This window comes from Topomyia yanbarensis, chromosome 3 (genome assembly GCF_030247195.1).
Source record: "Topomyia yanbarensis strain Yona2022 chromosome 3, ASM3024719v1, whole genome shotgun sequence".
NCBI lineage: Eukaryota > Metazoa > Arthropoda > Insecta > Diptera > Culicidae > Topomyia > Topomyia yanbarensis.
Window position 1 is genome coordinate 97,888,604 of NC_080672.1, and position 55,066 is coordinate 97,943,669.

The 55,066-nt window shown below is 39.1% G+C and overlaps 3 protein-coding genes across 4 annotated transcripts; 1 reads left to right on the plus strand and 2 right to left on the minus strand.

Annotated features, from left to right (window-relative positions):
* Positions 1-562: 562 nt before the first annotated feature.
* On the minus strand, positions 563-1,495 carry LOC131689457 (MRG/MORF4L-binding protein). Its single transcript, XM_058974553.1, has 2 exons — positions 990-1,495; positions 563-929 (listed from the first exon to the last, which is right to left on the minus strand). The coding sequence occupies exons 1-2, from the start codon at positions 1,378-1,380 to the stop codon at positions 721-723; spliced, it is 600 nt and encodes a 199-aa protein (XP_058830536.1). The 5' UTR covers positions 1,381-1,495; the 3' UTR covers positions 563-720.
* Positions 1,496-6,943: 5,448 nt separating this feature from the next.
* On the plus strand, positions 6,944-9,661 carry LOC131686925 (nuclear pore complex protein Nup75). Its single transcript, XM_058970956.1, has 4 exons — positions 6,944-7,140; positions 7,249-8,067; positions 8,135-9,021; positions 9,284-9,661. Exons 1-4 carry the CDS (start codon positions 7,111-7,113, stop codon positions 9,606-9,608), a joined length of 2,061 nt encoding a protein of 686 aa, XP_058826939.1. The 5' UTR covers positions 6,944-7,110; the 3' UTR covers positions 9,609-9,661.
* A 57-nt stretch (positions 9,662-9,718) lies between these two features.
* LOC131686926 (pre-mRNA-splicing regulator female-lethal(2)D) lies at positions 9,719-54,816 on the minus strand. Of its 2 annotated transcripts, none has more exons than XM_058970957.1 (5): positions 54,670-54,816; positions 44,515-44,915; positions 21,530-21,654; positions 21,125-21,458; positions 9,719-11,089 (listed from the first exon to the last, which is right to left on the minus strand). In XM_058970957.1, the coding sequence occupies exons 2-5, from the start codon at positions 44,717-44,719 to the stop codon at positions 10,272-10,274; spliced, it is 1,482 nt and encodes a 493-aa protein (XP_058826940.1). In that variant the 5' UTR covers positions 44,720-44,915; positions 54,670-54,816; the 3' UTR covers positions 9,719-10,271. The 2 variants fall into 2 exon arrangements, with proteins under 2 accessions (XP_058826940.1, XP_058826941.1); XM_058970958.1 differs by lacking the exon at positions 54,670-54,816 and adding an exon at positions 54,246-54,648.
* Between the last annotated feature and the right edge of the window lie 250 nt (positions 54,817-55,066).

Below are 55,066 nucleotides of genomic sequence, written 5' to 3' on the forward strand. Positions count from 1 at the left end.
GAGACGCGCAAGGAGCTCTACTGGCACGAACACTAGCAATCTGAAGCGAAAAAGACATAATATACCATTTTATACATATTTCCTTTTGATCAATCAAGGCTGTCTGCCGATTCTAATGCATAAACGTGAATGATGTGACCATCAAGAATACGTGAGACAACCTTTATTGACCCTCTTCGACACCAGTTTGGTTTTATCAACCCGTAACGCAGGTGGCGGCGTGAAAACTGCCAGAGGTGGAGAGCGGTTTGAAGCAGCATCTAATGTTGCTCCAAATGCATCTGTTCTGACTATCTTCGATAATTCCATCGAGTCTAGTTTGCATACCTTACACAATTAGACTCACTGTTCTCCTTTCACCCACATGGTGCCAATACTGTTTCGTAACAAATAACCTTTTCAATAGTTGAGCCGTGTTCAGATAAGTCGATAGCTTTTCCAACCATGTTTGTATGATTCGGATTATGATTATTAAATGGATCAAATGAATCTCTTCATTTGTAGTTTGTTAAAGGTTTTATGTAAATTAGGCGGAGGTACAGCTGAAGACAAGGACTTTATATACTCGCTTCAACTTTACCAGAATACCTCCTTAAACTACTAAAAATACAAGTGACTAGGTGCCAAACATAATATTATTTTTTCCCAACATTTATCCTTACACGTGCGGTTTATATCAACACTATAATAAATTCAATGTTAATTTTTAATACTATTCAACTAAATGCGCCTTCGTTTGGTTATTTGTACGCCCTGTGGTGTACTAGGACTGCCAGCATTTGGCTCAAGCGACATCGATCCTCGGGTACGTTTTTGTGGCCGCTTGGGCGTATTATCTGCAACTTCAGCCTTCATCTTTGCTGACTTACTGTCCTTTTCTTTGTCGTTTTGCTTATCCTTTTCCTTGTCCAACTGTTCCTTGTCTTTGACTGTGAGTACAATTTTCGGTCATAAGTTGCATCCATTATAATTAATTTAACTATAGCTACCTGATTTCGTAACTGATTCTGGCTTGACTTCGGATTTTTTGTTCTCTTCCGCGCTCTGCTCTTCAACTGATTTTTGTTTGATCGCCAGAGAGAAATCTGTTTCCGGTAGGCAGAAATCGGACTCCTCATTGGGGAACGGAAGTTGCTCCTGTTCGTTCAGCGCTTTGAGATTGTACATTGTTTTAAGATGAGACCACACCGCATCGCTATTGATTTCCCGATTCAGTGCCTTCGAGAGCCGCTCCACGACACATACAATAAAAAAGTGACGATTTATTCCAATCGGTTTTAGACCGTCCATGGCGAAAAAGAGCTGAATTTCCTCCTCCGGTGACCACTCGGTGCATTCACTGTCCGTTTTTTCCTTTACCGTTGCCATTACATCGATCATCCGCAAAGGATGCACTACAAAATAGTTTTTTCGATAGGCCTTTCAAAAATTTTATTTAATATTGATTCAACGGCCGGAAAGTTTTGCTACTGTTTATAAACCAACCAAAATATTACAAGACAGCAGGCGCATAGTTTCTTTTATTATAGGTTGCCTCATTTTAGCGTGCGGGTGCTGTCCTGTTGTGGAAGAATTCCCGGGAATTAGGTTTATTAATTTAAGAGTACTTATTCAAAAGGTTCTAAGTGACATTCAGTTTGAAGTGTAAGAAACGAGGTTAAAGTTTCAGGGATTTAAAACAAATCCCTATTTGAGAGCAATAATGAAGACTTTTTTCATTAGGTCCAATCTGCAAATGAGGGCATCATCTGATTCGCTTTCGATTATTACTGCAAACACATATAACTTTGTCAACATTTTATCAGTATATCCTGCAAATCTAATGTTTGTGCTTACTATGGAAAAAGTTTAAAGTTGTTCCGAACAGAATTTTACAATAGCGATTACCCTACAAACTTTAATAAAATAAATATTATATTTTTTACTTTTTTATTTCGATTATATGTAGTCACATTTTCTTTTTTACATTTCAATGACATTCAATTAGCTAGAGATTACTGAGTAGGGAAAATTTGGAGCCATAGTACTCAAGTGAGAGCAAGGGTGTGAGCTATTCAGATCGGAAAACTAGTGGTGGCAGGGTCATTAGAACAGACTTAATACAATAAATTCTGCATGAATGACCTTTATAAGTGGAAGGCTTGGTATAGTAATAAGCATAGTCATCATGACCAAGGCCTGTTTGTAATGAATAGAAAATTGTGATTTTTACATTTTTGACAAGTTTTTGAAAAGGAGATATCGTTGCTGTTTTTGAGAAGACGCAGGTCAATATAACTAGATGGATGGATAGTAATGGGTTAAAGCGAGCTTCAGCCAATTTAGCATTTGTAAATTCATCAAGCTTTTCTTAGTTTATTTATGATACACATTTTTTTTTGTTAAAATAATAATCGTCGCTGATGATTTCAACAACCTCATCTTAGTGTCTTTTTTCTGGTTTCAAGCTTACCTAAAAACCCAATACATTTATGATTTCAAGACGTCGAGGTTCATTTGTCAAATTAAATTGAAGTATCTACTCGCCCAGCGCAATATTATTAAGCAAAACCAACTCTACACAAAGAAAATTTTTTTGGTAAAAGAGTGTTCCCTAATAAACATCTTATGATCCAAGAGCCTAACGACCTGTTCAGGGTATAATCCAAACAATATGTGGAATCGTTGGAATATATGGGTTAAAGTTCGCGTATATTTTTTTTATTAGGGTTCCGCTCTTAGCAAAAAACAACCAACTCCTACTATTAGCACAAAGAAAAGACATCTATGATCGAACAAAAATATTTAAAAAACGTGTGTGAACATTTGAATTAATATACGTTAAACACTATCGCAGCCACATTAACTTATCCCAACTATCCGTTAAATCCATTCCGGAACCGGTTCGAAATCCTGAATGGATTCAGTATGGAATGTTGCTCAAAGAAAACAACTGATTCCGACTCAATCGGTTGATGCATTTGAGCTGGAATCCATACTGGAAGACCGAACCGGTTCCGGACTAGTTTGACTGGGTAGAGGAATAACCGCTGTCAATTCAGTCGAACTCAGCCACAAAAACATGACGACAGTAGCGCACCTGGTTTGGATATCCCAACTACCTTCGAAACCGTTTGAGATTTTTACGCAAGTTGAATGCTGAAGATGGACGTCTGTTCTCTGTGCTACTAGGTTGAAAGCAAAACTTTTTAAATAATCAAGAATAACAATCAAAATAAAAGTTTTCCTTTTAAGCTGATGAAGAATAGTAATCAAAACAAATTTTTTTTGTCAACTAAGAGTATGTTGTTTTTTGCTAAGAGTTTAAAATTTTTTATTTTTCCAATATTTTTTTTCTGTGTGTAAGTACTGCATTCCACTGCGAAAACTTCTGTTTCGTAAGACTTAGAAAGTGATTCTTATTGTATTGAAGTTAGTATATTTAGTGTTCAGGGGGTTTCTCATTGGAAAAGATGGTGTTACCGGGTTTAGTGTCTAGATCCAACTAACCCCTTTTATTCACGATCGTGCCTAATGAGCCAATAGTGTACTCATCGTTTTTCAGTCATATCAATATATACTCAGAGGTGGGTATAATTATTAGCTTTACATGCATGTGTGGACACATTAGGCTGCTCATATTTGGCAACTAAATACCTTCCTGGCAGGGACTCAACCATACGATGGCTTTTGAGATCATCGCTTTAACGTAATATCAGCTTATTAATATATTGTGCAGAGAACAAATAGCCGGAAAAGTAATTATAACAATGACGCTTGTTATATTTAAGGTAAATGAACATTTTTTAAAATTTTATTTTTCATATTGATTCAGACTATTCTATACTAAGTTTTAAGGTGACAAATATTTTTGCGGTGAGGATGTTCCAATTGTCATAAATATCAACAGCACAGTTAAGTGGTATTCTATTTTTCTAGTACATTTACAATACAGAAATTTAGCATTACCGATTGTATAGTTACTGCTACTTTGGCAAGTAGTTCCAACAACAACGAAATTCGGGACAAAGATGCTATCGTTTTGCTCTCAGTGCATGGTTTGATTGCATTTAGTAGTGTCAGTGATATCAGAATCAATCGATTTACGTCAAACCGTTCGTTCAGTTCCCATTGAATCGTGTGAACGCTATGGCGTCTACCCGTTGTGCTTCTGGGTTGTTTACTTATTGGCTCTTAAGCGTGAAACTTATCTGCTCGATGTGCCAATTCTTTATTGGTAGCAGTCAAATGATGATGAAATTATTTTCTTGCATTGATGATATTGGATGGTTGTTTTATTTAAATTGTTTTAGGATAAACATGACATAGTTTTACAAAAAAAAATGCAAGTTATAAGAAAACATTTGTTTTTTTCGTTTGACTTCAAAACATTTAGTCGAAATCGATATTTTATTGCGATTTATTGAGATCCAGAATTATTTTGGTATTTTTGAAGTCAGGTTTGTTGTTTTGCATAAGAAAAATGTATACCTAAAATTTGGATTTATCAGTGGACCTCGACCTCGACGTCAACATATCAAATTTAATCAAGAGATTTTCGCCCACTATCATAACTTCTATTGAGAATTCAATCTCGGAATTTCATTTTAGTATAAACTGAAACCGGAAGTACAAATTCTTACTGATGCAACTAAAAAGTTACCATCTATACATTTTCCAGAGGTAGGAAACTTATTTTCGTCATCAATATTACTTTTCATTACAAGAAATAATATTCCGTTAGAATATTGATTGGGTTTATAAAAACATCATCATTTGACCTCTCGCGCCATCTTGCGATCTACATCCAGCTTTGGGTCGAGAATTTTTGGTTTCGAACATTGGCAAACCGTGTGTTCTGCCACATCTATTAATACGACACAAGACGGATACAGGTGTGCTCATTTTTTTCTATGTGTGAGTGCAGTTGTCATTTTTCTTTGAAGAAACCGAAAAAACAAGAGGATATGAAGAAGAAAAGCACAAACAAATGACGTAGTGGGCCTTTCTGTTGCCATAAGTTTTGTTTCGGTTCGGTCATAGTTAATTTAATCGGTTTTTAGGGATAAAAGTGTCCCTAAGTGTTCTAATCGGTAGATCCGATGTGAAGCTCGGCCTTTTCTCACTTTTCATCGTGCGCCAATGAATTAGGATGCTCGTTCGGATGTCTACACGCAACCGTAAAATAACCTACAGAATAAGTTCTTTTAACATAAATTTAGGTACTTTTGAGTTGCGCGTCGCTTTCGCATTTATTAGTGTTGTCGAAAACAAAACGAGGGATTTGACTCAGTCGAGGTCTTCCGTTCAGTAAGGTATTTTTGAGTTGTTTGGGGTATACTCAAAATTAGGTAAATTCCACTTAAATTTAAGTAAACTCAAGGTTGAGTTATGATTTTTGCCGTAGTTAAATGGAAACTACCTTCAACACGGTTTACCTAATTTTACCGTCCTGCACGATACCACAAGATTGAGACAAAAGTACTCAATTTTAGGTGGTTTTTCGGTTGCGTGCTAAGGGCAGATCACTCTAGAAATGTATAATAAATTTGCATCAAATTAGAAAAAATGCATTTAATTTCCATTTTTGCATCAACTTTGCACTCCCTCGTAGAAAAAATTGTTTAGCAAACGTCCTACGCTGATTCACTTTGTTCGATGTTTTGTTGAATGTAGGGCTAATTTTTTGTAGGGTTTTGACGTCTTACACGCAAAGCAAAATATATTGCACGCAACGCAAAATACATTACGAATTTCTATTTTGATGGAAAGAAATGCATTTAATTTAGCTGATTTTTAAAAATGCATCACAAGTAATCTGCCCCTAGGTTGCGTGTATGTTTACTTCAAGGGCCTCAGCCGCCATGCTTAATTTTACAAGTCAATAGTGCTGATTCAAATGGTCCTTAGTGACAAATGTAAGCAAACTGAGTTATTTACAGCACAGCATGTGATTACAACATAGCTAACGAATAGCGAAAACCAGGGTTCATTATACCCAGTATTCATCAAAATAAGCATTATATAAAAAGTCGCAAAGTTTTCATGATCATGTTTCGAAATTTTGCACTTGAGACCTTTTAAATTGAAAAGACCTATGCGTGAAATATTTCAAAACCTCCGCATGTTCATAGGCGCTATGCAAAAACGACGCAAGATTCATTTCATTCTGTTTTTCCCACTGCACATAGTAAAAACGTCCTAAGCATCAAAATAAAAGAAATTATTTTCTTCTGTTCATGCGACTTATTTTCGAAGTTGAATTTAGAAGGTATCATAAATTAAATGATAATTGGAAAGCTTAGTTATTCTAAAGTAACATGCCATTCGTTGGTTTTAACCACTTCCAGCCAATGGTTTGTTAATATAAACTAAAGATTCTCGCAATTTTTTTTCTGCAAGACTTCTTTTAAATCCAGTGCAACTATTTACCATAGTAATGAAGAACATTCGTATTCTGGTGCTCATTCTGACGAAAACTTTGAAGAAATTCAATATTCGTCGTAAGAGCTAACTTTGCTGAAAAAAGCCTTATGTACTGCGTCATATGATTCTTGGGCCTAAAAAAAGACCTATGTGAAAGGTCCTATAATTTTCAAAAAGACCCATCATTCTAAAGCGCTTAAAAACTACATTAGCACTAAACATTTCATGTTTTAGTATTATTCACATAAATAGCATAGTCGTTGGACTATATTGGCATAATTGTTCCATCAAAACACATATTTGTTCTCTAATAGGGATTTATTTTAGGTCCATGAAACTTCAGCCTCGTTTTTATCAGTTCGAGCTCAATGTCACTTAGGACCTTTCGAATAAGCACTCTTGAAGTATAAAACTAATACTCAAAAGCGTAAAATGATCCTACTTTTCTCTCCATCTTGAATACGACATTGAGTTAATATTCCCGGGAACAGGTAGGGCAAACACCGTTTTAGATTTGACAACCAACTGTAAACATAACCTCTTTACTTGTGGTGTTACAAGTCGTTTAATCAGTGCAAGTACCCGCAAAGTGAGATGCTTTGTTGAGTTTATTCGGTTTATTCCATCAGTTTATGTAGCCTATCCGCGATAATTTGGAAAGTTTTTCTGTTTTTATAATAAATATTAGAAATATATCGTCACGGCATGACCTCACGGGAAGGCTGTTCGACATTCGTAAGTAAATGTAGTTAGGGATTTTGATTTTATTCAACACGATAGCCTGCCAGTATTACACTATTATGTCAAGGAAATTGTGCCACAATTGAATTACTCCAACTTCAGGCTATCCCTTGCGATCTCGGCAAGCGACATGGACTAACGGCAGCTTGGATTACTGAGGACAAAATTTCGGTTACTGCCTACAGCAATCAATTGCTGCAATCTATTAGGAATCGTCCAGCGAACACATCATCCGTCAATGTGTATCATTTAACGTCAAGCTTCATTTTGGACGAACCGATTCTTCGCAGCTTGGTTACAGAATGCAGCAATATTTTTCTAAACCTACAGCTGGTAAAAAACAGTTCTTCAGGTTCATCGATAGATTATTTAAAGATTTCGCGCACATACCGTAGTGCGATCAGAGCTTGCCTGGAAAAGTTACAGGATGTACTAACCTCCACGAATTTGCCGGACGTAGAGCAGTACCAGAACTATGTGACCATTTTCTATTCGGTGGAATGTATATGGCACTTGGTTGAAATCCTGATTGTCGATACTACTTCAGTTAATGCCGTGGTCCCTAATTTGCTGGATTGGGTACGGTTCCATTTTCCAACATCGGAACGACTAGCGGCTGAACTGCTCAAACAGGGGCGAGAGGTTGATTCCAGCGATGACTACTGGCCGGTGGTGAAAGGTTTGATCATACAAGGACAACTCAATGTAGCCCGGGCATTGCTCAAAATGCACACAAACTCAGAAAGTGTTTGCTTTGAAGTGGCCGAACAGGTTCTGCAAACGATGCCGGTTTTTAGCGTTTACGGTGGATTATCGATTCAGAAGTTCAAATCGCAGTGGCAGTACTGGACAGCAAATGCAAGATCGAAAATTGAGGCGGGCATTTTGGCAGCAGAACCGGAACTGGAGGAAATTGTCAGGGTAAGAACATGGTGTTTGTCGTTTCAAATGAAACTGTTTTTTTTTTGTAAAATTCTTTTAATTGCAGCTCGTGATTGGTGACCGTCGAGCATGGGCCGAACAGTGCAAATACGCTTCGTGTTGGTATGAATTTTTCCCAGGGTATTTGTTCTACACTGAATCTACGTGCAAGTATTACGAGCTGGGTACTTTTGCAAACAACTGGTTATCACAGTGGATTAGCACCGGTGGAACAAACCCAACGTACAAGTACCTGGACAAGATTATTCTATCGGTGATGGAAAATAATTTACCACAAGTGCTTCATAACATACAAAACATTTGCGACAACAAGTGGTTCGTTACTCATTTGGTGGATTTGCTGTACCACTGTGGCCACCTAACGCTTTCCACTGGTAGTAATGAGGATCAGAACTCGGAAAAACTGTTTCGAGAGTCACTGCTGTACGATTTCGGAGGCCTGCTAATGTCTCGCGATTGTTCGCTGTGGGAATCCGGTTTGGATTATTTGGAGTTTTCCAGTACGGAAGGTTTGGGTGCAAGAGAAGCTCTTTTGGCACGTATGCCAATCAAGAACGAGAGACAGGCAATGAAACTGATCAGTGCGGCAAAGAAAAATGGTTTCGCTTCAGTGGAAAGTGAAATCTGTAAGGTGCTAGTGAAAAGAAATCTAGCCAATAAATTGTACGGAAATGCTTTGGAATGGGCGATTCGTTCGAAGGATAGTTTCTACGTAACGGCAGTGGCGAACATTTTTCTGGAGCACTACTGTAACTATGGTGAGATCATGTGCGAAGATGTGATCGCAAATATTGGCGCGAAAATGTTTATTTCGCCTAGATTGATTTTTTTGGTGAAATATTACGATTTTCGTCAGTTCTACCGAGAGCGCTCGTTCGCGCAGGCGGCTGAGTTGCTGATCAATCTTTTGGACTCGAAGATCACCCCCAGTTAGTGAGTATTCTTTATTTTTTTGTCATCACGTGACAGATACTGAAATATTAGGCAAGAAGATAATTACGTCCATGCGTGCGTTGGAAAGAATCGTGCAACTGTCATCAAATATTGAATGATTTTATAGCAGTTTGTTGGACGTCGAGTAGATTTCATACTGGGAGAGCAATTATTGTCAGTTCTATTGAGATAAACAAGAAAAAAATCAACCGATCACACTGCTAAAACCAAGTTTTAATTTTTATTATATTTTCTCTTTCAGCTTCTGGCCGTCGCTCCTGGCGGACACTATTCCGCTTCTCGAGTTCAAGGAACCCGTTATTCCAACTAAGGAAACCTATACTATTCTGCATCACCTCGAATGGGACTTGGTGCCGATGATTGAGAAGCGTAAGGAACAGCTAAAGGGCAGTAACCGAATGGAAACCGATAGCGGCGATAACGATATGAACAACCAAGCGTTAATTAGCAAATTTTCCTCTAATTTACTGAATAACTGCACAGATGATTTGGTCAAGCTGCTGCGGCTGGCTTGTGCGCGGAATTTGGCACGAGCATTCATCATTGAGAATACAGCCACTGATTAGGATGCGTTGGCATTTGAATTTTTTCACTTGAATAAAATTTCATTGAATCATAACACTCCGTACCGTAGTTTGATATTTTCGAAGAAAATTCTTTTGAAATGTAAAACTAATTTTACGAATAGTTTACTCTATTTTTCGAAATAATTTATATTACTACACATTGTTTTATGAAGTTGTTTTTTTGTTGTTTGATTTACAATTTTAAAATTAAAGTTTCTTAGCTGTCTAAAAATGTTGACAAACGAAAAAAACTTCCACTGTATTGTTTGCGATACTTGTTTTGCTTTATGTCACTATCTTCATTTTAGTTCTGGTTTTACTTCTACTACATCCCTCTCGCTAACCGATGACGAAAGTAGTGAGGGCGAAATGATGGTTCGCCGAACGTGCTCGGTTTCAGTTTTCGCGGTTCCTCGAATGTACAATAATTATTATTGTAATTAATCTTAGAGCTCTAATTTCAATGTGTTTTTGAGTGATTTTATTTTACTTTAGAAGGATTTTTATCCCGGCTCTTAATTCTAACCTTCTATTTCTTTTTCTCGGGGCAACGCGTTTTCGATTTAAAAAAAATAAACAATACCCCACAATACACGGTAAGAATGGGAGTCTCACGTCGTTGCGGTCGCCGGTAAGGCGTCTGGTGGTGTCTTGGTGGGTTGTTCAGTTCGCCCCGTTCGAAGGAAATCCCTCGGTCGTATCGTCATCCTCGGTCGGTTCTGCCGAAAGTACCGACGCCCTTCGCAATTTTTTCACGCTCAACGTTTTGGGTGGGGCCTTACCTTTACCGGACCGGGTCATGCGCTTATTGCTACTGACAAGGATTTGCTCCTCTTCCTGCTGTTGCAGTTCGAGACTGTCGGGAGCCAACATCTTACCATTGTTGGAACCATCATCGTAGTGACCACTGTCCTCTTCATCCTCACTTCCCGCAGCCCCCTCGTCGTCTTGCTCTTCAGTGTAATTTCGTTTCTTGCCACCAACCGTTTTAGCTGTCCTGTTATTTACTTTCTTATTATTACTACCAGTACTAGTGTTACTATTACCGCTAAGTCTACTGCTACTGTTGTTGCTGCCACCAACGACGACGCTGCCGATCGTTTGTTCTTGCTCATTAACTAACTCATCACCACCGTTCTGTAACAACCCGGAATTGCTATTATTGCCACCACAGTGCGTCCGATTCTGATACACCAACAACGATTCTGATTGATCACTTGAACTTTGCTTCAACTTGGTACTTCCATTCACTAGATAAACCGCAGCGGACGGGTCCGGATCTGTATCGATCTGGGACGAACCGTCCTCGCCACTGCCACTGCCACTACCGCCTCCGTTGACGTACGTTCGCAGCTGAATAACCTCTTTCTCCAGTACCTCCTTCTCCTCCTTGGTGCTCTTCAGCTCCTGCTGGAGGAACACGATCGTACTCTGCATGCCTTCAACGTCCTCGTCCATCTCCTGCAGGAAATCGTCCAGCTCTGTAATGAAGTAGATAAGGAGAATTTAATATTGGTTGAGGATGGGAACACAAAATATTGGTCGATCTCACAAATTCTATCTGGTCTTATTCTATTTCAAGATTATCAAATTGTTAATGACATTGTGTTGATGAAAATGGAAACTGAATTGACAGAAAGATTTTTTAGGGTTGAACCATTTGTTTTTTCGTTCTCGAAAACGTTTCGGGTGTTCTTCGGAAACGAGAACTCATATTTTGTGAGAAAACGACTTTCAAAATCAACAAAAAAGCGTTCTCACACAGAACAGCGTGGAAAATAAATTTTGAAGAACATTCAAGTTGAAGAGTTATTTGTGTCCTGAACTTATTGCAGTGCAAAAAACAAAGCTTCGAAAATATAGGTCGGTTCCTATCACCGGCAGATTTGGGAAGACTGCGAGTAAATAAAATCAATATTACAGAAGTCAAATTTATTCTCCAGTGAGGGTTATGAACATAATAGCATAATCAATTATCACCTTCTGATGATTTCAAAAGGGTTGTATTATGTTGTGGTAGAAATGGGTTTCCCCTCACATTCGGCGGTGATGCAAATGCGCACCACTTAATTTGAGGCTGCTGAGATATTGGGCCATATTCTAACGTCACTTAGTGACTAGAAAATTTCCTTCTAGTCACTAAGTGACGTGACTGTGAGAATAGGGCCCATTAATTTGAGAGGCACCGAATTGATGGAATACTTAAGTAGTACGAATCTGCACATATTTCATGTAGGAAATCGCCCAACATTTACACGAGCTGGCAGAGAAGAGGTGTTACGCATGAGTTTGCAAACTGGCTCGTACAAAACAAACTTCAACTGTCGTTACCTGATCATAAGTACATCGTCTTTCATCACTTAAACATCTCGCTAGATATCGCCACATATCGTAATCCCAAATCTACGAACAGAGACCTCTACGAAGAGGGTTTAGCGACTAGGTTTCATAGGTATATTCCGACGATTGAAACTCTCAGTGACTTGGATGAGGTCGTGGACGAAACAAACTCACTTATAGTAGCAGCATACCAAGAGGCTTGTCCGCTTCGAATTATGCGTGCTTCTAGAGGAACACCTTGGATGAAAACCGAACTTGTTCGACTCAAAAAGTTATGTGGAGGAGCTTGAAATCGCAGGAGCGGGTCGGAGGCATTTAAATTGGCTCGCAAAGTATATAGAAATGCCCTTCGATCCTCCGAGCGAAGTGATTGGAAAAGCCTCGGGCGATTGAAAGTTTTGCTCCGTACAAGTCTCCGGGGGAAAAAAAGCAATTATCCCTAAACCAGTGTGGTAAAGAGCTATAAGTTTAAGCCGTATTTGAATGACAATATCTTTTCGGCAGTTTTGTCGTTCTGTTATCTCAATATCCCCTCGAGGGTGTTGATACATCCGCTCGTTGAGAAGTGTCTTTTATTCCATTGGGAGCGGAGAAGACTTCCGTATTGTCTGTTGTGAAGCCGAAATAAGAACAATCCAAAATAAATAAATTGAGTAAATTGTGAAATAAATTTATATACACCTAGATAGTTATAAGAGTGTAAATTAAATAGGAATGTGCGATTTGGTTGGTAACAGGAAATGGCAAACGCTGGTTTCTACCTATACACTCAAATGCCGCGAAGGCAAGCAAATGAATTATATCAGTTAGTTATAATATAAATGCGTAAGGGACACCACGTCTTTTTCTTCTCATCGATAATGAGGAGGCCCATTAGTACCTGCTAACCTCTCGAATTCACGCGAACAAAATCGACATCGTAAGGTAACGTCGCGAGTGTTGGATTTGTTGCAAGTGTAACCCGTCAAGCATTTAGTTCACAACAAATGTGGTGCCGAAACCCGGGAGGAATTCCCACATAAAAGTGTTGACATAACTCTCGCACCCAGTTGGTTAAAACTGGACAACTCACTCTCGCCGTCGACCGACACCCTGCAACACGGAATTGCTACGGATTCCCGAAAAGCCGTCGTCAAGCAGCAAATCCAGCAGTTGAGGTTAAGTTTTGCCACGTGTCCAAGCCACATCGAATTAGCAGTTGGCTAATTATATACCATTTTTGTAATGGCTCCAAAGAAAGTCGCCACCAGGAAGTCTTCCTCGAAATCGACTCCGGACAAACATTCTCTCCATTACGAAACTCTGTTGCGGCGGAGAAGCAATATTCTTGGTTCGGCGGAACTCATTCAGAAATTCTAAACGGAATTTACACTGGACCAGACAAATCAAGTGGCTTTAGGATCACACACCTCGATGACCTCTGGGAAAAGTTCGAGTGTGTTCAGGAGGAAATCGAAGTACTCGAGAATGAAGTGGAGAGTTTTTTGGATACCCGGTTGCAGTTCCAAATAATGTACTACGAGCTGAAGGCAGCGCTGCTAACCATTCTGCCACAACCCTCAACAGAGCAAAATCCCATCGTAACAACTGTAGGACATCAGCCTCTTGCTAACCACACACTATCGGTGAAGCTTTCTGAACTTCGCATTCCGGAATTTAGCGGAAATCCGGAGGAGTGGATTGAATTTAGAGACCTTTTCAAATCCACACTAATACAAATCTTTCGGGAGTACAAAAGATGCACTATCTGCGCAGCTCCCTCCAGAGCGAAGCTGCCCGGCTAATAGCTTGCCTTACGATAACATCAGACAACTATGCGCTCGCGTAGAAGACTATCACCGTTCGTTATGGAAATGTCAACTTTCTCGTGAAGCAACATATGTCGGCGATTCTAAAAATCTCTTCTTTGCGCAAGGATTCCGCTGCTAGTCTCGCTGAGGTCGCAGACGAATTCAACCATCATGTTGGTATTTTGGACAAGCTGGAAGAACCGGAGAGTCACTGGAACTCCTTTCTAGTGGAACGAGTGAGCAGTCTACTGGACGAAAAATCTCTGTTGGAATGGACACCAGGTGTAAGGACGAAGAAGCATCTCAGTATAGTGACTTGCTAGATTTTATCCATAAAAGATCGCGTACGCTGCAAAAGTGCAAGATCGTTAGTGGTACGCCCTCTACAGGCTCTAACTCTAAAATGAATAAGGGTAAGCCGCTTCCGTCTCATGTGGCCTCCGACAATGTTGCAAGATGCCCAGAATGTAAACAGCCACATATGGTAACCCAATGCGAAACCTTCCTAAGGCAAGCACCCAACAAACGCCTCGAATTTGCAAAAACCCATCGCTTATGAATAAATTGTTTGCGCGGTGGGCATATGGCCAGGGATTGTAACAGCAGTTTGTGCAGAACGTGTGCTAAAAAACACCACACTTTGCTGCACCTACCACCAGTAGCAACGGTACCACACGGAGAGGAAAGGCATTCGTCAGCTGTCACCCAAGCAGCAACGGCTATCTGTACAAATGAGGAGCACAGCACTTCGCCGTTGGTAGTGGAGGAACAATCCAATCGTGTCGCGTTAGAACCAGCTTTCTCGTACCACCCACATGGAAACGTTACGACTCTTACTGAAGTGAATGAGCGCCAGGATAACGTCGTCTTTCTATCAACAGCTGTTGTTGCTATTCAGGATATCAGTGGTAAAACTCATCATACCAGGATAGTGGATCTCAATCCAATTTTATTTCGGAGGCACTGTGTCAACGATTGGGCTTGAAGCGCTCTCGAATCAACCTTCCTATCAGCGGTATAGGCCAGGCCGCTGTCACTGTACACCATAGAGTGGATGCCATTATTTCTTCTCGTTTTGGAACATTCCTTGAACTGCCTGGTGCTGCCAAAGTTGACAGTTTGTTTGCCTAGTCAACATGTAGATGTGTCTCATTGGAAAATTCCCCCCAACATACCATTAGCGTACCCAAGATTTAATATCAGCCGTGGAGTTGACCTGTTTATTGGAGCGGAACTGTTTTACACCCTTATCGAACCGCATCAGTTCATTCTTGCTAATGAATTTCCTCTGTTGCAGAAAACTCTTCTAGGCTACGTTGTTTCAGGCAAGCTCGCTACAACGGACAAGGATATGGTGGCATGCCACGTTGCCATGGAACAAGATTTGAATATTCAATTGGAGCTTTTGTGGGAGATCGGAAATTTCCACATCGGAAAATCGCCAACTCAGGAAGAGCAAGAAGTCGAATCCCATTTTTCGAGATACAGTGTCCACAAACAAGGATGGACGTTACATCGTTCGGCTGCCATTTCGAGAAACTATGATATCCCTATTAGAGGATTCTTATACACCAGCATTGTGGCGATTCCTGGTGATGGTGCGACGATTTGCGGGAAATGTGCGTTTACGTGAAGGCTATACACAGTTCATGGAAGATTACGAGCAGTTAGGACATATGGAGGAATGCTCACGTATTGTAGGCCCGCAGTTTTTTCTCCCCCCACCATGCCATTTTTCGTCCTGAGAGTAGCACGACAAAAATTCGCGTCGTCTTTGATGGTAGCAGTAAGGGAGCAGGTAAGCTTTCGTTGAATGATGTTCTCCACAATGGTCCTACAGTGCAACCTCCTTTGCTGGCTACTGTGACGAATTTTCGGAGGCCTCGATTTGTTTTCACGGCAGACGCAGAAAAAATGTGCATCAAGAAGACGGCAAGTTCCAACAAATTACAAATTGAAAACCGTCACATATGGTTTATCTAGTTCACCCTATCATGCTGCCAGGGTCTTAAATCACCTTGCGAAAGACGAGAGTCAAATTTTGCCTCGGGCTGCACAAATTGTTACGAAGCGTATTTACGTAGACAATGTTCTAGCTGGTGGCGACGACATTGATGAGGTCGGAGCAGATTGTACCGAGCTGTGTAGTTTTCTTTCGCTTGGCGGATTCTCACTAAGGAAGTGGTGTTCAAATGACTTAGCAGCATTGAAGCATGTTCCCCAAGAGCTGTGGGATGTTACTTCAGAGTTGGAGATTGGACGTGCAGAAGGATTGAAAACCCTTAGCCTCTTGTGGCACCCTCTGTCAGACCAACTGGCCTTCAAAATTCCAGTGTTGGCGACGACGGACATCGTGACCAAACGTTTGTGGTATCGGATATGTCATCGCTTTCTGATCCGCTCGGATTAGTCGGACCAGTTGTAGTTAGCGCGAAAATATTCGTGCAACGTCTCTGGGTGAAAAAGATTGGCTGGAATGAAGAGGTTTCCGAGGAAGATCGGATTTGGTGGTTTGGATTTCGCCAAGAATTAATACATCTGCAGCAACTAAAGATTCCTCGACGCATCGTAGGGAACATCAACCGAGAGTATACACTACACTGTTTCTGCGACGCCTCCACGAAAGGGTACGGTTGCTGTATCCATGTTACGGGCCCAGACATGGAGGGACAGGTGATAACACGACTACTCATTTCGAAATCGCGAGTCGCACCTGTACGACCATTGACAATTCCTCGTCTAGAGCTTTGCGCTGCTTTATTAGGCAGTCAGTTGATGGAAAAGGTTCGAACTACTACAGATTTCACCGGAGCTGCAACTTTTGGACGGATTCGACGATTGTACTCCATTGGATTCGCTCCCCCTGGAAGGTTTTTATCTCTGAGGTGCAACAACTCACCAAAGGATGCGAATGGAGACATGTACCAACACTGCAAAACCCAGCCGATCGAGTGTCTCGTGCGATACGTCCCAGCCAGATTTTGAATGACATTGTTGTTGCATGCTGCTACCTTTCTTTCGAATATGGTCGAACCCTGGCCAAATATATTGCCAAGTCTATCTGCACCAACACAGAGAACGTTAAATGCTGAACGACGGGAAATGGTCGTATTAACAACAGTCACGCTCGAAGATGGTTTGTTTGAGCATTACTCGGAGCTTGGAAGGTTGCTGAGAGTTGTAGCTTAGTGTATACGTTTTTTCAACAATTGTCAGATCTCAAAGCAACAACGCATCATCGAACGTCTACATTCTAAGGATATTGAAGGTGCTTTGAAAAGATTAGTTCGACTATGCCAGGCAACTACTACATTTCCCCAAGAAATTCGTCAGTTTGAATTGAAAAACATTCGACCTAACCACACTGTTGTTTTGGGGAATAATTCGCCTCTCAAAAACATGAATTTGATACTGGACGAATATGGATTGCTGCGACTTGATAGTCGTTTAAAAAACAAGGGGAATTGATTGCGCGATCATTACATCTTCAGACGGCACACTCCGGCCCGTCTTTATTATTGGCAACTAGTCGACAAAGATTTTGGCCGCTTCGAGGCCGAGAACTTGCTCACAGGACAGTGAGAAAATGCATCACATGTTTTCGCTGCAATCCATCACCTTCACAACAACAGATGGCACCACTTTCATCGATTCGAGTAACTCCTGCTCTAGTCTTCTCAAAGTTCGGTTTGGACTACTGTGGGCCGTTCAATGTGCGTCCGTTAGTAGGGAGAGGTGCCGACGTTAAAATGTATGTTGCGGTTTTTGTATGCATGGCGGTGAAATCAGTGCACTTCGGGGTCGTTCCCGATTTAACATCCGCCGCATGCATAAATGCGATTAAACGGTTCGTATCTCATCGTGGGCGTTTGACTGAGTTGCATTGTGATAATGGTACTGCGTTCGTTGGTGCTGATCGCGAGATGCAGGACTTACGCAGACGCTACATTCAACAGTTTCAGACAGATAACTGGGAAAACTACTGCCTTGAGTCGGGAATCACGTTTCATTTTATCCCGGCTCGGTCTCCGCACTTCGGGGGACTCTGGGAGGCCGGAGTCAAGTTATTTAAGTTCCATTTCCGCCGTATCTTTGGTGGTCGATCGTTCACGGCAGATGTATTGATCACAGCAGCAGTTCACATCGAAAGCATACTCAATTCTCGGCCTCTCACAGCCCTGACAGACCATTCAGACGACCTGGACACTTCCTTATCGGGGAACCAATGTTTTCGATTCCCGAACTCGATTGCACCGATCTCAAGGTCACGCGATTATCACGTTTCCAGGAAATGCGTCGTTCAGTTCAAAATTTCTGGAAATGTTGGTCCAGGGATTATCTCGGTCAGCTGCATCAACGCGCGAAATGGAAGAACCCCAATGACAGCGTAAGGTAACGTCGCGAATGTTGGATTTGTTGTAAGTGCAACCCGTCAAGGATTTAGTTCACAACATTGTCTATATTCTCTGTGTCGTTATTTTCTTTATCCCCAACCTTGCCACTTTCTCAATCCATCTTATCAAGAAATGACGAAAAGACAAATAATGGCAGATCTCCGATCAATGTGGGGAACGTGCCATTTGAGCCAGCCGCTACTGATTTCTATTGCATCAAACTAGAGTACAAAGAACAAATCGTCTAAAATATAGTTCTTTCGGTTCCTATCACAGATTTAGGAAGACAGTGAGTAAATAATTACTACATCACACAAGAATGGAAGCAAGTCACGTGCATCCTACAGTGAATTCATTATTTGGAAGATTGTAAATTCGTAACATGTTTCAGCCACCACCGGATAGCCGAGTGGTATCCGGTGGTGGTTGAAATCTCTCGCAGCATTTTAGCCAAGAATTGACCCACTGCGTTTCTATTCACCATGTCTGTGCCGTCAAATGGTGAGATAACATCGTACTCATAAGTTTCCTACTTCATGCCTTCACGTGAGTCTATCGATGACATTTGGTCGTTATACCGGCGTCGGCTGGACTATCAGCCTTCTGCTGTAGCCCGAGCTGTAAAATTTATGTCCCAATCCAAGCTCTGATGCGACCCGTGCCGAGGGATGAATGGCGGGGGGCATCAACACTTTGAACCCCAACCCTACGTAAAACTAGGACTGGGATCCGGAGTGTTGACAAATACCATGCCGCGAACGGAACCTGTGGGGCACCAGGGCGCATCCCACAGTATTTTTGCCCGTACTCTGTCAAGCGGGGCTCTGACAGGGTTGACTTTCTTTCCCTAGCTATTCGAGGGAACAAAACGGAAAGCATTAAGAATACAGAAAGCAAACTTGGAGAGCTGCTGAATAGCGGCTCATTGGAGGTTGATGTGTTCTGCATTTTGTCCTTTCTCAACTCTCCAGATAGAGACCAGTATCGGACAGTGACCAGGGAGGACACAGACCTGTCCGGCGGTGCAACCGGTGGATCGGAGGGCTCCGAGAATAAAACAAAAGGTACAGGAAAAACTCGTTACTTAAGCGGAGCGGCGAAGAAACACTATGGGTGGCTGTTGAGAAACGGCCACAAACCCGCTGAAGCGCTAGAGTTGGTAAAAATTCCAATAGGGAAGGCACCTTCCAAGCAACAGCGTTCGACGAACACGGAGTCGCCGGACAATAATGGATGCAGGAAGGAATCACGACCGAAAAATATCAAAGTTTAGGATTCTAGACAGACACTCAAAACTGGTGCGAATACCCTCAGCCATGAACAGCTGAATGCTACTAGATGCGCGCTGATCGATCAGCGTCATGGAGCAGAGCTCAAACAATCCGACACTTAAGTTTATTAAGTGCACCTACAAAGAAATCGCTTTTGTAGACAAAGATACAGTTAAGTGGCTGCATGATGACACAGCTGCGATCAGGTCCTGGGAAGATCCACCATTGGAAGCCGTTGAAGCGTTAGATTCCAAAACAAGCTCTTTTCTTCGGATATTTCCCCGACAGCATCGAAAGGTCCAATGGGAGTGTTCTCCGCCTGGTGCAGAATCAGAACGACAGTTTCAGCACAGAATGCTGGAGGGTTGCGTAGAGAACTATGGTCCTCAAAACGGTAGAGCTCCTGTTGGCGGTAGATGAGGCTTCAGTGAAACTGATAACTTCCCAACACAACCAGCTGAACCACGTACTTGGAAAGGCGCCAGCTAAAGGGGGCCCCGGTCTTCGCCGAACGTAAAAGTTGTAGGCAAGCATGGACTGTAAAAGCTCCTGTGGATGACCCAACACGAAGTACCTCACGACGGACTTCAGATCATAGCAAGCCTACAACAACGGTAACGAGTGCATCGGTAGCAGCCCGTCTTTCGACCAATACACAAAAGTGCCCTACTGTATGCGGATCACGAACTGATAGGCAAGGAAAGGATCGAAAACCCCCGGTAGGCGAAGGTGCGCAAACGGTAAGAGCCTAAGCAAATACTGCGCCAAAAAAGGCCACTAGAACGTCGAACAGCACACAGCCGGTGACTACCCGTCGATACAATAAAGAGGACAAAACATTGGCCTCAAAAATCGACGACAAAGAAACACCGCAAAAATGAGCAACATTAGCTGCATTCAAGTTTACCTCCACAATTCAAAAGGTGCCACAAGCGTCCATGCCCCGAAGGTTCACCAAAGAGCGCCTACACATCGCTCTTCTACAGGAGCCGTGGGAAAATAAGCACAAAATCTTTGGCTTAAATTCCTCAGCTCACAAGATAGTATATTGTAACGACAAGCCAACTCCAAGAGCTGAAGTTTTGATGAACTGAGCAATAAAATTCTCGCCAATTACAGGATTCATTCAACGAGACGTCGTTGTAATAACAGTGGAGGCACCGACGGCTATGGGAAAACAGGAGATTGTGATCGCATCTGCCTACTTCCCTGGCAATGCGGATACAGCGCCACATTCTCAAATCGATACCCTCTTAAAGTACTGCAGAAGCATAGACAAGCCCTTTATCATTGGATGTGATGCCAATGCACATCACACAATGTGGGGTACCGTGGATATAAATACCAGAGGTATTAACTCATTTTTGAGTTAAGTATACTTAAATTTAAGTTAAAGGAAGTAAAGTACCTTATTCCACGGAAGAGCTTGACTGAGTCGAATCTCTTGTTATGGGATTGACAATGCTTATAAGTGCAAAAGAGACGCAAAACTCAAAAGCACCTACATTTTAGTTAAAAGAACTTATTCTTTGGGTTGTTTTATTTTTCTGTGAAGACTACAGGAATGACAACGACACGGTGTCAAATGTGAAAACAGTGGAGGAGGCTTTTATGACTGCTAGAATACAACAAGCAATATATACTCTGCCATGTCAAAGTACCTGGCGGCAGAAAACCCGACTTCAAGATGGAAATGGATTGGAAACGATCGACACACTTACCGAGCTGTGACTTTTTCACCTCCTCGTTGTAGCTCTTCTGCAGTGCCAGTTCACCCTCCAACTTGGCCAGCCTTCCGTTGGAGGTCATCTTGCCGAGCTCCTCGTTCTCCTGGTACAACAGGCGGCACTTCGCCATCAGCCGTTTTCCCGTGTTCGAGTCAGGCGTGAACTTCCAAGCCGACAGTTCGTTCTGTGTTTCCTCCAGCTTGGCCTTCGTTTGTTGCAGTTCACATTTGAGCTTCTGAAAGAGAATGTTAACGGCCGGATCGAGCAGGGCAGACCGTAGGGCAGCCTGACCAGGTGCTTGGGCGGTTTTAAGCTCGGCGATTTGACTCTGTGGACAGAAGAGAGCCGGGTATTGTAGAGCACAATGTAATACGCCTTAGTCTAGATCTGAAAACTTACTGCAAAATCTTGCATTTCCTGCTCCTTGACGGCGAGCCGTCGTGCCAGGATCCGTTCCCGGCGTTGAGATTCGGCATACTGTAGTTTGAGTTTAGCTTCCGAGTCCTTTATAGTTTGAAGTTCTTCTGTGAATTTTGAGAGATCAGTACACGATGTTAGTGATTTCGTTGGTATCGCTATAACTATCTAACAACAAGTCGAAAAAATATACAAGGGTTAACAAAAGTATGGAAAGGGTGCTCAAAGGTTGCTGACGGAGAACGTGGTGCACATTTGTATTGAGGATAAACAATAATAAAGTGTCGTCATTTCATTTCATTCAACTTAATATTGCATAAACAACAAATAAACAGCTGCATTAAAATAAGATTCTATGTATTAATATTGAACTATTTTTTCAGAAACTGAATTGGATACTTAACACTTAACGCTCAAATCTTGAGTAGAATGCGTAACAATCAACAACCGATTATGCATGAGAATGTAATAGCATCATTGGCCAAAGTACTGTAGATAATGCCGAATATCATGGTTAGTTGTGCTAGTATAGTAAGCACATTACTATAAATTTGATAAATAAAAATATTTAAAAGTGAAGATATGCGTATTTCATATAAAGAAAGGTTATAGCATCACTCCAAAAATCGATTTTTCAACTGAGGCCGGGAGGGCTGAGTATCATATACTATTCGATTCAGTTTGTCGGGACTGCAAAATGTTTGTGTGTGTGAGAGTGTATATTAAAAAGCCACTCAATTTTCTCTGAGAAGATCGCACAGATTTTCACAAACTTAGTTTCAACTAAAAGGTATACATTCTCATACGTTGCTTTTGATTTTTTCTGATCGGAGGCCCATTGAATTCTCTTATAAACTAGTACCATCAAGGCATCTAAATGATACAATACATATTAAAATAAATGCAACATTACTTGAATTTGCGGGTCTAGATCACAAATGATCAATAAATAAAAAAGTGGCTTGATTACATTGGCTTCTATGACGCTTCCTGATGGTCCCGGAGACACTGCCAAATTCCGATGTTAATGTTACACCGATTTCTCAGCAAAATCTTGACCGATTTTGACAAATTTGATTTCAAATAAAAAATACTAAACTCCCATTGAGTGCTATCGAATTTCATTCAGATCTGACTTTTGTTTCCGGAGTCATAGGTGGGTTTGGGCGGTCACGTAGGAATTTCCTATATAAGTTGGTACAATCGTAGCACTTCAGAGGTTAAACATCTATTTCAAAGGACATCAAGTTACTTCGATTTAGAGGTCTAGATAACTGATGGATACAATAGAGACGAGGCACATTGTGATATGTAAACAAGTAAAATTACTTCATACGAGGCCGGCCACCCATGTTCAATTTTTAATTGGGAAAAAATAGGGAGTGTCCCCGGCAGTAAGCCATTTGCCATTTTTGACGCGTGCGGTTTTTGCTGTGCCAAACTTTGTATTTTGATTTGTTCTCTTGAAATCATTGAAACAAGATGAATAAAAAATGCATTATCTGTGCCTTAGAGGTGTATGTCATTGCCGAAGTGTCATTATTCCCGGTTGTGACCCACTTTTTGTACCCGGTTATGGACACTAGCTTGGCCGCGATTTGTTAGAAAAAAAATTAAGATAGCCAAATCAACGAGCGCTGGGCTGAAGAAGTTTATTTGACCTTAACAAAAATACCTGTAGAATTTGAAACCGATCCAAGAAAAATTAATGGACCCGAAAATGAATTGAACCGAACCAAAGGCAATTTCATTGAAATTTTGCATTTTTTAAATTGTTTTAAAACCATTATAATTAATTTTAATTTGCATATACATATAATGTTTTTATTGATGCGAGAAACAAATTACGAAATTTCGTGCGGAGTCGATCATTCATAACCAGGGGGCTACATCCCTATGTTGATGCACATACGTTGATAGTAGTGAACATATGATGGGCCATGTCGCTTCTAGGCCCATGTCTCCCATGCTCTTGCATTGGGTTGTTTTATAATTTTAACAAAGGGAGATGTTGGCTTGAAAAAAATGGCCGACTAGCAGGGGGCTGCTCCTAACATAATTGCGTGAATTTGGTTACAATGGTGTACAGAAATCGAAGTGTGACATTCGAAATGTAAATGTCACGCAATCTTGTGTATAATTCTGTATCATTTGAGTATTGGTTGGCGACAAACCATCAACCGAATTTGCTTCGACAATGCTGTTATTCTTGCAGCAAATTCGAAGCTGAAAGCATCTAGTTCCCCGAGCCCTGATGGCGTTCCCTCAATTTTTGTTAAAAAGTGCATCAGAGGCTTCTTGAACCACTTCGGCGGGAAACAAATCGAACATTGATAATTCTCGAGGAATCTCGTGATTAAGTGCCGCATCGAAACTATTCGAACTGGTTGTTTTAGATCCTATTTTCTTTCACTGTAAACACTACATTGCAGATGACTAACACGGTTTTATGCCTAAACGATCGACAACGACCAACCTGCTCTCGTTCATAACATATGTACTCGATAGATTCGCAAACGGATTGCAAACCGATGCTATTTACATGGGTCTATCTGTGGCCTTCGACAAAATCAACTATGATATCGCAATAGTGAAGCTGGACAAACTCGGTATTCATAGACAGCTCCTGCGGTGGTTTTGTTCCTACCTCGATGGAATGCAACCCCAAATCAGCATTAAGGACGGTCTGTCTGCACCATTCTTCACTACCAGAGTTAAAAATAATCGAAGCACTTTTTTGAAGGTTGAAAATGATCCTGATGCGACTCGCGGTGAATAGAATTCATTCAATTATCCAATGAGTTAACAAGGAGAAAAATCGGGTAAACACCAAAATTTCTAGGACGAAAGGAGTCTTAGAGATTTGCGTCAAGCCGGCGCTAATCTATTCCGACAAAAAGTTAGTGTCGGTTTCTGATGAGACAAAGTCGAAACGTACCCATATAATGAATAAGAATTTGTGCCCTTCAAGTGGAAAAACTCCGCCCACTTCGCTTGAAGTTTTTGAAATTCGTGTTATGGGAAAATATATAGAGGAAACATATATTAAATGCTATAAGTTTTGAAGTAGTACTCAGAAAATTACAATTCATACCTCTTTTAAAAGGCAATAACGTAAGTATTTCAATAAGCATATTATTGCTCTTAGGGAAAGTGGGGTACTGGATCTTTTTGTCCCTAAAATTCCCCATTTTTAATAATTTTTTAGCTCCGTGCTGCAAATCATACATATTTTGAAGTTTTTCTAATGTCTAGTCTAGTCTACACATACACAATACATGTAGGGATCCTGGAAAATTGCAGACGTTCGTCCACAATTTTTCTTGTCATTATTAATGTTTGTGGCACATATTGAATATGGCACAAGCATTAAAGCGGCCAGGCCAACTATGCAGCGTTTAATATAATTTAATCAACAGATTATTCTGAACCTTGAATAAGGAAGAAACGTGGACTACCGTACACAACCGTTTCAATTTGATGGGGGTTTGATAAATCGTTGGGAGTGACTTTGCTAAGAGGGTTAATGTCACTCATTTGGTCCTAGGTTCCTGGGATGGGACAGAAGTATTTACACCTTGCCCTGACAAATAGGCCTAGGTTATAGCACCTTTACTCGGTCTCTAGAAAAAATATAAATTTGAAGAATAGAATTTAACTTTTGGTATATAGTACTTGCTGTTATTTCATTGTTCCTTCCGCGACGAACCACAGTGATAAAAAAAACAAAGGAATTAACGGTTCCCTTACTTACTAGTCATTACTAAAAGCTTTAATTTAATTTTGAAAGAAAAATCAAATTCTCATTGAAAAAATGAAGGAATTGGTAATGTTGAACAATTACTAAAAAATCAGCTTTTTTCCTCCATTATACAAGCATAAGCATGGAAATTGCAATTCACATAGTGATTTCACCGACACAATTAATAATTATAAAATAATCACGCTAGGCGATTTTTCTAAAACAAATTGGAATCTTCTCACCCGCATAGTTGGACCTTTTCGTGTTTGAGCACGAAAAAAACTGCTTCAGCGTACGAATCTTCCATATCCAAATCGTTAATCCAGACACGGTAATAGGTTTGATTTCGCTTCAATCACCTGCCGGACACAGATCACGGTCTGATTCAACTCCTTGAGCACGACGTCCAACACTTATCACATTTCACTTCACCGTAAGTGTACTTTTAAAGAAATATATTCTTATTACGATATCAGAGACAAAAATTGACGGGTGTCATATTTTGCAGTTTTTCTAATGTGTAAAAAATCTCAGAAATCGAACAGAACCTTTGCGACCTTTGTCTGAATACGAAAAATTAGGATTATGGGGCCTTTTGCTACTCAAAATAAATTTTATCATTTTCTCGTACATATATCTCTATTATTCTTTAATCAATTTTAATAAAATGTACCTTATTGGACGTACTTATGAACAACTGAAAAACAGATTCGTTACCGGTAAAATTCAGAAACATAAAAATGTGCGTTTGAAACATTTTGTTTCAAACGCACATTTTTATCATTAAATTGTATATATCAGCTTAATTTAACACGGTGCTACAAAATATAAAAAAATGAATGTACTTTTAAAGTTGTAGATTAGGGTGTCCCAAAATGACATCATGTTAAAAAAGTCATCGGGCTCACTTCTTAAATGAAAGGTTAGGGTATTAGGACCACTTTCTTCTTCGGAGTGAGTTTCCTAAAACGCTTCCTACTGGTGGCGAAAATTGATTTTTGAAAAATGGGCCGATTTTGGATAAAATTTCAAATTTATGCCTGTTTAAGTGGTCCTGAATTGTCTTATATTTTTTTTCAACATTTTTTATTTTCCTGGAGATCCAAACGGAGAAGTATGGTTAGTTAGTTTGCACAAATTTTGAATTATAAGAGCGGCAGAGCTATTAAAACTTAGCAAAAAGTGAAATTTTTGGTGTTTTTCAATATTTTTTCTCAAAACTGGGTATCTACAAAATTTTAAAAGTACCGAAAATACTTTGTATAGTTGAGCTGAATATAGGGGCGTAATTTTGCTGAAGAAAGTGTATAGCTACGGCCAATGGGGTATAACTTATTTAAGTTTTTGTTAAATAACCTTTTGACATTTTATGATATTCATAAAAAATAACACTGTTCTACAAAATAAAACAGCTTAAGTTGGCTTATTCCGCATATTATTTTTCGGAAAACAGAAGGAAAATGATGAAAAATGGCGTTTTTCGCTTGTCTCAAGTGCATCAGAATCGGTTTTTATGAGAATGTGACGATTTAAAAAATTATTTTGTATACAAATAGCCACCTAGCGGGTTTGAAAATTACTAAAATTAAACAAATATGGCGTACATTGGAAGGCTGAATTGATTGGCGTAGTTACATTTTGTATATAAAGTCTTATTTTTATGTTAGGAACTTTGAAGTGGAGAAAAATGAAGAAGAATGATGTGAGTGTTTAGATCACATAATTCCGAAATAGTCAAATTTGGGGCAAATATCCTCGAAAAAGTTTTACAACAAAATACAGCGCATCGTCTGACACAATTGTTTTGTTGAAGATGCCTCCTAGAAGTAATTATGGAGAATTAACTCTTCAAAAAATAATTAGAAACTTGGCGTCATTAGCAAAGTTATCATTATTTTTATAATTTAAGTTACAAAAAAATCATCAGATGCTCATTAAACCTCGTCCTGACATACTAAAGACGTACAGAAAACGTCATTTTTCATCATTTTCCTTCTATTTTTCGAAAAACAATGTGTGGTCGAAGCACATTTGAACTGATTTACTTTTCGGAACAGCATTATTTTTGATAAATTGCCAAAAATGTCAAGGGTTATCTTACAAAAACTTAAATAACTCATGCCTCATTATCCGTAGTTATATACTTTCTTCAGCAAAATTACGCCCCTGAATTCGGCTCAACTATATAAAGTGTTTCCTGTACTTTTAAAGTTTTGTAGATACCTAGTTTTGAAGAAAAAATATTGAAAGGCACCAAAAATTTCACTTTTTACTAAGTTTTAATGGCTCCGCCGCTCTTATAATTCAAAATTTGTACAAACTAACTAACCAAACTTCTCCGTTTGGATCTCCAGAAAAATAAAAAATGCTGAAAAAAATCTATGATAGTTCAGGACCACTTCAACAGGCATAAATTTGAAATTTTATCCAAAATCGGCCCTTTTCTCAAAAAATCAAAATTCGCCACCAGTAGAAAGCGTTTTAGCAAACTCACTCCGAAGAAGAAAATGGCCCCAATACCCTAACCTTTCATTTAAGAAGTGAGTCCGATGACTTTTTTAACATGATGTCATTTTGGGACACCCTATTGTAGATCTCGTCAAATACAACACAAAACCACGTTTGATCAATTTAACATACCCTCGAAATCTTGATTCATGGCAAAAAGACCATTTTCAGGATTTTCAGCACGAAAATTTTTTCTACGCGGTCCTTTTTCAACAGATTTTGAATCCTCTAGGTGCTCTGGAAAGAATAAAAAATTACCTTTCCAACGGTATGCTTTGTTATGTACTTTTATTAAAAGTACTATGCGGTTTTGGAACAACAATATGAAAGTACCCATTATTTTGCGTTTTTTTTTCATAAAAAGTATGAAAATTGCTCTACATTTTTATTAGGAAGCGTCTATGTTTAAACAAAAGTTTAGGAAGAACATTTAATTATGCATCCAACACCTATTTATAGTCAAAATCGGTTGAAAAATGGCAGAGTTAATAATTTTTTTTTCCAAATTAGAAACTTGCCCGAACTTTTAAGGGGACAGTCTCATATAATATTTAAAAAAAATAGATTTTTTTGCTCGGTTACCTATACATATACATATATACCTTTGAACTTGAAATTGGAAAAAATAAAGGAAAATATAATTATAGGATCTTATAGTGCGAGACGAAACCTCAATAACTCTTTAAGAGTTTATGCGAACATGTTCCTAATTTGGAAAAAAAATAATAGCTCTGCCATTTTTCACCCAAATTTGATGGTAAATAGGTCGTTGGATGCGAAATTGATTGCTCTCTCTAAAATTTTGTTAAAGCAAAAACGCTTCTTTAGAGGAATCTTGAATAATTTTTATAATTTTCATGGAAAAATCGCAAAATTATGGTTGTTTTCATTTTGTTCTAAAACCGCAACGTATATTTGACAAAAGAACATAACATAGCATACCGTTGGGAAGGTCATTTCTTCTTCTTTCCAGAACACTCAATTTAAAATTTAAAATCGGTTGAAAAATGACGACGGCGTACAATTTTTTTAATGCCGAAAGTCCCGAAAAATAGTGTCTTTGCCATAAATCAAGATTTTGAGGGCATAAAACATTTTTCAAACATTGTCTTGTGTTGCATTTGGCGAGATCTACAACCTATATACTAAATCACTTGAAAAGTACAAAATCACTGTAGCACCGTGTAATTATCTAATTCACTACTTGTAAAATATGCTTAGGGATCACATGAGAAATGTTTCAATTTTTTTTGCGATGCAACAGTACAGCAACGTATTGAATATAATACACGTGTTTTTATCTACAGAGTAAAGAAATGGAATGGAACCGCAGTACCTGTCTAGAATTGTTGTGTACGAATGAGATGTGCGCCGGTATGAAACCAAAAAAGCCAGCAATCTGAGAATGTTCAGTGCTAAGAAATCTTGTACTCAATACTCTTTATTTCATAAAGAAAAATATCTTGCAGGTCTGTTCAAAGTCTCTTAGACTTTGAACAGATCTGCAAGATATTTGTTAAACAGATGCCTCTGGATTTATAACAGAGAAGGATGGGCATACACGGAAGTGAAGTAAGATTAAAGGAATCTCTCATGATGGAAAATTATTATCAAAAGATATCTGATCGTAAACCTTCCACACTACGAAAGCTGTGTATGGGTGAGGTGGGCCATTATACAGAAACAAACAGGTAGATATCATATTGACAAGCCTAGAGCATACAGAGATCGCAGCCTTGTCATTTTTTTTCTGAAAAATGTGGCAATGGTATTTAAATCGCATAAGGAACGGAATCATCCTCATGCTTTTGCGGACAACATCGGCATCATTGGCGTTGATAGTAGAGCAGTGCAAGAGGCAATTTTGCTTTTCAAAAGGGAGGCTGCGATAATCGTACAAGACAAAGTATATGGTCGCTGCTAGAGAACGAGGCAATCCGAACGGTGTTGGTTCCGAGGTGAAAATCTATGGGTAACGGTACGAAGATGTCGATGAATTCATATATCTTGAAACTCTAGAACATGTGATAACAATGTTACCCACGAGGTAAAAAAAGAGTGTTGCGGCTGCGAATAGGACTTTTTATGATCTACAAATCGCTGGTACTTTCGGTTGCTCTGTACGGTCATGAGCGTTGATGAAAGCAGATTATAGATGTGTTCGAGAAAAAAAAATTCTGCGTTCCATAATAGGTAGCACAGTAGAAAATGGCACAGACGAATGAACCACGAGCTGTACCAAGCCAGTTGCTCTGGCCGTTCACATACGTTCTGTAAAGTGTTTGGATTTGGAGTCTAACTGGCGCCAATTTGGTGTTAGTTTGGATATATCGTGGCAGCAAGTTGGTGTCAGTTATTGACGAGTGGAAGACGAAACATTAAAACTCAACTTTTCAACGTTAGGTCTTGTGCCATTACGCGCAAATTGGTAATCATTTTTTTTCCTACAGGAAATAATAAAAGTTGCATGCTATAGACGTAAGTGAACCAATCAAGCGCTTTGACTGTTATCCAATGCACAATGTATTGTTACCTCCGGTTGCACAGTGGAATGAATCAGCCAAAAGAAAAAACAAAAGTGCCCATACAACGAGATAACACAATCTCGATTGATTTTTAGAAATCTCTTGTTAGGCCCACTGTTCAGGATGTTGAGCAAATAGCAAAAGTAAATATGTAGCTTAATCTTGCGAAAATGGCCTACATTCAGCTATACCAAGTTAAAATCTGAGTTCATTGCGATGAATAATATGCAACAAGCAACTATTCAAAATTTATCTACTGCGGACAACTCTAATAAGCAACCACTGACACTTACAGATAAAACACAAACAGCCAACAAATAACAACCAATACGACAAGCGCTTCCAAACCAACAATCAGCATCTCAACTAATGAAGCAAATGCCTATAAAAACGGATTCAAAACAGCGACCCATTAGCACAAGAAATAAATAAGAACATCTGACAATTAATAACAAGAAGGCAGTTCTGATGACACGGACGTGAACACGTGAGAAGGTAGACCGAATGACTTCCAGGCTGCGGTGGATAACGCAACTAATGCTTCACCACCAAGCAAGAGGGTTTCAACACACGCAACAGCAAATTGTGTCAACAGGATCCGATACAGGCATTTCTAGTGTTCTTTCACTTATTGTTAAAACATAAAAAACCCACGACTCAGTTGTGCTGAAGCATTGTGTTGTGTCAAATGAACCTATTAAAAATGTTTAGGTGCGTCATACCGGCTTGAACCTTCGTTCGAAGCGGTCACAAATCTTGATAGCTCCTGGTTTACCTAGAGTTTTTCAACAGCAACAGTCTTTCTCAAGGCTACCTATATTTTCGCTCGATCAGTCTTTCTCAAGACTACCTATATTTTTTCGACAATTAGTCTTTTTCAAGACTACCTACTTTTTCTACTCAATACAGACTAAAACATTTTTCAAGAACAATTCAGCCTAAAGAAAAATTTAATTCTTCCAACATGCCTGGGTCCCCCCAGAAAGGCCGTGTGCCAAAAATTAAAGCTAAACGGAAATCTTCTCCACCCGAAAATTCAATTGACTGCAGCAACTCATTCGATGTTTTATCCGAATGTGAAGCTGATTCTAAATTTCCTCTCATTGCGCATAATGCGAATGAGAAGCAAACGCAATCACCTCCGCCTATAACAGTGATGATCTCCTACTTCAAAGCCTTTCGAACAGAGCTTTCGACGTTCCTTCCGGACGTAAAAGTCTCTTTTCAGATTGGCCGAAGAGGAGCATGTCGAGTTACAGCGGAGGAATTGATTGGCCACAAACGACTACTCCAGTATCTTACGGAGAAGTTATATATATATTTTATTCATATGATTTCAAGACAGATAGACCATTCAAGGCTGTCTTGAAAGGGCTACCACAAGGTCAAAGTTTGGATGAAATATCCAACGAATTGAAAAATTTACTTGGCTTTTCTCCTTCACAAGTTATTCTTATGAAGAGAAAGGCTAGCGGCGATAACACGCCAGTGCGCTCTGGAATTATCCAGGAGCTTTATTTAATTCATTTTAACCGTAATGAGGTTAATAATTCGAAAGTATTTGAAAAAGCACGTTTTATGTTCCACGTGCGAGTAAAGTGGGAACATTATAGACGACATGGGGGCAGAATTCAAAATCTGACCCAGTGTCGTAGATGCCAAGGCTTTGGGCACGGCACAAAAAATTGTCATTTGGATTCCAAATGTATGATCTGTGGTGATAAATCGCACACGAAAGATACTTGTCCGGTGAAAAAAAAACACCAAATGCGCTAATTGTAGCGAAAATCATAAATCGAATTTCTGGGGTTGTCCTGTTCGAGAAAACATTAAATACTCGTTCTAGACAACAAAAACAACAAATAAAAAATGTACCTACTTCTTCAGGTACACTTCAAGAAAACACGCCAAAATAGATTAACAACTTCTTATACCTCCGTCACACCATCCTACAATAGTGTGTCATCTTATGCTTCAGTGGCAGGTAGCAATGCCAACATAACGTCTACAACTACCACGCCCTCAATCCCGTTCGCACCCAACGCTTCCTTTAGTCCAATGGATCTAGGTAGCGTAACGGAAGAAAAATTAAAATACCTACAGGAGTTTATGTTACCTATGATGATTGCTATGTTAAATTCTACCTCCATGTTTGAAGCTTTTCAAGCGAGTTGGGAATTTGCTAACAAAATTGTAATGAAATTAAAGTTTAACAATGACTTTAAATAATCATTTAAATTTATTAAATTGGAATGCTCGTTCATTAAAAACGTGCGAAGACGAATTTTTCAACTTCTTGAGGATACATAATGTGCATATAGCCGTTGTGACCGAAACTTTTTTAAAACCAAATATTAAATTGAAGAGTAACTCTAATTTTGTTATTCATCGATTTGATCGAATTGTTGGATTCGGCGGAGGAATCGCAATAGCGGTTAATCGCAGGATCAAACATTCCGTTACGCCGTCTCTTGACACCAAGGTGATTGAGAGTTTGGGTATCGAAGTTGAAACTGATCTTGGAATCATTTTAATTGCTGCAGCCTATTTGCATTTTCAGTGCACTGGCGAGCAAATGAATTTCTTGAAAGGAGACTTACAAAAACTTACAAGAAATCGGTCGAAATTTTTCATAATCGGTGGTTTTAACGCCAAACACCGAGCCTGGAATAATGCTCAAAGCAATTCCAACGGTAAACTACTTTTTAATGATTGCTCTGCTGGTTATTATTCAATTTTGTTCCCGAATTGTCCTACATGCTATTCGTCTGTAAGGAATCCATCAACAATTGATTTGGTTTTGACAGATCAAAGTCACCTTTGTAGCGAATTGATTACACATGCTGACTTTGATTCTGATCATCTTCCAGTAATTTTTTCACTTTCTCAAGAAACTGTTTCCAATCCCATTAGCTCAGTGTTCAATTATCACAAAGCGAATTGGGAAAGGTACAAAACTTATATTGAGAATAATTTTAATCATGACCTTGATTTACAAAATAAAGCTGACATTGATATGGCATTACAAAATTTAAGTATATCTATAGTTGATGCTAGAAATTTATCAGTACCAACAACACAGAAAAAAATTAATACTCCTATCATTGACAACGATCTTCAACTTCTGATTCGCTTGAAGAATGTTCGAAGACGTCAATATCAACGTTCTCGTGATCCTGCTATGAAATGTATCTATCAAGATCTACAAAAAGAAATTAAGCATAGATTCACACTCTTAAGAAATGAAAATTTCGTGAAAGAGGGTGAACAAATCAAGCCAAATTCTAAACCTTTCTGGAAACTTTCTAAGGTTCTTAAGAAACCCCAGAAACCAATTCCAGCTCTGAAGGAAGGTGACCACATACTTCTTACAAACGAAGAGAAAGCTCAAAAACTTGCTCAGCAGTTTGAAAGCGTCCATAATTTTAATCTCAACGTTGTGAGTCCTATTGAAACCGAAGTCTTACAAAAATATGAAAACGTTTCAAATCAAGTATTGTCTCTAGACGATATTGTTGAAACAAACTATGATGAGATCAAATCCATCACGAAAAAGTTAAAAAATATGACAGCTCCAGGTTATGATGGAATTTTTAACATTCTTCTTAAAAACCTTCCCGAAATCACCATGAGATACTTGGTCAAAATATTCAACAAATGTTTTGAATTAGCATACACCCCCGAAAGATGGAAAAATGCCAAGATTATTCCTATTTTGAAGCCAGATAAAAACCCAGCAGAAGCATCTAGCTATAGACCAATTAGCTTACTCTCTTATATTAGTAAATTATTTGAAAAAATCTTCATAAATAGAATGATGTCACATATCAATGAGAATTCTATTTTTCTTTCTGAGCAGTTTGGATTTCGTATTGGACATTCAACTACTCATCAACTTGTGAGAGTAACTAACATGATAAAGGCAAATATCTCAGAGGGCTATTCCACTGTAGTTGCTCTTCTAGACATCGAGAAAGCTTTCGACAGTGTTTGGCACAAAAATTTAATTGCCAAAATGTGGGATTTCAATTTTCCAATTTACATAATAAATATAATTAAAAATTGTCTTACTAACCGTACCCTACAGATTTCTTATCAGAATTGTAAATCTAATAAGCTACTCGTTAAAGCAGGCGTTGCTCAAGGATCAAGCGTCGCACCAATACTATACAATATTTTACCTCTGATCTTCCAAATCTACCTACAGGCTGCAAAAAGTCACTTTTCTGTGATGATACTAGCATCTCAGCCACTGGGAGGAGTCTTCGTATTATCTGCAGTCGACTGCAACGAAGCTTGAATATTTTCAATGATTACCTGAAAAAATGGAAAATTTCCACTAATGCGGCAAAAACACAATTGATTGTGTTTCCGCATAAACCAAGAGCTTCTTCTCTTAAACCAAATAATAACCATATCATTAAATTTAATGGTTTGAATTTAACGTGGTCAGATCAAGTTAAATACTTGGGTTTGATTTACGATAAAAAACTCACATTTAAGGATCACATTGAAGGAATCCAAACAAAATGCAACAAATATATAAAATGTTTATACCCTCTTATAAATAGGAATTCTAGGCTCTGCCTAAAGAACAAACTATTAATTTATAAACAAATATTTAGACCGGCAATGCTACATGCAGTGCCAATCTGGGCAAGTTGTTGTGCTACTAGGAAGAAAACGCTTCAAAGGATTCAGAATAAAATTCTGAAAATGATTTTGAAGCGTCCTCCCTGGTTTAGCACAAATCTTGAGCGTTTTTTCAAAACGTCATATCTGCAATGAGTTACTCTCTTTGTTTACTTTCTCTTTCGATTTTTACGGCGTCACTATAACACTTTTCGCTTATTTTACAGTACATGAGCCGAGGGATAAATGCTAAAGTGACCGAATTATTAACAGAAGAGAAAGTAAACAAAGAGAGTAACTCATTGCAGATATGACGTTTCGAAAAAACGCTCAAGAAATGAGTTGCACAGACTTGCTAACATAGAAACATTGGAAATTATAACGAACAGTATTATAAGCAACTTCCGACAAAAATCGTTGCAATCTTCAATTGCAACGATTAGCTCTCTTTATAGTTTATAAGTTAGTTTATAAGATTTGTTTAGCTCCTTATTCAGAAGACAAGTAGGTTTAAAACACCCTACTGAAAAAAATACTTAACTGCGAAAGCATATTATAACTTAATAATAATTAACTGAATCATGTAAACAATAGGGATGAAAAGTCACCACTTGTGGCTGAACACCCAATATACTAAATTAGAAATGTAATGCAAACAAAACAATATAATCAAATACAAAATAATATATAAAAAATGTTTAGGTGCGTTTTCTCAGATAAACTTTAATTATCATTTTGTAGCGTTTAGTGAGAGCGCACGTCAGTCCAAGGCCGATGATAGGGGGGGTAATGGCAGAATGGTTCATGCATACTACACAAACGCCATGGGAGATGATCAGGGTGTGGCTTGGGTTTGGGGTTTAGGAATTGATGTATACTTGATAAAAAATGGCGCTGCAGAATGTTATGAAAAGGTGAATTGAACAGTACTACTGTTGACTGTTCAGAAATAAAAATAATCTCTTTCTCCATAAGGTTTGGTATTTGTATTTTGTGATTATGTGATGTCAATTTATGAGTGCTGGTGGCTCAAGCGTGTGTATGTTCACGCGTTTGTCGTGTATGCCAGCACGTATCTAACTTCGCGGGTATAAATTCGATTTCACAACCGTGTGGCATTCGAATACTCTTGAGTGTTCATGAATGATCGCGCGGATCGTGAACACGATAGTTAATTTTTAGTGTCCGGGTAAGATTCTAGAAGAGAGTGAGTTCTCCTATAACACTAGAGTTCACGCTCATGTCGTTATGGCACGTGTGGTCTAGTGAATTTCAGCGTTATTTTTGATTGGTTCTAGGACCGAGGGTACGTTTAAGGACGTTAGCGATAGATGATTGCGCGAACACGGGTATTTGTAGGTTCATGACTGAGACCGCGTTTGTAAATTTATAAATGATAGATATCGTGTTATGTTTGGGAGACCGCTAGCGTAGGTATGCGTGGATGATCGCGGAGGACTGCCAAAGATCATCTGATATATTGTCATCTTTGAAAATCTTGGAATGGGACAATTGAAATTCATCATCAAGCCCAAAACATATTTAGAGAAAACTTAACCGTCAACCGACATTGTATATTATTTCGACCATGGCTAAGAGGGTTTATTACCCTGGGTCGCCAAGTTAAGTACTAAATTTGATCGAAATATAGCTTACTAAAAAAGCAGTCGTACTCAAAGTTTCTATGTGATATAATCACTGTTATACTGCTTTAGTGGAAAAGTCCCCGAGCCACATCAAGGTACAGTATCATGCCGAGGGAGGTGCGTTTTCGCTGATAAACTTGCAACAAAAACAATCGATCTGGCAAGACAATTAGACATTACCTAACATAGACGGAGAAACAGTTGGCGATAAAAATTTATAAAACGAGGTAATTTTGTTTATATTCATCATACTTTTATCATATTCAACTTATCACATTTTGTATTAGTTTCCTGCGATTTCCTTAAATTTCGAGATTGCACCACGTTCTTGTCATAGGATACTAAAAGGGGAAATTCATAATTTGAAACACTATCCTAACGATGTGATATATTCGTTTTACAGTGAATTTATTTTCCTTTACTTTTACCAATTGATGAAATTGTACTGAAACATTTTCAAGCGCGGGTGAAAGAACAGAATACATGTTTGGTGAAGAAGAAAATGTTTGTTTCTGAAGGGATGCATATGAGGCGTGTTTCGGAGTAAAAGGGATACAATACAGCGATCGATTGGAGGTCTGAAATCAAATGCACAATGCAGAATATTGTCGCAGCCGAAAACTGCTTTGATTTGTTCTGTCCTTTATAATCATTTAGTATCTAATAATCATAAATCATACCAAAGGCACACCAACCACACACGTGTGTAAGAACTCGTGAAGGTCACACGTGGTAGAACAACGACGTTTGGCGCAGTTTGGCTTTATTATTTGCGCGATAATCTCAACCAAATCAATCACCGACGCAGACGCACACGCAAAGCTTGTGTGAGACTTCCGGCCGGACTCGACCCGGACAGCAGATGATCAACGAATCCTCCGGACAGGCTGAGATAATCCGCTTATCTAAAGCACTATATTTTCCAATTCTGGCGGTAACACACTGCAGACACTGTTTGAAACTCTCTTGATTAGCTTTTGGACGTTGCACTGATCATTTTCGTGATTTTTTTTCCTGCGTTTTTCGAACACTAGATGCCATTGCCCTAAGCGGCAAAGTTGCTGAAATCAAGTAACACATTGCACACAATTGAAATGGTTTCCGTGGATGTCGATGCTATTGGCTTTTTCCACATTCACTTGACCATTTTGGTGGCATTTAGGCCATTTATTTGCACCCCATCCAGCTTTTTCGTGTAACAAATGCACAGTTCATTGGCTCTTCGATTTCACTTCAATTTGCTTTATTGATTTTTTGGCATGATTACTCCATTAAACACAGTTTTTGTTTCACCATTTTTTTTCTTTCTTTGTGCTACCACCGGCTACGATTGATTGATGACTGTTGGATCAATAAAACCCTATATTTCTTCATTTTTATGGTAGGAATGCGCCTAAAATGACATAGCTGCGCCCTAAGTTGGGGCACTGATAGTGTAGAACTAAAATATTGGTTTCGTTTAGAAACTTTTGTGAATGACACCCAGCACAACGCGAGGATCACTAACTCTGTGGAAACGTTCACGATTGCTTATTATTATAAAAGCGGACACACAATCACACCTCACTGTACTAGCTTTCTTATGAATGGGGACGACGAAGACTACACGAAGCATTGCTTGGAACTGTTGTTTCGTTGTTGTTTTCACATTTTGCTCGCTGGCGAAACACTGTTTGCATACGGTTATGTACTACAAAGTCCTATATCTTCTTCACACCGACGGAGCAGTCGAAATCGAATCGAAGCCAAAATATGGTTGCACTGTTTCCTTACGCCGTTGCCGGGGGAGTTGAATGGTAGGGGAGCACTCTTGGTGCTGGTGCCGATTTGATATTACCAAGTTACACTTACCGGAGAGTGTCAAGTGACCGGGCTTGACTATCGTGTATTGATTTGTGTTCTGGCTAGCAACGGATAGTAAACATGTGCTGTTCTGGAGTAATACGTGACAATGTGTTTGTTGTTCGTTATGCTACAAACTATATGATCATTTTCTAGGTAATATACATTGTATGTAGCAATCTTTTTTTATTCTTACTTGTTTTGTTTACTGTTATGAATTCAATAGGATAGATTTTTATATGGATGTGTTATTCTAGGTCAGATAATAAAAAGTTTTTAAAGGTTTTGGCTAGGAAACCCACCGAGTTATGGTTACATAACATCTATAAATTACCACAAGGATAAACGAAGAAGGATAATACATAATTTGTGGCAATGTTTGTGATAAACATCAACTGACAACATATGACATAATTTATTGCATACCAATTTAATGAATTCACATTGTAGTGTTGATGTGCTCTAATCTTAGTATCTATATTAATTCCACTTATTTGAACACATTGATTTGAGAAATGTTAGCTATCTCTATTAAACGCATGAGGTCAAACTGTAGAATAGAAAAGGCGGGTTGTACGCCACACTTCGCTTTGCCCAAGCACGCGTATCTTACATTTCATTGTTAATTCGTCAAAAGGGCAAAAGAGTTTTTTATAAACAAACTTGTTTCGCTCATTAGTCCGCAGCAGAGTGGAATTTCATGAAAAATATGCGTTAATGTAAATTTTTACCCTTCGTAGAAGTAATTTCAATTGTTTTCTGCTTTGAAATTATAGTAAATTAAGAGAAACCGTCAAAATAAAAATTTGTTTACAAATCTTATTCGCCCTTTTGCAAATTTAATGTCGATTTAACAGCCCTTCTCCCCCTCGTTATAAAAAGGACTGGCATCGCCCCTTACTAAAAAGAAGGGAAACGCACGGTGATTCCGTAAAAGGGAAGGAACGATTTCACTACCACAAATTAGTTAAACGCAATCAGTTCTTCGGAACCATAAACACGTCGTTTTATGTAGTGTTGGCATCAAGAGTGCCTACGATAATGTTTGAATTGACATTCTCGTTCGTGATTTACTAATAACACGAGTACTAGAGTACTTGGTGCGAACAGTCCAGTCTATTTGATGAGGGTTATTTGGAATTAGAGAATAATTGCGCTTGTAGTGGTGGTGCAGACAGATAACAGTAATCGACGAGAAGTGATTTGAAGTGTCGTGTCTATTTGCCTACCGCAAAATTTAAAATACTTTGTATATAGCGCAATAATTTTTACATGTTTGACTGGATGATGAAGAGATGAAGGAACGTTTAAAGGATCCCGCCCCCCCCAACTTCCTCCTAAAACTTTGAATTCTACTACAACTAAAACGTATCCGGATTCTTCCCAGGACAACAGATTGTGTTTATCAGGCATAAATTGAAAGTACTAAATACAGTGCAGACCCGATTTTATCTACCCTCGATTTTTTCAGGTTTTTGACCCGACTTCATCAGTATCGTATGAAAATTGATAGTTGGTAGTTTGATGAGCTCTAGCAGACGAACCAAAGTGAATTCGAGTAAATCCTTTCTTGAGCATATTTTTCTTTGAGATCCGAAATATGCAAAAATAAAATTTTTGATTTTGTTATAAATTTTGCACCGTCAGACCCTCTTAAGGGAAATTTAAACTAAATAATCAGAAAGGGTCATGAGGCTATGTCTAGGGACCGAAGAAACATATTTTAAAAGCTTCAGTTTCTCAAAAAGAATGAAAAATATGTGACTTTGTCAATGTCCCCAATGGTGTCATCATTGCATCGAGTTTGACTGTCGATGACTTAAATAAGTATGGGGTTGGTCGTTTCAAAGATACCATGCTTAAGAATGTAAAGTATCACTCGTATGATGTAGGAATGTTTATTGCTTGTCAGATTTGTTTCAAGTGACATTTGCTGTATCTGCATTGTCCAACTATGTCATTATCGATAAAGTTCCTCTCGCTGTTTGTCCTTTTGTTACACGTGTTAAAAATTCAGGAATGATTTGTCTAACAAAAAGCAAACAAAATTAGACTGTCACTCCTCTGAATGTACATACTGACAAAATTTCGTTTCATCCTTCGGTAATGCTGTTGAGAAATGTGCATTCCTATGGCCCAATGTTTAGAAAAGCTACCCTCTTGTGGGACATTACGCATGACTAAGGGGTGTGCTCAGAAACACAAATAGCGTTTTCGTTTTTTTGGAGTTAGCATCAATTCGGCGCTAGCTTAGTTCTGTCACTAAGTTAGTACCGGATTTTTATGAGACGAAGTCGAAATGCAAGTTCCTTAACTAGTTTAGTTATAGGTTTTGCGCTCTTTACGCGCAAAGATGATTTTTGTTGTTGGATTTTTAATTTTGCTTGGAAAGTTTGTTCAGATTCCGACCCCACGCAGCAAAACATTCACAGCTCTCTCACAAGTAACGATGCTATAAATTAACCCTCGATAACGATGCAATTTTCAATTGCATACCTTTTATGCAATAATAATGTTCCGGGTCCAGACAGAATTAAATGGAACTTGGTAAAAATCTCTGATCTTGAAAAAAATATGTTTCTTGAACATGTTCATATTAGACGCGAATTTCCATCGTATTGGGCTCGCAGAGAGTAATCATTGTGCTTGCATAGGAATATCACGACATTGAGCAGGTTATTTGTTTCGGAATATGGTGAATCGTTATTAGCAGATTCTACAAGTCCGAGGAAGATCGATCCATGTTCTTGTTCGAGTCATCCTGTATTACCGCGAACCTCTATACAAGAAACTGGACCTAAAAATAGATAACAAGAGAGATGAGAGATAGAGGTGACGATCTGCTTATAGGAGACATTGTGGGTCGATAGGTCAATTGAGAGGAATTGGAGACTGCCGCGGTAATCACGATACTATTGGGAATTTGTGATGACATCATCAGAGTTCCTCGATGGCGGAGTGGTTAACGCACCCAACTAGAGATTGGGAGATCGCAGGTTGGATTCCTGCTTGAGGACATATCTTTTCTCGGTGTTTCCAATAAAAACGTGAATTTCCACCGTTTCTTCATTCTCACCGTTCCGGTCATTCTTTCTCTGTCTGTTTTCCAGTGGACACGTTCATAAAAATCCTTAATTAAGGAAAAAACAAAGACACGCATCAAAACAAAGGAATGTCAGCAATATTTGTTTAAAAACGATTAGATTTTCCTAGAAATTCAGTTTACTTTCAAATACAGCCAACATCAGAAAGGAAATGTAAATAAATATAAGATCAAAAGAAAATATAAAGAGCTCATAAAAAGTGAAAAATAAAAAGCTAATTACATAGTGTTAGTTTTAGACAAATCACTATTTTGATAATATGTTAGTTTCAAGATTTTTTTATGCAAAAAAGAAACTCAAGCGTAAAAAGTTGGCACAAGTGCCGTGTCAAATACAAGTATAGGGAAAAATATTTAAATTTTCTGCGGAGTGACTTCAGATAGTTAGATAGTAAGATGAATCTAGATATTCCTTGGTGTTTGGTACTAGATCAAGCAAAACTTATATCTGACGAATTCAGAAATTCGGAGCTAATTTTTTTTTAATTTATTTTTATTAAAGACTCTTTAATCGCCGTGCGTTCATTCGAGTCTGTGAACTTAAGAAATAAGGAGATAATTTTACTTTGATATAATACCACAAAAGCATTATATAGTTGAATGAATCGGGTGATCATGACGCTAACCATGCATGCCTCCATGAATCTCACGCACTTTACTCTTTAAAAATCGTTGTTGGGTCATTTAATCGCTATTGGAAAAACAGCAGAAAAAATGAAACGGAGTCGTTATATGGATATTCTACATCAGTATCCTTTTTAGGTTACTACAACACCACGGTTTCAGTAAACAGCGCTCAATAGAAGACAGTTTGTTATTCTATCAAAACAAATTAGTAATCGCTCTAGGCTTTCGGCCCATTTGCGAAAAAATAGCTACATCACAGAGGACAGCAACTGTCGAGCCCATCGCTTTTATTTGCGTCCGAAATTTGAAAATTCTCTGGTATAAAATACTACGCGAAAAATCCATACCGCATTTGCAGCTGACCATAAGAAAACAAAACATTCAATTATACAAGATAAAAGCAGATTTTTGTCGACATTGGAATGGATTTATGATTTATTTGCCTGTCTATTTATAAGAGTTTATGAGCGTCTTAGTAAAAACATATGTCAAATTCACTTTAACAGTTATGTGTCCAACAAAAAAAACACCTTTAACAGGCCAACGAGGGTACCCGGGTACCCACAAATTAAAATGCTCGTAACTATGGCTTCCTTTAACCGATTTGGACACTTTTAGATATATTGGATTCAGAAACTCGCCCACTTTTCGATTCTGTACAATAGAACCGGAATAATGGATCTGGTTTTTGGTAATCCGGATTTTCCGGAGTAATGTTCCAGTACTAGGATATGATTTGTAAATTTTAATAATGTACTAGCAATATGAGTATCAAAACTCTTCAAATTGTTTCGGAAGTCTGTTTTTTTATTTATACGGGACCCTATGGCAATTTGAAAAATGGAATTAGAATGGAATGGCCACTCACGGCCCCACGGGAACCTGCTCCGGAATGTCCGTTCCGGGGTCAAATCACCAAATGATTCCAAAACTACGAGATACAGCCTACTGATGCAATTCCAAGAATTTTGATAACCATATTGCTAGTATTCCATTGAAGTTCGCAAAAAGTACCCCAGCACTGGAACCTGCTTCCGGAAACCCGGATTCCCGGGAACCAAATGAAGTAACCCGATTCACTTTTACCAAGTCCAAAAGTGGATGAGTTTCTGAATCCAAAACGGCCAAAAGTATCGAAGTCGGTTGGATATTACCTTAGTTACGGGCATTTTAGTTTTGTGGGTACCCGGGTACCCACGTCGGCCTGTTACGTAGTAAAAAAATTCAGGAGCCCCTCCTCACTCCCACCCTTACTATATCAACAATATTATTAACCCAAAAACTTGACTTAGTGAAGTTCTATGATGTCACAAAGTTTCAATTTCCAGCTATGGATAAAACATAGGAATTTAATTAATTGAAACTTAAAAAGGTACCCGGGTACCGCGTCGGACACACAACGGTTAAAAAACAATTAGGCAATGATTCTAAGTGTAAGTGAAAAGCGCGTTCCGTACTTCCACTATCGCCCCTATGTTTTTTACATCAGTCAGTCGAATCGAATTTGGTTGTTAGTACCGAGGTCGCGTCCCAATTATCGAATCTACGTTGTGCTGCCTATAATCGCGGGTCAGTTCCACGTGAGTAGGGAATTGTATAGAACACGGGAAAATGCGATTATTGACGGTGTAGTTATATGCCTACTGCCAATCGAAAAGCTCTCTATTCAAGTAATTGGTAACCCACGTAAGTCTGTAGGCTGCAAGATTATCGATGCCGCAACATTAACAGTACGAATACTACTACTCTGTTTTCTAAAATGTTCATACAGTTTAATAACAACTTTGGTACTATCTTACGTTTAACACACATCACAAATTACTCCAGAAACAAGGTGCACATAATACGCTATTACCTACTTGCATTTAATTACATATTGTAGAAAGTGAATCGTCCAAAGTGCCGCAAGCTCTGCCAACTAGAGTTCAAACTGTGTCCACGCATGTATACCCCGTTGATTTGGCTACTACATTCACACACGACATGCTGTTTTTCTGCTGTTGAGTGATAAGGTTTGATTATTATGCGGTTTACCACACTGCTATCGCTATCGCTGGAAGCAAACCGGTGCTCCGCGCAATTTATCGAACACTGGCCATATTCAAACCGAAAAGGGGGGAAACAAACCGAAAACCGCGAAACTGTTCTCAATATTTATCTAACGGTTAAGATAGAGAAAGAGATGGTTCGCCTGCCTAAATCATACAATACAACCAAACCAGGGTCTTTTTTGGTTAAGAATGTCAGAAGACGAGTGATTACATTATTGTACTGTTCTTTAGTTGCTTAAAGAAGAAAGATAGTGATTTTGCGAGTCTGTTACGAGGCTCGACGGAGGGTACCTTCCAGCATGCGGCAGTGATACTCCAGCGATTCGCCGGTACGAACGGTCGGCACAGCAGTACCGGGTCCGGTTACTGTGCCGGGTCCGCTAGTTCCAGCCGGGACCGCCACAGCAGCGGCACAGTTCAGCGGCGGCGATGACGCACACAGTGACGCATTGTGATCGGTGTCCATAAGGTTCGAAGTGTCTTCGGCACTCTGCATTGCCGTCCGTTAACTTTTTTATTCTTTTAATGAAGCTGCCTATTGTTCCAGCTTCCGGGTGTTTCTCCTTGCTCTCTAAAACTAACACACTACTATATTCACTTAGTTCTTTTTTTTCTCTCTTCGATGCACGGCACTACATATGCTTTCCTGCGAATTGCGTTTGAGCGATATCGTAACTATCTGAATTGAGGATCTGAAAACGAGAGAAGAAGACAGTTAGGGTCTTACGTATTGATAGCTGACAAACAGTTAAACAAACTAGTTGAGAAAGTATCGATCATTTCATAAATTGTGTGAATCACTCCGAATTTCAGGGCGATACTTGTAAGAAAAGAAGACTATATGTATTTTATTAAAACAAGTACAACAGAAACTTGTTCCAATTCCATTAAAAAATACTTGGATCCGTCACATTCTCCGTCGATTGTTCTCTTGGACTTTTCTGCAGAGCGATTTCAGATGGAGGGATTAAGTTGTATGTTTTAACGAATCAATCAAAAGTTCGTTTAAGAGAGCTGCCTAACCCTTAAAGGCGCAAACCGATTTTTTCAAATTTTCAGAAAATTGTCTCACAAATTTATTACGTTACTATGATTATTTTGAGATGGTTTTCGCAATGTTGTTTTAAAACAACATTGCGCATTTTAAGTAATTTTCCGAACAGTGCAATTTTCACAAGCGATTTTTGAGCAACTTCCAAGTTTAGTTAAAGCTTAAGCATTTTGAACTGTTTGGAATTTGTTTGTATCTAACAAATGCTAATTTTAGTACCAGTTTAAATACATCGTCTAACTAGACACCCAGTTGGTGCTAGTTACTGACGAGATGAATTCGAAACACAAAAAAATCAAACTTAATTCAAGGAATATAACGTTTTAGTTTGAAGTTTTGGAAAACATTCTGGAATGGTTCGAAAAGTGCTCCACAAATGTAAGGGGTTCGTTCGTCCATATATTTATCGAAACAATTTTTTCAATTGCGTATTTCATATACAGCAGCCCGGGGGACGCACATTCTGTACATACTATAATTTTTCGATTTCAGGTCAAAACGGTAGCTTAGGTTGATAGCTTGTTTTTGAAGATTTGGTGTAGGATGATCATATGGCTCTGTAAATCTTCAAAATCTTTGCACTCCGCTTCCATCTGGTAGCGGAGTATGTAATCACACCAGAGAACATAAAACTTCATTCAATAGTCGTATGGATTTATGAAAGCTACAGGAATCGTCAGTGCTTTTTTTGTTTTTCTCCTATAAAAAGGTTATGTAACCACTCTGAAACTTGACCGAGGCCCGGAGTGCCGACTGTCATATATCATTCGTCTCAGTTCATCGAGATCCGAAAAGGTTTTTATAGTAAGGTTCTAAAAGATTCAAATGCCTGGTCTGTAGTGTCTGTAGCCCTGCTCCAGTTTACTCGGCGCCCCAACGAATCACCGCTTGCACTTCACACGACCTACTCAAGCTAGGTGGAATAGCTTTCTGGTAGCTTGATAGGGTCGGTTCGGCGATTCTGGGTAAAGCATTGCGCCCGATATACTAGTCCCGGGCTGTGGACCTAGCCTTCTCCACAAGACGATTACTCATTGTTCCAATCCTCTACTCATTTGATCATCTCACCATTTTCACTGCAGAGGCGACATAATTTTCACAATCGTTGATGGTTTGGCGTCTATAGCAAACATTGCGCTTTTCATTGAGCCAAACTGTGGGCAGTCAAAAACCACGTGCTCTGGTGTCTCTTTCACGGGGAGCACGTCGTTTGGGATAAGTTCGTTCGCCATAATGTTCATTTGCCATAACAGCAAGTGACACATGCTTTCGGTTGACATAATGCTCATTTGGCATAATTATGAATAAGTTTGCATATTATCAAACGACATCGAATTTGTGTGCAATAGTTAAAGAGTTCTTTAACATTCACCATACCATAATTAACCATTTACCCGAATAGACCACTTGCCCGAATGTCGCTAATACTAATATCGTATTCACTCACATAATATCAAATTAATTGCAGCGGAACGTAACCTTATAAGACCTGTTATTATTGTTACAATTCCAACAAACGGATTCCGCAATGTCTCGTCAGTGTCTGAATATAGACCACAATCATCACCGTGGTCTGCTATGATCTTCCGATTGCTGTCGGCTGAGATCAAAAGACCACACCACCGGCTCCGTAGTCTATGGAACAACATTGATTCGCAGTATCGACATTAACAGCAGTTTGCCAGAAAATTAAGGGTTGATTCTTTCTTTCAAACATGAGCAGTTTATTAAATATATATACCGAATAGCCCTCGCAAGTAAACTGGTGATCCACTCGTTTGCCTGGTTTACTCAAACTTAGAGGTTAATTTCGCCATTCACACATGACCAGTTCTTAAAATCTGCATGCCAAATAAGCTCGCAAGCAAACGGTTGATCTGCTCGTTTGGTCGGTTTACTTAAACATAAAGATTGATTCTGCAGTTCTTTGAATCTATATATAAAATAGCCCTTGGCTTTGTCGCATAACCGAGACCAAGGATCCGAAGCGGCACAAAGCCGCTGAGGATCCGCAAGCAACCCTGTGATCCACTCGTTTGCCGGTTGACTTTTCCGTGTTTTCTGTTCATCCTCCGGGACACCTTCGAGGTGAATCGGTGTTCATCAATCCACGTTTGTCGTCGTGTTCCTCTGATGTATTTGTTCCTATACCACTCTTGATCCTCCTCTAGTAGTAATACAATGAGAATCATTCTAGCATCTACCGGATTATAGTAGTCTAGTATCCTCTTGATCAAAACCCTGAACGTGCTTTCAAACCCGGCTTGTTTCATCTCGTTTCTATTGCTGAAAACGTGCCCTGGATACTGTGCCGGACAATTGACGATAATACGCTCACCAGGAGTCTCTTCTTGCTACTGTTTATTGCCGAATTGTTCGGCATGATTCTGACCAAAGGTGTGGTCGCTCTTGCCGTCTTTTCTCAAATATAGTCGGCGTTACCACTAAAATGCAGTTGAACGTCGATTATCACGTTCAATAGCTTCACCTCACGGTTCGAGTCGTTGATATAATTACCGACCGTGGTTTCACCCTGTTGCACTGCCTTGCGTTTGTTAATCAACTTCACCTCTGCTTCATGATAGGCAATCGCTAGATATTTTTCCCGCATCCAGTCTTCCACTGAATCCATCGCCTCCGTGACAATACCCCGACTGCTTAGAGCATTTGTTAATCCTCGAAACCAACAACTTCCTGACCTGAGAAGGCACAGCTTCAATGCTCTATCCTACATCGCGTTCAATAGCGTCGGGCTGAGGAAAGAGCCCTGGGGAACGCCTACCGTAATTGTCATTTCTTCTCTCTCCCTTGTATGTCTCGTCGATCAGCGTGCGGTTCTGAATATACCTCTTCAAAATCCCGCAGAAGTTCTCAGGAACTCTCATGCTGTGCAAGGAATACGCGATTGCTTCCCAACTGTTGAAAGCATTCTTGACGTTTAAGGTGACCACCAGTGATATTCCCTTCTCTGTTCTTTTGTTTTGTATTGTCTCTGCCATTTCCACAACCGTTCTGTTGACATCCACTCTAGACCTGCCTTTCCGGCAGCCGAGCTGCATATTCGATCGGCCGTCCACGCTCTCCGTATTTGGCAAACCTGTTCAGGGTTATTCATATTGGCCTATAAAATCTACAGGAACACCAAATTCTGTCGCTTCGAGTTACCGGGGACTCTCATCGATGCTCTCTTGTATCGCTGTTTTCAGCTATGAAATTCCCTTTGGTCCTGGGACCTTCTCCTTTCGAGGCTTCCGTCAACCTATATAAGCTCTTTGTCGGTCATTCGGGTTTTTTCTTCATAATCATTTTCCCCATTGTACGGTGCAAGCGGCCAGATCGTTCGTTCATACTGCTCGAACCTTCATCTTCGCCGAGAACCTTCCATGGGCTTCAGTTGCGCATTCTATCTTCATCATGGCAATTCTAAGCAACTCCTCACCGTGAGCTTCGCCATGCACTTACATGTTGATCGGAAATCGTCGTATTCCAGTAGTTTGCTGTGCTGCGACCGTTTCTCGGTTTTCCATTCCTCGGCATGGTCGCATCGCACGCCCGTTTTGGTGATACTTAACTCGGTCGCAGTTAGATTCAAGAGGATGTCTTCGGTTCTAAGTGTTTCGATGAGCACCTCCTTGTGGCGGATCGTCGCTTCGAACCTCTGCTCGTTTATCTGCCTCCCATGTGATTCAACTTGTGTCATGTTCCCAATGCTGTTCCGGATCGCTTGATGGTAGCAGTGGGTATATTACTTGCACGCTCTCCAGTTTGTTTCCTGTCAATTTGTCAGAGCAGCAGAAAGTGACATCGATGATGGATCCCCATACCTCCCTGCGGCAAGTGGTACTTTTGTTAGCAAGATCTACGTTTAACTTTGATCATTAATGTCCAATCAAGATACCTTTGAATGCAGTGTTCACCCGACAATTCCGCGAGCACCATTTTCAAAGAATATTATAGAATGTAAATCTCATCGTCTTTTCTGAAAAATCTAATTCGATTTTGATAGGCATAGAAAATGAAAGGTTTAATATCCTCAAAGACTGCTGGTAAAGTTCGTACAAATTATACCTATGGCTGCGGGAATAGGGACTAAATACTACGGACATGTAAGGTGATTGAACGTGTTCAATAAAATTAAAATTAAAATTCTTAAACTTGTTTGAGAAGTTTGTACATATTTGTATTTGTATGTTTATTTGCAACGACAGGCCTTTAGCATATGCTTTATATCAGACTGAAGGAATATTACTTAATGAGATATATTTAGAATTTGAAATAAATCAGAACTAATACTAATCAAAATATAGAAATTGGCTGCTTATTTTAGACCAGACTTCTTGTGTAGTTCTTGAAGGAAGCTATCGTTGATTTCAGCTTAGCGTCGATTGGAAGGGGACCGTTCATAAACCACGTAGACCAAAATTTGAGAATTTTTAACCCCCACCTCCCCCCTAGTAGACCTTAGTAGACTTTTACCAACCCCCCCCCCCCCCCCCCCACTCCAAAAGTCTACGTAGACTTTTAATTTTTTTTAGTCGCGGGAAATGTGAAATTAGCAAGAAGCACATTATAATGTTCAATTAAAAATTAGCGTTTAGATTTATTTCAAGCTATTTAAATATTAAACAAAGGTTTTTCACTTTGGATCAAATCAATTAATACCAATTCAAGGTGCTTTTGAACATTTGTGTAGCAGAATACTTCTTTTCAAGGTTAGTCACTCAACTATATGTAAAAAGATATATTACTATAACTAGCTTAAATTTTGTCCGAAGTGCGAGAATTGCTAAACACTTTTTGACCCTTACTGGTGCATTCAAAATTGTTAAATTATAAAAAACAATTACAAAATAATACTTTTGATGTGTACTATTATCTAGGCTAAATTAGTAAACCAAACATGCACACAAATTTCACTTTTCGTGAACAAACTTCAATATTTCTAAGATAGTAAGAAAATCTAAATTGCCTTATTTGATTAAGGGAATTTTTCTTATGTAATTAATAGCCGTATCATCTAAGAGTATTATTGCAAAGTAGGTATCAAAGTTTAACTCCGAATATTTTCGAAGATAAATATAGTAGAACTGGTTTGCACGGAGTTTCGTAGGGTCAAGACGTAAAATTTAACGTGCTTTTAAAGATTTTGAAATCAGTGTGAATGACTGCAAGAGAAACTGATTAACCCGAGTAAAAGGGAGTGGGCGTATTCGTAAATCGATTGCCTTGTACGCAGCGCACCTGGGTTCGAATCCTGACCCCGCACATAGGATTAGAAATTTTTCCTAGAGATGTTTCTAACCCGAAGAGGCCTCTATAATCGAAATTAAAAAACTCGAGTAAACACTTTGTTGTAGAAGTTTAATTACCCTACTGCTTTAACCAACGAAATCAATAAATAAAGAATTAAAAAGTTAATCCACGTATTGTTAAAAATCGGGTGTTTTGTTGTTACAATGCTTGACCATTTTTTAACTTTTTATGGTTCATGCATTTAATGGTTCATGCATGTCTGCTAACAAGTGGTGTCTCGCATGATTTCACAGCCAAAATCTTCGGTCGAGAGGAATTTTGGGCGATCGTCTTTGGAACTGTCATTTTGTATTATTCCTAGATCAAAACTATATCAAAATATACGCAAGAAACAACACCGTGTGAGGTTGTCCAAAAGAAAAAATCGTGGGTTCTGGGTTGAGTGGTCGCTTATCGAGTAGTGACCTCAATAGTGTATTAGCTTTGAAGTATCTGCATAAATACTGAATAGACCGATATTTTGAATACAACTCTCTTTAAATCCCATTTATAATTAGTAATACGAGAATAACAAAAAATAAGTCTACGTAGACTTTTTCATAGACCCCCCCCCCCCTCCCCCTCGTAGACAAACGTAGACTTTTGCCAGACACCCCCCCCCCCCCCCCCCCCCCCGTCCCCCTTATGAGTCTACGTGGTTTATGAACAGCCCCAAGGTCATTCCAGCTAATTGCTCCGTACGCCAGTACACTTTTACCGGTAATGCTTATGTGCCTGAGTATTATGAAAGATCGTATTCGCAGCTGCTGCCCATGTTGGTATGTTGGATGTAGTTTGGCAAATCTCGATGGTATGCTTGCCTCATGATGCAACGTATTCTCAGTCAGCAGTTGGAATGTACATCGACTCCAAGAGTGAAGTTTCGAATGTCTAAGGTTGTGTCTAGTCGACGAAGGTTGTAGACAAACGTTATCGAGAGGACTGGGACAAATACTTGAAACCTGTCTTATATTTTGTATGTTTTCAGCACAATATCGTTCCCTTTATGAGACCACTATGTGTTACCAACTCGACGTCAGCATTTCATAAGGCATTATATCAAGAGTACTTATTCAAAAGGTCCTAGGTGACATTGAGCTCGAACTGAGAAAAACGAGGCTGAAGTTTCATGGACCTAAAACAAATCCCTATTAGAGAACAAAATATGGGTTTTGATGGAACAATTATGCCAATATAGTCTAAGGACTATGCTCTTTAGGAAAATAATACTAAAAATATGAAATGTTTAGTGCTAATGTAGTTTTTAAGCGCTTTAGAATGATGCGTCCTTTTGAAAATTATAGGACCTTTCACATAGGTCTTTTTTTCGGGCCCAAGAATCATGCGACGCTGCACATACGGCTTTTTTCAGCAAAGGTAGCTCTTACGACGAATATTGAATTTCTTCAAAGTTTTCGACAAAATGAGCACCAGAATACGAATGTTCTTCATTACTATGGTAAATAGTTGCACTGGATTTAACAGAAGTCTTGCAAAAAAAAATTGCGGGAAACTTTAGTTTATATTAACAGATCATTGGCTGGAAGTGGTTAAAACCAACGAATGGCATGTTACTTTAGAATAACTAAGCTTTCCAATTATCATTTAATTTATTATGCTTACTAAATTCAACTTCAAAAATAAGAACATGAACAGAAGAAAATATTCTTTTATTTTGATGCTTAGGACGTTTTTACTAGGTACCTATGTGCAGTGGGGAAAACATAGAATGAAATGAATCTTGCGTCGTTTTTGCATGGCGCCTATGAACAGTTGCAGAGGTTTTGAAATATTTCGCGCATAGGTCCTTTTATTTTAAAAGGTCTCAAGTGGAAAATTTTAAAATATGATCATGAAAACCTTGCGACTTTTTATATAATGCTTGTTATTTTGATAAATACTGGGTATATTGAATCCTGGTTTTCGGTATTCGTTAGCTATGTTGTAATCACATGCTGTGCTGCAAATGACTCAGTTTGTTTACATTAGTCACTAAGGACCATTTGAATCAGCATTCTTGATATACAATATGCTCATGTCGAGAAAATGGCGCCTGAAAAATTACCTCGTACATTATATTCCCATTTATGAACAGGAGCTTGATTTAAGGACCAAACAACCCAATGCCGTGTTAAATTAACCCTTTTTCCGAATAATATACAAAATTTATTAAAAATTGTATTTTGAACAATTTTTGCAGATAAATGTTTTGGTCCCTTTTGAAACATCGCAATGGTTTTGTGCCCTCTCCCATAATCCCTTTTCGGCGAGACGTTAGCTTATAGTGCATGCGGGTGAACCCTTTTGTTTATAGCAAATGATTATGTGACGTTTATTTTGATCCCTTTCTCGGTGTTGGGAAGTTTTTGTACCCTTTTCAACTATAGTCTTTTTCATCAAGAAAAGAAAAACCTTTTTTCCGTTTTGTTGTTTGGTGTATATGAACCGTTAATTTTTGAGGGGAAGTGAAAGGGAACATAAACAAAACAAGTTATTTTGCTTATGTGCCTTTTCGATAATCTTTTTTTTTTCGCCAACAGCCGGCAGGATCTATCGAAAAACTCTGATTTCGACTAGCTTTCTGCTAAGAATTAAGTAACAAACAAAAGAGAAAATAAACAGAGAGAAACTGTCATTTGCACTTAGGACCATTTGACATGCTTGGCTAGAAGTATTAACCGGAATTGTTTACGTTTTGCTTTGCTTTGCGGGCCCATTTGAAGTGTTCTCGTCGAAATAGTTCCAAACCAAGATTTGTAACTTCGTTAGACAATGGTACTAATTCACCACAAAAATGATCTTGGTTTGCGGTGCAAAGATTCCAGACTTGCTGAAGATGATCGCTTGAGTCTTCTTTGGATTAAAAGCCAGCCAGTTTGCATTTTTCCTGTGAACTATCGCTTCGAGGCCAATGTTGATAGTATTTAGAAGTCTATCTACATCGGAAATCAGGCCAGAAATATAGATTAATGGATTATTTTTGTTTGTTTTTGTGTAATCGCTCACGAAATTTTCAAAAACATGGTTTTTATGAAAACTACCAACTATCAATTTTCTTCTAAAGCTGATAAAATTGGGCAAAAAAGCTGATAACATCGGGGGTAGATAAAATCGGGTGCTTATAAAATCGGGTTTTTACTGTAATAATTCTAAAGATTGAAGCAAATAGATTTTTGAAGCAGAATGATAAAAAAATCTTAAAATCAAATTGATAAACTTTCAGCATATTGGATTGCTAAAATATTTAGCTGATAAAATTTAAAAAAGTTTCAATAACGCATGCGAAGAAATTTGGTGCGTATACTTCAATTTTTCACATTATTGGAATAACTGTTACTGTAAAGACGATAATTTCGATCGGTTTGACAATTTCAGTTTCTGCTGCATTACTGGCAACGCATGACTATCAAAATGGTTGAATTAAAATCATTGAACTTTTGAAGATAATTCAAAAATAAAATTGTTGGAATCTTTGACCAAATTTTAATAGGTATGGATTTGTTCAATCAGATCAATTTTATTAACCAGATTGCAGATTACCGCGCACAATAGTTGATAACAAAATAATTTACTAATATATTACACAAAAAAACATAAACGCAGTTCACTTCCAAACCAGCCCTACCAGGTGGATATACCACAGGTCGCAGATCATGCAAAAGTCACGTTGGCATATTACCGTTCGCATTAGCCAGGTTTCGCTGTGATCATTCTTTTCCTGTGCTCTTGTCATGCCCTAGTTACGCATGAAAATGGTGACGCCTTGCGAAAAATTTCCATTCAAGCCACATCACATCGCCAGTTCGGAAATCACCCGAAAACTGATACAAAACGACGAATTTATTCACCCATTACACCTAGCAGCAATAAAATCTGCTGAAAATTCACATTCGGCAACCATTTTCTGTACCCTTCACAGCCAACGTTGGCTAGATACGTTTTTGACATGAACACCCGAACCAGCAAGCACAACTTGGAGTAATACCCCCCATTTTAATGTTCACTGCCTTCACTGGGCGACGAGGTCGTTTATAAATTGGCAATTTTTCGGTTTAAAACACACTCCCCCGCAATGGAAAATATCACAATCGAACGGTTCTCACCTTGCACTGCACTTTACGAACTAGAACGAACACTTTTTCGCTAGTTTTATTCCTGAATTTTGCATAAAACACACCACCGTTGGCCCAACGATGAAGCCACTTTTACCATTTTCAGTTCGCGATTGGTTTGATAGCTCTCTCTCCCGTTCCGATTCAACAGGGGAACAAAAATTTCCCTTCACTACACACTTCTAGCTGGTGGTGTTTGTGAGCTTTCGATTCATTATTATAAAATCCTAAGCTACGTACAGTTATGTTGGAGATCGAGCGACGTCACATCGACAGTAGTGTGAGCAGTGCGGACGATGTGTGCTTTGCTGAATGTTTTGTTGCTCTCTTGTTCTCGCGTTCGCACCTTACTGCCCCGTGGAGCACCTGACAAGCACGCCAATACGCA

Coding starts and splice junctions, on each gene's coding strand:
- LOC131686926 (XM_058970957.1), bottom strand. CDS start 44,719: ATGCAGAGTGCCGAAGACACTTCGAACCTTATGGACACCGATCACAAT. Junction 21,655..44,514: donor TCACTGCCGCATGCTGGAAG/GTACCCTCCGTC, acceptor CAAAATTCACAG/AAGAACTTCAAACTATAAAG. Junction 21,459..21,529: donor AGGAAATGCAAGATTTTGCA/GTAAGTTTTCAG, acceptor TTCTGTCCACAG/AGTCAAATCGCCGAGCTTAA.
- LOC131686925 (XM_058970956.1), top strand. CDS start 7,111: ATGACCTCACGGGAAGGCTGTTCGACATTC. Junction 8,068..8,134: donor AACTGGAGGAAATTGTCAGG/GTAAGAACATGG, acceptor TTTTAATTGCAG/CTCGTGATTGGTGACCGTCG. Junction 9,022..9,283: donor TCGAAGATCACCCCCAGTTA/GTGAGTATTCTT, acceptor TTTCTCTTTCAG/CTTCTGGCCGTCGCTCCTGG.
- LOC131689457 (XM_058974553.1), bottom strand. CDS start 1,380: ATGATCGATGTAATGGCAACGGTAAAGGAAAAAACGGACAGTGAATGC. Junction 930..989: donor AGAATCAGTTACGAAATCAG/GTAGCTATAGTT, acceptor TTGTACTCACAG/TCAAAGACAAGGAACAGTTG.